The 72,089-nt window shown below is 40.4% G+C and overlaps 1 protein-coding gene across 1 annotated transcript; it reads right to left on the bottom strand.

The window, feature by feature from the left end:
* Window positions 1–32,568: 32,568 nt before the first annotated feature.
* Window positions 32,569–39,885, bottom strand: LOC121997300 (protease Do-like 9). The gene is made up of 9 exons (XM_042551648.1): window positions 39,208–39,885; window positions 37,839–38,038; window positions 37,515–37,695; window positions 36,487–36,678; window positions 35,088–35,320; window positions 34,025–34,126; window positions 33,617–33,667; window positions 33,366–33,470; window positions 32,569–33,146 (listed from the first exon to the last, which is right to left on the bottom strand). The coding sequence occupies exons 1-9, from the start codon at window positions 39,761–39,763 to the stop codon at window positions 33,048–33,050; spliced, it is 1,719 nt and encodes a 572-aa protein (XP_042407582.1). The 5' UTR covers window positions 39,764–39,885; the 3' UTR covers window positions 32,569–33,047.
* Between the last annotated feature and the right edge of the window lie 32,204 nt (window positions 39,886–72,089).

Here is a 72,089-nt window from a genome sequence, read left to right as displayed (position 1 = left end):
AAGGTGTACGTATCCAAACGAACCACTTTCAACGGGGCTCAACTCCCCACTTCTCATAGGCATGACTCCCAGTATAAACTCGATCCGCCCTAAAATCGGTAAGATCTCTAGGGCTCAGCTCCTCACTTCTCAAGGGCATGGCTCCCAACATAAACTTGACTGTCCCTATAGCCAGTCGGACCTCCAAAACTCAACCCCCCACTTCTCATGGGCATGACTACTAACATAAACCCGATCAACATGAGAGCTAATCAGATCTCCAAGGCTTAACTCCCAGTTTTCATGAGTATGACTCCTAGTGTAAAGTTGATCGGCTCTGAAGCTGGTCAGACCTCCAGAGCTCAGCTCCCCACTTCTCATGAACATAACTCCCATCATAAGCCCGATCCACCCCCAGAGCTGGTCGGACCTCTGGGGCTCAACTCTCCACTTTTCATGATCGACCCTAGAGCCAATCGGACCTTCGAGGCTCAGCTCTCCACTTCTCATAGACATGACTCCCAATGTAAACCTGATCAACCCCATATTCGGTCAAGCCTCCAGGGCTCAGCTTCCCACTTCTTATGAGCATGACTCCCAGCGAAAACCCGATCAACCCTAGAGTCGGTCAGACCTCCAGGTCTCAGCTCCTTATTTCTCATGGGCATAACTCTCAACGTAAACCTAACCGGTCCTAGAGTCGGTTAGACCTCTGGAGCTCAACTCCTTACTTCTCATGGGCATGACTTCCAACGTAAACTCGATCGGCCCTAGAGTCATTTGGACTTCCGGGGCTCAACTCCCTACTTCTCATGGACATGACTCCCTACATAAACCTGATCAACCCTAGAGCCGGCCGAACTCCTTCTAGGAACATTATTGTCAGAGAATCTCAACCACCTGACAGAGAATAATGGCTATTCACTAGAGAATATTTCGCTATTATAACATATACACACAATAGAACCTTCCTCTACCTAGGGTAAGGTTGTTGTACGTCCTTCGCTACCCAACATATCCTGATACCAGATATTATCTGACGCCTCATTATTATGGAAGTTATGAGAGGCGGTATAAAAGGAGTACTCTTCGTTGGCCTGATACGCGAATGCACATATACACACATCCACATTTCTGTTCTACTGTTCATCTTCTTCTCCATTTTCACCTGGGCTACAATTCTGACTTGAGTGTCAGAGTGCTTACGCTAGAGACCCCCTCGCTGGTTCTCACTCCAACATTCTTGTTTTCTCTCTTTGTAATGTGTCCAGGTTCACGGTTTCCAACTCCAGGTCCTTCATCTGTCGACATTCCTGCCCTCTTATCGGCCGCTCATCCACTCAGCTTCCAGATGAGATCAAATTTGATGCCATTTATGGGAACACACTCACTTGTTTCAAAACGTAAGGATCGACGTAGCTGGTAAAATTAACATTTCCATGACACCAAAGGAGTACGAGCTTTTTATGAATGTCAAGGTGCAAGCATTGCCCCAAGAACAAGTCGTGGATTCTCACCCGAACCGGGCACCTACAGCCTTGGTAGAGGAGTTTCTTGTGTCAGAGAGAAGATCCAAACAGAAGCAGCAGTTTGAGTTTCCCCGAGCATTTTTTCGAACGCCTAGGGCAAGTTACACTAAGATTGAGCGGTCATAAGCCTCTTCAGCTAAAAATTCATCTCCGAAGGACCCGAGAGGAGCAAAGGCTCTTGCTACTCGAGAATCACCCGAACAACCCAGTGTACCTTTCTCTCAAGAGGTACTAGATGAAAAGCTGCCTAAGTATTTCACTACTAGAAAACTATGCTTTTGAGACAAAAATTTTAAGACAATGATAAAATTTGTCTCAAATACTAAGTAATTAAGATAGTAATAATGGATATCTCAAAATTTTAGATGAAGACATTAACTTTAAGACAGTATTTAAGATTTTATCTTAAATTTGACTAAATAAGACACCTAATAAAGATGAATAAAAAATAATTATATAAGATATTCAAATAAGACGATAAAAAAATATTTGTCTCAAATTATCTTGAATATGTTTCGTCAGAACAGTCATGGTAATCATCACGAACTCTACCGTTTCAATTCCAATATCATTTCATGGAATGGTCGCAGCAATGATAACTATCATTTTGTCATGATATTTTGACTCATATAGACATACTTTTTAAAGGTGTCATGTATTAATTTTATGTTTATAACACATGTCATGAGTATTTTTGGACTTAATTACAAATTATATCATATTTATGATATTTGATACTAATATTTGGATATATTTTTTGTAGACATCAAGGGATCATGGATCCGGATCAGATCAGACCAAATTAATACTTAAATCTAGGTTTGAACGAGAGATCAAACTTTGGACCAATTTGAACCGTTCATGTAAGATCATGAGTGATCTGAGTCATCCGTTAAATATCTGGTCCATCCAAGTGAAGGGAGAGTAGATCTCAACTATTGATCAAGATTTGGAAACTCGGATCAATATATGAACTCATTCCACCATTGGATCAGAGCTGGTCTATTTTTAACCATTGATGAAAATTTGAATCAAGTGGCGGAGATTAAAAATGAGAAGTTACAAGAAAGGAGGGCATTTGTCAAAAAATAGGGATCGCTTATATCTCTGTTTCGCTTGGTCCAGCTTCGGGCTTCTCCCATTTTTCACCGTCCGACGCTCGCTTCTCTTCTCCACCCATCGTTGGTGAAGGTCAAGGGGATTCCCTTCCTCCGGTTAGCTATCGATCTTCCTTCCTCCAGCCATTTTCTTCTCCATCACACCGGCGACATCTTATCCCTTTCTCTGATTGCACACAGATTCTTCTAGATCTGCATCATTTCATCCATCATGGAGGAAAGGGGTTGCCCTTCCTCATAGGTTTATTGTCATCTGTTGGAGCAATCTAGATGCCCTAGATTTTGATATTTGGGCAAAGGTTTAAGTTAGGTTTATTATTGTATTTGATATGCATTGTGAGTGTGCAAGATACAGGTACAACAAGGAAAGTCCAAGTGTGATTTTGGCAAAGGAGGAAAGTCCAAGGATGAGTCTTGCCGGTGTAAGTCCAAGCATGTAGTCTTGCCAACGTAAGTCGAAGTGTGACTTGGCAATGGATGAAGTCCCGAAGGTGAGGAGCCTCTTAGCAAAGGAAGACCCGACAATAAGGACAAGGCCGAAGGAAGCTTCAGAAGGCAAGACGTGAAGGATGGGGAGACATCTGAGAAATGAGAGGTTGATGAAGAAGGCTAGGTCTAGGTTGGTCGGGCGAGGACGAGTGTTGAGTGATTGTACTCAGGGCAAAATCCTATGGTTTTAGGATTTATTGTAGCAGTACTGTAGCGACATTGCAGCAGTATTGTAGCGACATTGCAGCAGTACTATAGTGACACTATAGCTATACTATAGCAGTCAACTAGTCATTGTAGCAGTTGACTGGTACACTGTAGCAGTCGACTGGTAGCCGACCGTTAGGTAACGGTTGACTTTACTTAAAGGACCAGTTGACTGGTGCATACACCAGTCGATTGATAGCGAAAAAATAGCTTAGTTTTTCCTCTCGAGCTCTATTTAATAGAGCTCAGGGTGCTTGGACATGATTGACGAAATAGAAGTGGTTAACCACTATTAGTAGTCTTCCAAAGCCTCCAAGCTCTTCTTGTGATCTAAGAGTGTTTGGACCAAGGTTGTGGTGAGGTGTCTCCACCGAGAAGGAGGTTTGAGCTAGCCGGAGATTTCCGGGGAGTCATCCACCTACGGATTGGGATCGCCCACCTTATGGACAACCGTGGAGTAGGAGCCCTAATCTCCGAACCACGTAAACACCTTGTGTTATGGTTTATTTTTGGTTTATTATCTTTCCTTATTGTTTATAGGGTTTATCTTTCTTCTTGTTAGTTTGTATTTTGTTTTCCCTTGCGTATTAACAAGTGTAGGAAGTGATGATTTGGGTAAGACGCTATTCACCCCCCTCTAGTGGACATCAAGGTCCCAACATCATCTTCATCTTCATCTTCAAACAACAACCGAGCACCTCCACCTCATCTTGTTCACTTCCGATCAGATTTGGACAGCAGGCAACAGATCAACCCCATCTGAACTCCATCCAATGGCAATATTGGGTTTACTCTTTGGTGTTTGGTTTACTTCTTGATGCATTGATTGATTGTATGAATTCTTGATGGTTGCTTGTAATAGAATTGATTCCCATGCTTGACACTTCATGTATTTGGTTTAAATTGTTTGACGCCTAGAAAGTGCTCGATGAATTTCCCCAACCATACTTTTGAGTTGATGTGATCATTTTGTTTACTAGATTGATGAGTTGTTAATTCCTCTTGATGTGTTGATTCATTCTCTTGATGTGATGATTTGCTTGGGTGTTGGTTATGTGTAGTCTCATGATTAGGATTTCATGCATTTGGTTTCGATCAAAAGTTGCTAGTTAGGTGTTCAATTAAATACTCCTTACATGTTTGTTACTTAGTTAATGCAATTCTTAGTGCTAGTTCTCTTACTATGCCATTTTATTATGTGCTTAAGGTTCATAATGCTAGGTGTTAGTTCTCTTACTATGTCATCTTCATATGGAATCTAGTGAATTTAGTAATCAAAAGGTTCTTGACTTTATTTAAATAATTGACTTTTATGATGAATTTTGATAGTTTGGTGATATATACACTATTTCTTATTTAGGTTACAAAAAAACAACTCCAATTAAAAAAGTTTTTTTGATTGGATGGGAATGAATCGAAAAAGGGAAAGAGTTTTTTGTAAAAAAAAAAATAAATCTGAAACTTTGGTCCTTCCCAGAATTCAGATTTCCTTTTGATACATATAAGATTAAACCGTGGATCATCCCAATCAAATTACTTCTTTTCAATAAGAATTTAGATGAAAAAAAAACTATTTCACGTGTACAAGGATTGGATAACTAATAGGTACATTGGTAATTATTTTCATAAGATTTTTTTTGCTTTTATTAATAATTTTGGCGATGTAGTGTACATATTTTTATGTTATAGATAAATCTATTTTATAGGTGCAACAACTTGAAAGGTACAAAGATATTGACAAACACATGAATCATCATTTCTTATTATGTGATGAAGAGGTTTGTTTAACTTGGAGTTGTTTGTGTTGTTTATATACATAGTTGCAAGAAAGAGGATTATGTGTTAGATGATGAGATTTCTTTTAAAAAGTTCTGTTTATTGATTTTTTGAACAATATATATTATAAATCATCTTTACCTCTAATAAGCATTTTTTTTAATATTCAGGATTCTGATGAAGAAGAATAATAGAAATTATCTTCAGATAATGAGGAGTTATTTTTTAGGCTTTCTCTTGTGTAACTTTCATGGGAATAATAGTTTTTCTTTTCAAATTAATGATAGATATGTAGATATTTCTATTATTGGATGAATGTTGACATGAAACATACGTACTGACTTGTAAGTTAAAAAATATTAGAGTTTTATATTATGTATATCACTTTTAATTTATAAAGAGAAAGTTTTTCCTTTTGTTTTGAAATGAAAATTTAAAAAATCTAATCTAGATTAATTTGTATAGTAAATATTCTTTTAAAATTATTAATTTTCGTCTCAAATGGTGCACCTAACAAGTCAAAACATTAGAGACAGTAATTTACTATCTTCACTTCTATTTGAAATGACACATTACTACCTCAATTTAGTATTTCTAATTTTTTCACAGGATGAAACATTACATTTGAGATAAAAAAATAACTGTCTTAAATACTTTTGAGATAATTGAACAATTGTCTCATCACCATCTTAAATAGCATTTGAGATCGTACAACTATCTTAATATTTTTTTTTTGAGATGCTTGTATTGGGGACATTTACATTACTGTCTCATCACTGTCTCAAAAATATTTTGAGACACCAAATTTATAATTTAAGACATATTTTGTTGCATCTCAAAAAGTGTTTTTTTTCTAGTAGTGTTTCCAACCTTTATCAATTAGGGAGTATGGAGGCAACACTGATCCTGAAGATCACCTCCGAAGATTCGAGAATGCCTCTCTACTGCACCAGTATAGCGACACAATAAAATTTTGAGTGTTTTTGACCACTCTCTTAGGCTCGGCACAAAGATGGTTCGACCGACTACTGGTCAGATCTATTACTTGTTTTAAGGAATTCAGACAAGCCTTCATCACCACTTTGCCAGTAGCAAGAGGTATCAAAAGATCAACCTAAGTCTATTCACACTCATGTAAGAGGCCAAGGAATCCGTACAAACATACATCAAGCATTTCAACCAAGTGACACTAGATGTTCTGTTCGCCACTTCAAAAATATTAATAAGTATCTTCTCTCTAGACCTTTTAGAAGGAGAATTCTTCCGAGCCCTCGTCAGACAGCCCGCAAAGGGCTTCGATGACTTACTGGGGAAGACGGTCAAATACATTAATGTAAAGGAAGCCCAAGCTGTCTGGAAGAAGGAGGTGACTGTCCCAGCTCCGACCAACCAAGCCAATCAGAAACCACCACCATCTCCAATATGCCCCATAGATTCTCGATCGAATCCTCCTCTGGTCTGAGAAGCGAGAGTGGTACAACATGTCAAGGTCATTCAAACCTCTTTTAACAAACCCCTCTAGTGGATACCTCGATTTTGCATTTACCATCGATCCAAGACCCACGATACAAGAGACTGTTATTAGTTCGTTCATGAAACACACCAAGCGGTTGAGCTAGGCATGCCATCACCTCAAATCACGTCTCAACTCCTGAAGCAATTAGCTCCTAACCCCAGCAACCAGTCGATCGGCTATTTTAGACTCTCGCCATAGCTGCGAATTATAAGCGTGCATGATCCATGCACATAACAATCATCTGGTCAGCTGTTCCAGACTCTCGCCAAAGCTGTGAGTTATAAGCGTGCATGATCCACGCGCCCAACAACCATTTGGTCAGCTATTCCATACTCTCACTGCAGCTACAAGTTATAAGCGGGCATGACCCACGTGCCCAACAACCATACAGTCGATTATTCTAGACTCTCGCCACAGCTGTGTGTTATAAGTGTGCATGACCCACATGTCCAACGACCATTCGATCGGTTGTTCCAACATTAACTCACTCAGGCATGGCTCCCAACACCAAGTCGCTTCGGCATGGATCCCAACATCAATTTGTTGGATCGAGTCGCACGTGAGAGGGGGGGGGGGTGAATCATATGGTTTTGAAAACTTGTTTCTTTTTGAAATTTAAAAGATAAGCACGTAACAAAAAATTAAGAAGAAAAAGAACACAAGAAAACACGATCGGTTTTACTTGGTTCATAGCCTTTGGAGACTCCTACTCTAAGATCCAAGTCTCGTGGACCTATTGATGGATAATTTACTAAAATACCTCTTTTGGTACCTTCAGAAGAAGAAATCGAGTACAAAGAAAGTTAGAACAAGTGCAACACCCTGCACTTGCTCTTTTACAATAATTAATTACAAAAAAACTTTCGTTACCGACACGTATGAATCGAAGTGAGAGCTCTTGAGTGTCGGTGTTGATGTTCCAACTGCGATCAGAAGTCCTCGGAGCAATAGTCGGGCACAGTACCTTTGCAACAGAGTCATAGCAGACTGCCGGAGCAGTCAGAACCTCAAATAGACACGTAGTAGCTCATATAGTGGTTGTTGAATGGAGCTTGATCGAGACTGCCTTAAATAGGACATGGAAGCCGCCTTCCATAGGTGTTGAAGGTGCCTCCAATGAGAAAAATTTTATTTCGACTTTAATGTGCCTTATCTACATCAAGATCCAAATTTTATCCCTTGGAAGGCGCCTTCAAGCTATTGAAGACGCCTTCCATGAACAGTATGAAGGCGTCTTCCAATGCTTGAAAGCGCCTTCAGGTACTGTTCATCCAAAGACTTTTGCCCTGCAAGTTATGTTAATCCAAAACAAAAACAACTAACTTGTAAAACAAAGTTAGCATAATGAAAATAAGAAGTAGTAATTAGCTCATGTCCTCCTAGGACCAGGAACTAATCAAGGTTTCAGATTAGGGATCCAAAATGGATCTAACTTGAACCGACACCTACTGTCCCTCAATCGGGATGTATCCTCACAAAGTCACTCTCCTCCAATGTCTTACCTTTAATTACTATCTTGTAGTCGGTTGATTAATCTTCTGACCCACCAGATCTTCATGCCAGTTGTCCGATCTGCAGACCCAACTAGACTTCTTCTAGTTGTCCAGTCCCTCGAACCAATCGGACTTTCTACCAGATATCCAATCGGTCGTTGACCTATCTGGTTTTCACACCAGCTATCCGGTCCCGCCACTAAAGGTCAAAACTCCAGAAGCGTACCTATACTCTGAAGGATCCATAGAGAGTTTACAGAAGGAAGAAAGGAAAACAGAATCACAAAAGAAAGGAGAGAATGAGAGACGCCTCTCACTATCAATGAGAAATCCAAGAGAGAAGGCGAAGGGGATTATTTATAGTCAGCAGAGGGGTGCAAGGCACAACACCTCGATATCAGCACCAATCACACGAATCGGATGACATTAGCTAGGGGCAAGGAGGTTGCGTTGGTTATTGGATCGTCATAGAATATTATATAGAAGTTGTCTTGTCTAGAAAGGGTGGATTAAAGGACCACGTGGTGGAAAGAGAATAAAAGTCTTTATGACATCGGGAACAGACGAGGTTATAGTAACCCTTGCCCGAGAAAGCGGGGTGACTCTTAAGTCGCTGTAGCTCACGACCGGACAAGCGGGGTAACTCTGAAGTCACTGTAACTCATGACCGGGCAAGCGAGGTGACTCTGAAATCACTGTAGCTCATGATCGGGTAGGTTGTTGACATTGACACAGGATGACTCACCCGGGAAAATAAAGTGATTAGTGTTCGCAGTAAGGCATGACCAAGGGGAGTGATCCTCCCCTACAATGATACCTACCTAGATAGATGAGCCGACCAGGCATCCACCAAGTGGTCAGGCACTTGGCCTATCACTACTTAGCCGTAAAATTAGAAATGTCCAAGGTTGGTGAGCCCGACGGATATGCAAGGGACACAGTTTGCTAACAGCATGTCCACTCACCCAACATCCACAATAACCACATTTCTAAGGTTCAAGAGAAGATTTAGGACATTACATCACTGATAAACAAAGGAAGATAGTTACAAGACGCTTCGGGCTATTCAAAAATAGGGAAAGCTTCTTCGAGGAGCTCGTTGAGTGGGCGAGTGCGGTCTAAGAAGTCTTCGGGAGGGGCTGATCATAGCAGACCCTTCTCTTGTAGCTGCACCAGAGCCCCTTCACTGCCATAGCAAAGCATCTAGTCGATGAGGCAGCCTACCTTAGCCCCAACATCCTTGGAAGCTAAGAAGGACGTCTTGTGAGCTGCAAGATGAGAGTCCTCCCCCGCCCGGTACTCCTTTAGCTCTTCCTGGACCTTGTTCAGGTTAATTCGTGCCCCGGTTAGCTCCTGTGTGTAGTTGTTTCCTCAGTCTGGGTCACCGAAAGCTCTGCCCGCATAGACTTGATGGTAGTCTGGGCCGCATCTACTTGTTTCTGAAGGACGACTTTCCGATCAACACTGGCAGATAGTTTAGCCGTTTTAGTGGCGAAGTCCATCCGTAGGGAGGCGTGGGCCGCTTGGAGGTCTTGTAGTTGGGAGGATAGGTTGGCAACCTCTGTGTCCTTCGTCTCCAACTCAGCCAGGATTTGGTCGTGCCTCAGGCCCTTGGACTTAAGTTTAGCTGCATTAGTCTTTAAGGCGGCCTCTAGTGACTTTACCTTGTCAGACTCGACACCGAGCAGATCCCGGGCAGTTCGAGTTCGACCCTTCACTATTTGCAAGTGGGACTGTAGTAAAGTCTTCGGGGTTGTCAAATCAAAAATTCGACCCGCTGTCGTAGGAGACCCCAATTTTTGAATATGAGCCCATAAAGACTCTTTTTCTCGACGAAGACTAGCCACAAACTGAGAGATGTTCAACCCCATGACACAGGTCTGTAAAGAGCACAGGATCAGCAACGTTTGAGGATATAGAGAGAGAGAGTAAATAAAACTTACCGATACAATCTGTTGAAAAAATGTGTCGGACAAGTCCAACTGAGGTCATTCCAAAATCTGGTTGGCTGTATTATTCCATGAGTCGGCCAGGGCACCATGTAGCTGCACCTGGCCATAGTTGGGGGAAGTGCTGGAAGAAGGGCAGGGCCCAGCACTTGGAAGGACGGTAGTGAAAAGAGGAAGCAAATACAAACCACCCCTTGGAGCGGTCTTTAGAGCGGGAGGAAGGCGCAGGAGTCGCAGAAGATGGCTGAGCCGAGGACGCTGGAGGTAGAGAAGGCGTGGAAGTCGCGGGTTGGCTCCCCGGTCGGGAGGGTGTCTGTTCTTTAAGCTAAGCGGGGATAGGAGAAAAGGTTGCGACCTTCAAGGAGGCTGGAGTGCTTGGCCAGGAAGGAGTCTTTTCCTGGGTCGACACCCGCAACAGGGGCAACCTCTTAGGGGAAGACTAGATGGAGGGAGTAACACGTTGTCTCTTGCATTGAAGGCACAAGGGGCGCTCAGAGGTTGGAAAAGAGGTCTTCTCACTAGAAGTAGCGATGGCGGGAGGTTCCACCAAAGGGCGAGATTCATCTTCAAGGACCTCATATTCTCCCGTTTGCTAAGAGGAGGCTCCTGCTGAGGTGCTGGCCTGGGGAACCTCCTAGTCGGACATAATCTCTTTTCCACGTTTCTGCAGAATGTCACTGGGCATCGTAGAGGAGTCGTGGGCAAAAGCTCTGAACATGATGATTTCTGCAGGTAAAAGAAGATACCTTAATTAGTGAAGATATGAGGGAGGAGTTGTTTGATCTTACCAAAAGGTGTAGTCAAGGGCGTCCGAATGGGACTTAGCCCGAAGATATATAACACGCTCTCCTATAGTAAGGAAAGGAGTTGGAGCTGCACCCTGTCCAATTTCCAAAAGTAGTAAAGCAATATGGCTTGTGCTGATGATCGCTTAGCTCAGAGGAAAGGGGAAGACCCGAGTGCTACTCTGTGGGCCAAACCACAGGTTCGGGTAGTGTCCATGGGAAAAGGGATGATCATCAGCCCTAGAGATGCGAAGATTGTAGGCTTCAGAAAGCTTTAGACTAGATTACACTGACCTAAGATCACTCCTATCAAAATCAGAGTGAAAGAAGACATACCAGGGGACTAAAGTCTTTCTGACCATAATCAAAAAACGTAGAAGCATGGGAAAAGGGAAATGAACACTTACAAAGGAAATGCACAGAAGCTAAGGGAAGCAAGCAGAGAGAAAGAATGGGGAAGAAGAAGCATTGATGAACAACCGCTCGATGCCTTTAGGGTTTTAACTAAAACCACTAAGGGATATAGGGATGTGAGCCGGATAATCGAAACGACGCTGCGAAGGATAGTCATAGGATCACCAGAAGGGAAGCACTATCGAGTCCCTTGTAGAAAGAGTGCATCAAACGTCATATCAAAGGAAGTTAGTCAGACACGTGTCATCTTCCTATGAAATAACATTTATGATGAAAAAGATAGGAAAATCATGAAGTTGATATGGGGATACTAGCACCATGCCTCGAGGGCCAACAATTTCATGCAATTACCTTGGGAACAGGAGTAGAAAGAGGTGGGAAGCGTTGCTCAAAATTCGATGCCTCGTCCCAGCCTCGGAACCAGAGTAAGATTAATATTTGGCCAAGGGCTAATTACCGAGTAGCAGTCATGACCACAGGTTGCTCCAAAGGCCGCAGAAGAAAAGTCCACGGGCGTGTTTCCTTCGAGCATGCTCTCACGACTAATGACCTCTCAATCAGCGTTATAGACTCTCGCCCCAGGGCAAGTTATAAGAGAGCATGCTCTCGCGACCAACGACCTCTCAATCGGTGCTCCAGACTCTCGCCTCAACGCGAGTTATAAGCGAGCATACTCTCACGACCAACGACCTCTCCGTCGGCGTTCTAGATTCCCGCCCTAGTGCGAGTTATAAGCGAGCATACTCTCGTGACCAATGACCTCTTGGTCGGCATTTCAGACTGTTAGGACCAAAAGTAGCTAGAGGGGGGTGAATAGCTCGTCGCGTTCGCTCGTTGCTCGGCGTTGCTTGTTCCTTCAAAGATGTGCAGCGGAAATACAAAGAAACAATCACACAACGCTAACACGGTTGGTTTACTTGGTATCCACCTCACAAGAGGTGACTAATCCAAGGATCCACACCAACACACACACCCTCCACTAAATAAAACTCTCCTTTATGGTAACTACCAAGGGCGGAGAAGCCCTACAAGACTCAATACAAGAAGAGAGGGAAAGGATACAAGAAATACAAGCTTACAAGCTTACAATGAGTATAAACCCTAACCCTAGCTTCTCTTCTTGGCTTTGATCCGCCTCTTGACTTGGAAAACTTCCAAGATCCTTCAAGAACTGGCGATCTGAGCTTTGTGAGTGCTGTGGAGGAGCTGGCGAGAAATCTGGAGTGAATCGGAGAAGAGATACCGAAGGAAATGAACGCCTGCGGCCTTTATCGACGCTAACGGTCGGATCCCGATCGATTCGAATATTCCCAATCGATCGGGGAGGCTTTGGATCGATCCACTGATCGATCCAGAGCGCCTAGCCGCGTCCCAATCGATCCACTGATCGATTGGAACATCTGGATCGATCCACGGATCGATCCAGAGGCTCTCTGTTCGCTTAGGAGAAGCCTGGATCGATCCACTGATCGATCCAGCTCCTGGATCGATCCACTGATCGATCCAACACTTGGTTTTTGCCCAAAACCAAGTTCCAAGCCTCTCAAACCAACATCCGGTCAACCTTGACCTGTTGGTACATCATGCCTAGCATCTGGTCACTCCTTTGACCTGCTAGGACTTCCCACCAAGTGTCTGGTCAATCCCTTTGACCTATCTGTATTTCCTCGTGCCAAGTATCCAGTCAATCCTTTGACCTACTTGGACTTCCCAACACCAGATGTCCGATCATCCTTGATCCATCTGGATTTTCCCTTGCCTGGCTTCACTCACCAGGACTTTCACCTAGCTTCACTCACTAGGGTTTTCCATCTGCCTAGCTTCACTCACTAGGGCTTTCACCTGGCTTCACTCACCAGGACTTTCACCTAGCTTCACTCACTAGGGTTTTCCTTCTGCCTGGTTTCACTCACCAGGACTTTCACCTAGCTTCACTCACTAGGGTTTTCACCTGGTTTCACTCACCAGGACTTTCACTCTGCCTGGCTTCACTCACTAGGACTTCCCTGTCAAGTATCCAGTCAACCTTGACCTACTTGACTCTTCTTCAATCAATTTCTTATTGTCAAACATCTAAACTCAAACCAAGACTCAGCTTGGTCACCCAGGTCAACCTTGACCTGAGGGATGTTGCACCAACAATCTCCCCCTTTTTGATGTTTGACAATACCACAATAACACTTACAATACCACATGTAAGTTAGGCTAATCATATAGCCTCAATCTTCATGCCACTAGGTAATGAACATATAAATTAAGCTCTTCATTCTCCCCCAACGAGGGCACACTCCCTCTAGGTAATGAAAGCCTAACTTACACCCATTCATAGGTCCTTTCATTCTCCCCCTATTGGCACACATCAACCCATCTTTGGGCACACATCAACCCATGCCCCAATTTTGGGTACACATCAACAAATCCATTTGTTGACGACTCTCCCCCTGAAGAGTTACTCATCATTGTTCACAACATCACTCGTTGTGATCAACACGATAATGAAGGTCCCATACCCTTCATTTATCCTTAACTTTTCCCTCAATGTAGACAAATACCCAACCTTGAGCATTATCTAACCACTTGAGTTCCCACTTGAAATAATGAGGATATCCACTCCCCATTTCAAGTTCAAAAGCTCATACATAAGCATTTTCTTTAAAGAAGGTTAACCACCTTCCAAGGTTCATGAAAAGTAATTTTTCATGTCTTTAAAGAGTCCCTCCCCCTAAAGACATGGTGGTGACTTTTGTCATTGCACCAACAATGACTTGGAATCCCTAAACCTTTAGGAAACCCAAATTTAGAAGTTTTGAGGTTCAAATACTCAAAATTTGAAACAAACCTCAACCTAAACTTCAATGAAGCCTTCCTTAACCAATCCATCCTTGTTTTCACATGAAAACACCCTTTGTATGTATACAAATGTATTTTAGGGGTTTGGAATGGTTACCTAGACTCAAAGAGGTTCAAAGATGCTGAAATCAAGCCTTCCCAGCCAAAATCAGCAACTTGGATCGATTGGAGTTGGGTTCCAATCGATTGAACCTTTCTGAATCGATCCACTGATCGATTCAGACTACCTGGATCGATCGGCTGATCGATCCAGCGAGCTTCTGCTCGCGGGTGACTTGCCTTTTGAATCGATCCATGGATCGATTCAGGCACTCCAATCGATCCATGGATCGATCGGAGCTCTGATAGTTGCTGAAATTCCATTTCAGTCAACTTCAGAAACCCCTAGAAAATTCTACAAAAATCCAAAAATCATGAAATTTCGTGTAGACATTATTTAGGGCATATACTATCAAAGAAAATTAGTTTTCTATGAAAATACATCATATTTTCAAAGATTGACACAAACTTGAAAACTTGCAAAAACTTTAGTGTTTTTCTTCAAGTTTGTGTCTAACTATTCAATGGTGATTACTATCAAAAGATAGCCTTCACCAAGGTTTTCCAACAACATTTTAAAACATTTTCAAAACCAATATCCCATCATGTTCCTTGGGCATAATGCACATGACTTGTACATTAGCTTTCCCAATGATGGGAAAACACATAACTATGTGTTTTGATGAACCTAAAAACTCAAAAGAATGCACTAAATCAACATCTTGAGCTTTGTTCATTATCCTAACATCTCACTTGTATCTATTGTGGACAAAACACATACAAGTCATCTTATAGGTCTTTGTGAGATGTAGATTTTGGTTTTTGCCCTAATCTAGGGATCATGCATATCTATCTAGGCATTTTAGAAATATTAGTCATCCACCTAGGATGTCACTTGTCAATAAGTGTCGTTAAATGTCATTCGTCCTTAATTACAAGGAATTAAACTTAATGCATGATTATGTTATGGCATACATCAAAAGAAAATAATTTTCAAAAGAAAATATCCTATTACTACATGATGTATGAATGTCATGACATGGTATTTTTTTGGATTTTTCATAATAAAACATGAATGCAAAACTAGACATGATGTCATGGCATATGATGGGCAAACAATTATGGCAAGATTTAGCATAAATAAAATATACCTAGATTAACTATCTAAGTATCCTTAAAGTCTTAGCTAAACTTACAACTTAAATCTAGATTGCCCTAAAGTGCTACAAGAGAATGCCAAAGCCTAAATTGGCATTTCTAATTTCCTTGATTTAATGTATGCCAATTGAAAATAAACATGTCCTCAAATGTTGGCATATTCCATTTTTCCTCAAGAGTGATTACATAAATCAAGGCCCGGATTGCCTTAAATTTCCAAGAGAATACCAAAATCCCAACTTGGTATTTCTCAAGGTTTTCCCAATTTGTGCCATTTTAGATTAAAATCAATTCTTCCTCCATTAGGCACATTTTACTCTTTCAAGGAGTAAACAAAGATCCACTTCATTTTCAAAGGTTAACAAAAACCTTGAAAATGCTCCTTGAGTGTCAATTTCCTCAAAGTTGGGTTAACTACCCTTCTAATCGGAGTTGACACTCTCTAACCCATCTATGGGGTAGAGAAGATGCTCCTAGGAACCCAACACCTATTGGTGCTCCTTGGATGCTCTAGGTACTCACTAGAGATAACTTCCCTAGATACCTTCCTAGTGACCTTGTTGGGCTTCTTAGAAGCCTTGGTCACAGTTTCTAGGTCAACTCTAGGGATAACCTCCCTTGTGACCTTGTTTGTGACTTTCTTAGACTTCTTAGAAGTCTTAGTCACATTTATTGCAAAAATACTCTTAGGGATGACTTCCCTAGTATTTTTGGCTTGACCACTAGACCTAGGGTTTGTTCCATAACTATATGGAACTCTATGGTAAGAGGGCATATCCTTCTTAGCCTTTGGTTTGTATCCCAAACCTCTATGGCCATTGAATGGCTTTTGTACCCCTAAACCTAGGTTATGCTCATTTTGCCCTAATAGGATATTTTCCATCCTTTTTAGGGTCTTTTCCATTTTATCAAGTCTTGACCTCAAGACTTGATTTTCTATCACTAAGTCCTTAGTTTTAGATTTTTCATTTGATTCATGAGCATATTTGTTTTTGGGCTTGTATCTAAAATCTTTAGAGTTATTGCCCAAGTGTCTATCTACCTTCCTAACTTTAGGTTGGGTAGTTTTGGCATGTAGGGCCACATGTTTTTCCTTAAAGCCCTCATGCTTTCTATTCTTATGGTAAATTGCATTAAAATGATAAAAGTTAGAACTATCATGCTTTTTACCATAATGTAAAGGAGTAGGCTCAATAAATGTTACCTTCTTCTTTACCTTAGAGACTCCCCCTTGACTAGAGCTTCCTCCATGAGCCTTGACCACCTTCTTCCCCTTAGGGCATTGACTTCGGTAATGCCCCTTTTGATTGCAAGAGAAGCACACGATGTGCTCCTTGCTCTTCTTTGTTCCGGGGATGGTCTCCTTGGGCTTCTCCTTTCCTTTTTGTGCCATTTGGCCCTTTTTCTTGGCCAATTTAGGGCACTTGCTCTTGTAGTGCCCATGTTCCCTACACTCAAAGCATATAATATGATTTTTATTTTTAATTGAAATATTTATACCTTTGCTTGTAGGGGTGGCATCTTTCCCTTTGGATCCGGAGGTAGAAGCTTCCTCTTGATTCGATCTTGATTCTCCTCCATTTGATTTTTCTTGACTCGTGGAGGTAGAAGCTTCTTCAATCTCTTCATCTCTTGACCCGGATGTAGAAGCTTCTCCTTCTTCTTGATCCGGCGTCACCAAGGATTGCTCCCCCTCAATCCTAGAGGTGGAGGCTTCATCATCTTGAATATGAAACAAGGAGTATGCTCCCTCCTTGTTCCCTTCGTTGCATTCCCTTGAGGATGAAGCTTCTTGGATTTCTTCTTCTTCGGAGGTTGAGCATCTCTCAACCTTGGAGTCCTCCTCTTGATCTTGCTCCAAAGAGTCACCCTCTCCGGATTCTTCATGATCTTGTACAGTGGAGGGGATCTCTTCATGAAGCTTGGCCAATTTGCTCCATAGTTCCTTTGCATCTTCAAATTCTCCAATTTTGCAAAGGATGGTGCTTGGCAATAAATTGACCAAAAGCTTGGTCACTTTGTCATTGGCCTCGCACCTTTGGACTTGCTCTTGGCTCCACTTGCTCCTCTTGAGAACTTTGCCCTTTGAGTTTGTTGGAGTCTTGAAGCCTTCCATAAGAGCAAACCATTGTTCTATCTCCATCATAAGAAAATTTTCGATTCTTGATTTCCAAGAATCAAAACTCGTAGATGGAGCCACCCTTGTGTCAAATCCAAGTCCATCTTGGAATTGCATTTTGAAGTTGAGCTTGATAAAATCTTGAACTTGAAGAATTTGCTCCAACTTCTTCACCCCTCTAGCTTTTCTTGTTATGCTTGACCCTTCCGGCGATGATTCCGGTGAAGAGCGGCCTCGCTCTGATACCACTTGTTAGGACCAAAAGTAGCTAGAGGGGGGGGTGAATAGCTCGTCGCGTTCGCTCGTTGCTCGGCGTTGCTTGTTCCTTCAAAGATGTGCAGCGGAAATACAAAGAAACAATCACACAACGCTAACACGGTTGGTTTACTTGGTATCCACCTCACAAGAGGTGACTAATCCAAGGATCCACACCAACACACACACCCTCCACTAAATAAAACTCTCCTTTATGGTAACTACCAAGGGCGGAGAAGCCCTACAAGACTCAATACAAGAAGAGAGGGAAAGGATACAAGAAATACAAGCTTACAAGCTTACAATGAGTATAAACTCTAACCCTAGCTTCTCTTCTTGGCTTTGATCCGCCTCTTGACTTGGAAAACTTCCAAGATCCTTCAAGAACTGGCGATCTGAGCTTTGTGAGTGCTGTGGAGGAGCTGGCGAGAAATCTGGAGTGAATCGGAGAAGAGATGCCGAAGGAAATGAACGCCTGCGGCCTTTATCGACGCCAACGGTCGGATCCCGATCGATTCGAATGTTCCCAATCGATCGGGGAGGCTTTGGATCGATCCACGGATCGATCCAGAGCGCCTCTGTATGGAAAAGCGCCTGGATCGATCCACGGATCGATCCAGCGCTTATCGCGCAAAGCAGCCGCGTCCCAATCGATCCACTGATCGATTGGAACATCTGGATCGATCCACGGATCGATCCAGAGGCTCTCTGTTCGCTTAGGAGAAGCCTGGATCGATCCACTGATCGATCCAGCTCCTGGATCGATCCACTGATCGATCCAACACTTGGTTTTTGCCCAAAACCAAGTTCCAAGCCTCTCAAACCAACATCCGGTCAACCTTGACCTGTTGGTACATCATGCCTAGCATCTGGTCACTCCTTTGACCTGCTAGGACTTCCCACCAAGTGTCTGGTCAATCCCTTTGACCCACTTAGACTTTTCTATTCATGCCAAGTATCTGGTCACTCCTTTGACCTACTTGGACTTCCCAACACCAGATGTCCGATCATCCTTGATCCATCTGGATTTTTCCTTGCCTGGCTTCACTCACCAGGACTTTCACCTAGCTTCACTCACTAGGGTTTTCCATCTGCCTAGCTTCACTCACTAGGTCTTTCACCTGGCTTCACTCACCAGGACTTTCACCTAGCTTCACTCACTAGGGTTTTCCTTCTGCCTGGTTTCACTCACCAGGACTTTCACCTAGCTTCACTCACTAGGGTTTTCACCTGGTTTCACTCACCAGGACTTTCACCTAGCTTCACTCACTAGGGTTTTCACCTGGTTTCACTCACCAGGACTTTCACTCTGCCTGGCTTCACTCACCAGGACTTCCCTGTCAAGTATCCAGTCAACCTTGACCTACTTGACTCTTCTTCAATCAATTTCTTATTGTCAAACATCTAAACTCAAACCAAGACTCAGCTTGGTCACCCAGGTCAACCTTGACCTGAGGGATGTTGCACCAACACAGACTCTCACCCCAGTGCGGGTTATAAGATGCTCTCACGACCAATGACCTCTCGATCGGAGTTTCAGACTCTCGCTCCAACGCAAGTTATAAGCGAGAATGCTCTCGCGACCAACGACCTCTCGGTCAGCATTCCAGACTCTTGCCTTAGTATGAGTTATAAGCAAGCATGCTCTTGTGACCAATGACCTCTTGGTCGGCGTTCCAGACTCTCACCCTAGCGCAACTTATAAGCGAGCATGCTCTCGCGACCAACGACCTCTTGGTCAGCGTTCCAAACTCTCACCTCAGTGCGAGTTATAAGTGAGCATACTCTCGTGACCAACAACCTCTTAGTCGGAGTTCTAGACTTTCGCCCCAGCGTGGATTATAAGCAAGTATGCTCTCACAACCAATGACCTCTCTATCGGTGTTCTAGACTCTCGCCCCAGCGCAAGTTCTAAGCGAGCATACTCTCACGACCAATGACCTCTAGGTCGGCATTCCTAACTCTCACCTCAGTGCGAGTATAAGTGAGCATGCTCTTACAACCAATGATCTCTCGATCGATGTTCCAGACTCTCACCCCAGCCCGAGTTATAAGCAATCATGCTCTCACGACCAACGATCTCTCAGCAGACATTCCAGACTCTTGTCCTAGTGCGAGTTATAAGTGAACATGCTCTCGTGACCAACGACCTCTCGGTCGGTGTTCTATACTCTCGCCCCAGCGAGGGTTATAAGCGAGCATGCTCTCGCAATTAATGACCTCTCAGTAGGCATTCCATACTCTCGTCTCAGTGCGAGCTAAAAGCGAGCATGCTCTCACGACCAACGACCTCTCGGTCGACATTCCAGACTCTCACCTCAGTGTGAGTTATAAGTGAGTATGCTCTTGCGACCAACGACCTCTCAGTTGACATTACAGACTTTCACCTGAGTGTGAGTTATAAGTGAGCATGCTCTCGCAACCAACGATCTCTCGGTTGACATCTCAGACTCTCACCCCAGTACGAGGTATAAGCAAACACGGCTCTCGTGATCACTTATTAATAACATGAGCGTTTGTTTTGCCCTCATCTGTTCAAACATCGCCACCGTCACCCGGCTAATAACAAGACTGGGATAGTGATACAAGTTTCAGTCTTTACAAAGATAACCAGCCACATGCCAGTCCCTTGTATGCAGGTTGAGTCACAAGCATGCTAGGGTCTAATCAGTCAGACTTGAGCCTCCTTCGACTAGACTTAGAGGGGAGGCTTATGATACGGTGCGTAAAGGAGGGGCTCGATAAGGCCGGAAAGTCAAAAGTCAAGAGGATATGTCAGTCAATAGTCAAGAGGATATGACAGTCAACAATTAAGGGAAAATGGGAATTCGTACTGCCTCCCATCACCAGCCGCATAATTTCTAGTCGGTCACAGTCAGGGCAGGCCCCCATATTTGAGACATAAGATGAAGCTTGGACTAGTTCCTGACCTGCCCTCGACTGATCGGATTTCCCTAGCTCGGGCTTTGTAGATGGTCCTGGTACTTTTACTAAGACAACTTTCGACCGGCTCTTCAGTGGTCAAATCATGAAAGATGGGTCTGTTGTCACAGTTTCAGATAAAACCTGGTAGATTTACCACAGTTTATCATCAAAGCTCAGTCCTAGTAGAATATCGAAGGGGTCATCCCGAGTTGGTGGTAGCTGAACCTGGGCGGGACGGAAAGCACTGAGGGACAATAATGTCAGAGAATCGTAACCTCTTATCAGAGAATAACTGCTAGACGCTAGGGAATATTCCAGTGATTTGTCACTCCCTGAGAGTGAAACCTTCCTTCTACCAATAGGAGGTCGTCGTACATCCTCTCTCACCCGACAGGCCCTGACATTCAACATTCTCTGATAACGGTGAGGCTCTAAAGGTATGCAACGTCATATAAAAAGGGAGGCCCTCTTCCTTGGCTAGGTACGCATACATCCACATTCGTCTTCAACAGTTCTTTTTTCTTCCATCGTACACTACTTTTTCAGGGGAAAAGGACCTGACTTGAGAATCGGAGGGCCTGCGCCGAGGACTTTTTCCCTAGTTTCTGATCTCTACCGCTCCATGTGCTTGTCTGAGTGTGTGTAGAGTCTAAGTACCACTAGTTCCCATACTACAGACCTTGGGGTTCCACGTGGGGGTTTGCTTTTTCGACACAGATACACATGGTGCGTCAAAATCACCTCTTCGTCAACACCAACGTCATCTCCGCCGGCCTTCGTCTAACTCAAATTCCGGACAGGATAAAATGTCAAATTAATTTTTGCAACACTAGAGAAATGGGAAAATTTTTGAAAACATAAATGAATAATTTTCCTAGAATTTATAAAAATTTTGAAAAGTTGTTTGATAATAAAAGTCCTAGTCTATCGTACACATTCCTAGTCATCTTTGTAAATTATTGAATTCAGATTGTGATAGTGGTTTGATGAAAATATCAGCCAAATTTAACTTGGACTCAATATAGTTGAGTTCAATGTCTTCTCTGGCGACGTCATCTCTAATAAAGTGATGTTTAATTTTAATATGTTTGGTTCTTTAATGATGTACTGGATTTTTGGTTAAGTTGATTAAATTTTAGTTGATTTAATTATTTGTTGAATTAATATTTAGGTTTAAGTTAATTAAATTAATTAAACTTTAACTTTAGGATTTCATTAAAGTTTTTTTAAAAATTAAAATATTTTTTAAAATAGTTTTAAAATGAATTTTTAAATGATTTTTAAAATAATTTATTTTTAAATAAATTTTAATTTTAATTTTAATTTTGATTTGGTTTTAATTTGAGTTTAGTTTTAATTTAATTTTAGTTTTAAGTTAATTTTTTAATTAGTTTTAGGTTAAGTTTTAAATTTAATTTTTATTTTTAATTGTAATTTAATTTAATTTAATTTAAATTTTTATTTTATTTTATTATTTATTTTATTGTATTTTGATTTATTTTAATTTCATTTATTTAATTTATTTTAATTTTAATTTAATTTAATTTAATTTTAATTTAATTTAGTTTAGTTTAATTTAAATTTAAATTAATTTATTTTAATTTATTTGATTTAATTTTTGATCCTTAGTCATGTCACTTGATCTATGTTTCAATCAGAGTATTCTATAATTTTTTGAGATGAGTTTAGATGGAATTTTTAGGGTTGAATTTAACTTTGTGTTAGATTCAAGCTTAGTTTTAGATTTAACAAATATATATTCTTCGGATAAACTTCTGGGTTATGATGAGTCACGAGGATATCATTAGAGTAACCATGCCTTCGAGGTTTTTGAAATAATCCTATCCACTGAATTTAGTACACAACTTTGGTTTAACTAGTTAGGATTCGTAAAGGATAGCTTCAGTTAGTTCCACTAAGCCAAATGTACCAGGTCGAAGTCATATCTTCCTAGACATGCATAGATAGAGTTTCCCTAACCTATTATCATCCAAAACTTCACCAGTACCATTGATCAAGTTAAACTTTTATCCCTTGTTGACTAATCCTAATTACCCAACCGGGTAAACTATTATTTTGGATATGACAACTAATTTGAGTCTCCCCCTGAATTATTTGGTTAGCTTTAAGTTTTGGGTTTGTGCCGATTACTATTATAATAATAGTAGACTTGGTGGTAATTTGAGTTAGTTTTGTAGTTATTTGATTTAAGTTTATTTGAATTTGCATTGTTTGATTTTATCTTATTTTTTAGTTTGGAATAAAGTTTTGAAGGTTTATTTTGATTTGGTTTTGAATTAATAGGTTTAGTTGGATTTAATTTTAAATAATGAATTTTATTTTTAGGTATATAAAAATGATTGAGTCCTATTTGTAAGGTTAAGCACGCTTTCGGAACCCAAGCTTTAGTTAGTTTCTTATTTTGAGTTATTAGTGATATAAACATTTTGTTAGTCGAGCTAGACTTGTATCTGAGTCCGGATTTATTGTATACATCTCTTTGTGATCCAAGTATCTGTTGGTGCGGGAAGCATCTGACGATCGAACCCAAGTTTTGATAATGGCAAAGGGATTCAAAGTTAAGATTATTTGTTATCTAATGTGCTTGATTGAGCTTGCAGGAAAGTCCTAAGTGTTCTTAGGGAAAAGTCCTAGCTGCGGTTAGGTAAGGTGAAAACCCTAGGGGGTGGTAACCCTAGGTCCTAGGGGGTGGTAACCCTAGGTGGAGGAAAATCCTAGGGGGTGGTAACCCTAGGTCCTAGGGAGTGGTAACCTTAGGTGAAGGAAAATCCTAAGGGACGGTAACCTTAGGTCCTAGGGGGCAGTAACCCTAGGTGGAGGAAAATCCTAAGGGGGGGGGGGGGGGTAACCTTAGGTCCTAGGAGGTGGTAACCCTAGGTGGAGAAAAACCCTACGAGGCAGTAACCCTAGATCCTAGGGGGTGGTAACCCTAAGCACAAAGTTCAGTCGGTCTGGAGGATCGGACTTGCACCAGGGAATCTCTCCTGAGAGGAGTAGGTGAGGGCGCGTTCCCTGTAGAGGGAACAGTAGGCGTCGGGTCGACCTAGGGTTTTCGGTTGGAAATCCGAAGTCAACCCCAGACAGTCCATTGACTGTCGATATTTCATTTAGTATACCTATTCTGTGCTAACTTTGTTTTGCAGGGTATGTGTTTGGGACTAACACATTTTGCAGGAACAAAGAAGCAACTTATACCTCGGATGAACAGTGTCTGAAGCGCCTCCATGGAGCTTAGAGGCGCCTCGGGTGCAAGCCGAAGCCAGCTGTCCAGAGGAGCTGGAGGCGCCTTCGTGGGGAGTGAAGACGCCTTGGACCAGGGATTGGAGGCGCCTTGGATGGCCATGGAGGCGCCTTCAAGCTGATAAGGTGCGACGAGTTCAGCAGTGATCCACGCGGTTGACTCAGAGGCCTAGAGGCGCCTTGGATGGTATTGGAGGTGCCTCCAGCACTGTATAAAAGAGGACTTCGAGCAGCTCCTTGAACAATCAGTAAAAACACGATCTTTCATCAACGTGCTGCTCCAAAATACGCCCAGAAGTGTTGTTGCAAGTCCCCGACGACCTGAAGCTCCGAGATTCCGATTATTGTCGTCTGTATAAAGTTTTATTATTGCACTTATTGTAATACATATTTGTAAACATTTTGCGCGATATAGTTGTTGCCCACAGTAAGCGATCAACGATCGCGGGCCTTGGAGTAGGATTCGCCCTAGGCTCCGAACCAAGTAAATTCTTGGGTCGTTCTGTGTGATTGTTCTTCTGTTGTTTTATTTCCGCTGCTTAAACTCTTGAATGATTTCCTAATACGAAACGAGTGAAAGCCACAAGCGTTATTCACCCCCCCTCTAGCGCTTTCGATCCAACAGTATCATATCGAGGTACTTGGATCTAGTTATGAATTTCTCTAGTAGTTCTTTTAGTTCAGCTATTTTGCCTTTCAATATAGAATTATCCTTTTTAAGTTTTGCAACATGAATTGTGATTTAGAATTATCCTTTTTAAGTTTTGCAACTTGAATTGAGATTTCAGCTTGCCTTGGCTCAGTTGTTGAATCCGAATTTAGTTGATTATTAAGTATTTTATTTTCTTTGATTAGTTCATTTATTTTTTTAGAATTAATTAATTTTTTATTTAAACATGTTATTATTTTAAATAACTTTTTGTTTAAAGTAAATTATACCTCCTCGTAACCTTCATAAACGAGTGTGGACTCGTGGCTCGATTCGAGTTTGGATTCGTCTTCTAGGTCGCTTTTCGATTTTGGTCCGTAAGCCATCATCGCGAGGTAGTTGGTGTGCTTCGATTCATCGCCATCTGGTTCCTCTACGGATGATTCGTCCCAAGTCGCCTTGAGGGCTTTCTTCTTCTTGAGATTTAGTCAGTCGACCTTGTAGTGCCCCTTCTTGTTGCATCCAAAGTATGTGATGTTTGACTTGTTGCTGGGGTTAAAGGTGGAGTTGATCTTCTGCAAGTCCTTTTTGGTGAAATTCTTCTGTCTCTTGGTGAACATCTTCCTTACCAGGTTCACCGGGTATTCTTCATCGTCCGGGTCTTAATCAAACTCAACTTTAGGTTCTGGTTTGGTTCTGGACTTTTCTTTTGATGTTCCTGCAATAAAGGCAACACGTTTATCGGGTTTAGCGTTAGTCTGTTCGTGTAGCTCTAATTTACAAAAAAAGTTCATCTAACTTTAACTTGGATAAGTTCCTCGAAATCTTATAGGCATCCACAATGGATGCCCACAGTGCATTTCGAGGAAATGCATTTAGAGTGTACCTTATAAGATCACGATTTTTCATCTGGTGGTCGATCATGTGAAGTCCGTTAAGGACGTCCTTTATCCTTGCATGTAGCTAATTTACAGTCTCACATTCCTGTATTTTTATATTAAATAATTTATTTAAATAGAGATCTCCTTTAGTTACCTTTGCGTCATTAGTTCCCTTGTGTAGTTCTATGTTTTTGTCCCATAGCTCCTTGGCGTTTTCGTGTGAACCGACGCGGTTCAGCTTCTCCTTTTTTAACCCGCACTAGATTGTGTTAAGGGTCCATTGGAATCCCGACGTTGTCAATTGGCACCTTATACCCTTTGGTGACGTTGAACCATTGGTCGAAGTCAGTTTTTAGGTACACCTCTATCCGCTTCTTCTAGTATAGGAAATCACCCCCATTAAAGAGTGGGGGGCAAATGGTCTTGTACCCTTTGTTTTAAGCCATTTAGAACTGTAGATAGAAAACTGAAGAAAGGTACCAAGACTTGGTCTTGGATTAGCAGAGTTTGAGAAGAAGAATAAAAAACTTCGAGGAACTCGAGTGGTGTTGCACCAACTTCGAGTTAAAAATCGAATGAAAAATCATTATTTGAAAGGGTAAATTCTACCAATTCAAATTGAGTACGAAAAACTAAAATTTGAAGAGAAAATAAAACAATTCCCCTAGCAAGATTGGTGGTTGCACTAATTCAGAGCAGAACCTGCTCTGATACCACTTGTTGGATTGAGTCACACGTGAGAGGGGGGGAGGGTGAATCACATGGTTTTGAAGACTTGTGTCTTTTTGAAATTTAAAAGATAAGCACACAATGAAAAATTAAGAAGAAAAAGAACACAAGAAAACACGGACGATTTTACTTGGTTCGGAGCCTTCGGCGACTCTTACTCCAAGACCCAGGTCCCGTAGACTTATCGACGGGTAATCCACTAAAATGCCTCTTATGGTACCTCCGGAAGAGAGAATTGAGTACAAAGAAAGTTAGAACAAGTGCAACACCCTGCGCTTGTTCTTTTGCAATAATTAATTACAAAAAAACTTTCGTTACTGACACGTATGAATCGAAGTGAGAGTGTTCGAGTATCGATGTCGATGTGACGGACGTGATCAGAAGTCCTCGGAGCAATAGTCAGGCATAACACCTTCGCAGCAGAGTCACAACAGGATGTCGAAGTAGTCGGAACCTCAAATAGACGCATAGTAGCTCATATAGTAGTTGTTGAATGAAGCTTGGTCGAGACTGCCTTAAATAGGGCATGGAAGACACCTTCCATAGGTGTTGAAGGCACCTCCAATGAGAGAAATTTTATCCTGACTTTGTTGTGCCTTATCTGCGTCGAGATCCAAATTTTATCCCTTGGAAGGCACCTTCCATGAACAGTGTGAAGGCGCCTTCGGGTACTGTTCATCGGAAGGCTTTTTGCTCCTTTGGCCCTGTAAGTTGTGTTAGTCCAAAACTAAAACAGCTAACCTGCAAAACAAAGTTAGCACAGTGAACGTAAAAAGTAGTAATTATCTTTTGTCCTCTTAGGACCAGGAACAGAGTCGTACCTACGTTCGACGAGGCCTGAAGCGCATACTAAAAAAATAACTTTTTGCTAAGGTAAATAATAATAAAGTTTAATTTACAAATAATATATATACTAAATATATAAATAAACTAAAAATAAATATATTACATCAATAAAAAGTTAATAAATATTTAAAATAATTATATAAACACTACTCGTCGAACTATTTCTTTCTCAATCGATAACATTGATAACTCATTTAGTGTATTTTGCAACACTGAGACCAATGCGGTGGCCGCAGGCAGTAACAAGGCGACAAGTAGTAACCACCATGAAATTAAGTCATAGTTCTCACAAGCGACTGAGGTAGCGTGCGACAACCCTGTGCTACTCAATTAGGTCACGTGAGCAAAGGCCAACCGCCAGCCTGCGCCGAGTGAGATAGCCACTGCGAGAATCGACGCAATTAGGTCACACAAACGATCCTTGTTGAACGATTATGTTACAATTAGTGTCACGTGTTGCATGACGAAGAAGATGGTCGAAGAAGAAGATTATGATTACCTCTTGTTCCATGGATCCATGCCTTGGTAGAAAGAACGCCGGAGAAGAAATTGCGTGCAAAGAAGAACAACACCGGAGAAGAAATTGTGTGCAAAGAAGAGTCATGCGTTGATGTGTGCCTCGGAGCCATGAGAATAAGTTTAACGGCCATTTAGGGTCCATGTCTCTCATTTTTTTAGTATAATTAAAAAAAAAATGAGCCCTTCATTAGGCTGGGCCCTGAGGCGGTTATCTCTCTGGCCTTATGAAAGTTACGGCTCTTACCAGGAACTAGTCAAGGTCACGTGTTAGGGATCCAAAATAGAACCTGGACCGACCCCTACTGTTCCTAAACCGGGATGCGTCCTCACAAAGTCACTCTCCTCCAATGACTTACCTTTACTTACCATCTTGCAGTCGGTTGACTAGTCTTCTAACCCACCAAGTCTTTATGCTAGTTATCCGATCCGCAGACCCAACTAGACTTCTGCCAGTTTTCCTTTCCCTTAGACTCAACCGGGCTTTTTGCCAAATATCCAGTCAGCCTGTTAACCTATCTGGTCTTCGCACTAGCTATCCAGTCCTGCGGACCTAGATGGATTTCAACCTGGTGTTTGGTCCTTCGGACTTATCAATTTCTACACACTTGGTAAAACAATTAGATCACAAAATACCTAACTTAACTTACTTATCATTAATCAAAACCTGAGTTAGATTGTTAGTGCAAACTGCACCAACACAATTCACTTGGGTATGACTCCTAGCATCAACTCACCGGGGTTCAGCTTCCCACTTCTCGTGGACATGGCTCCCAGCGTAAACTCGATTGGTCCCAGAGCCGGTTGGACCTCCAGGGCTCAACTCCCCACTTCTAATGGGCATAGCTTTCAGCGTAAAACCGATCAGCCCCAGAGCCTGTCGGACCTCCAGGGCTCAACTTCCCACTTCTCATGAGCATGGCTCCCAGCGTAAACTCTATTGACCCTAGAGTCGGTCGGACCTCCGAGATTCAGATCCTAACTTCTCATGGGCATGATTCCCAGCATAACTCGATCGGCCCCAGAACCGGTCAGACTCCCTCTAGGAGACAACATTATCAGAAAATTACAATCATCTGACAGAGAATAATAGCTACTAACCAAAGAATATTTCACTACTCTAACATATATACGTAACAGAACCTTCCTTTGCCTAGGGGAAGGTTGTTGTACGTCCTCCACTACCCGACCTATTCTGACGTCAGACATTCTCTGACGTTAGACATTCTCTAACGTCTCATTATTGTCGAAGTTATGAGAGGAGGTATAGAAAGGGATTCTCTCGGTTGGCCAGGTATACGTACGCGCATGCACACACATCGATACTACTGTTCATCTTCATTTTTCGTTGGGGCTATGATTCTGACTTCAGCATGAGTACCTACGCTAAGGACCCCTCTTTAATTCTCGATCTGACATTCTTGTTTGTTGTTTTTATGGTATGCCCAGGTTCGTGATTTCCAACTCCAGATTCTTTCTCTTTAGATATTTCTATCTTCTTGTGGATCGCTCGAACAGGATGAGAATCTAAGAAAAGTCACGAGCGAAGCTAACTATGAAACTTATTCAGGTAGGAAAGTCACGACGTTCACTTCCTTTTGCTATACCTTTGAGCAAAAATAGAAAGAATTTATTTTTTATCACTCGATTCCATTTGTTATCATCTCAAATGCAAGCAATGAAACTGGCTGAAGGACCAACGGACTTTAATTATTTTTTATTTTATTTATTTATTATTATTATTCTTATTTGCCTTGCAGGTCATAATCGTATTTGGAAGGTAGATTAAATTCTTGAGAGATTGGAGAATAAAATCCCACCCGAGACCGTTCGGTCATTATAAATTACTCCTTTTATCTCGCTGTGCTAGTCAGTTTTCACATAGCTAAGCTATTTTCTAATCCTTTTCTCTCAAAACCAAGCATATTACAGCTTAAAGTCAATTTCATCATATCCATAATAAAAATTCATTTAGATCATGTGCATAATTATTTTAAAATAATGTCCCCTCAGATGTTTGCGGTGGTTAAGACATACAAAGTTATCCTATTAAGTTATGGAATTAAAATTTGACTTATTCGAATATATTTTTTCATATGTCTGGATCACTGTATCAATGATTAATAGACATTCATAATTTACTTTTTTCATATTGACACAGAAATAAATTGACGGAGGTGCTAAGCGAACGAATCACCTTTTACTATATAATTATTTTAAAATAACTCTTATAATCGACACATTTGATACATGCATGAACATTTGATACAATAGAATTTGAAATTAATTTTCAATGAATACAAAAATATCTAGTTAGGTGGCTGATCTCCCTCATACAAAGGAATGTTACACCGGACAAATACTCCTCGTGATTTATCTCCTTCCCCTTCTAGAGTATGTGATGTTAGTGCATGAAACACCAGATGATTGAACCTAAGTTTTGATCATGGTAAAAAATTCAAAATTAAAATTTGTTGTTGTTCTAATAAGTTTGACTAAGTGTGTAGGAAATTCCTAAGTGTGGTAAAAGGTGATTCATTCGCCTCTAGCACCCCCTCCAATCATGCAGGAAAGTCCTAAGTGATCTTAGGCAAGGTGAAAAATCTTAGTTGAGGCTAGGCAAAGAAGCCCTAGTGGACACTAAGCATGTGAAAAGTCCTAGTTGTAACTAAGCAAGGAAATCGAGGTCCGTGGGACTGTGCGAAGTCTTGGTAAATCGAGGACGTCAGACAAAAATCCTAGGATCGAGGATACTAGGTGAAAGTCCGGGGGGGGGGGGGGCCGGGGGGGAGGGGGGTCGCAGACACCTGGCGGAAGACTGGACGAGTCAGGGTTCAGACGTCTAACAGAAAATCCTAAGTCTCATACGTTGAGCAAAAGTCCAAATAGTCTGAAGGATCGGTTTGGCATCAGGTACATTCTCCTGAGAGGAGTAGACGAGGATGTATTTCTCATAGAGAGAACAGTAGGCATCGGTTCGACCTAGAGTTTCTAGGAAATACGAAAGTTAGAATCGGATAGTCTAAGACTATCAACACACTATAATTTTATTGTGCTAACTCTGTTTTGCGGGTTAAATATGTTTCTGCTAGACTAAGGAAGTGTTTGGTTGATGAGTTTGGGAATAAAGGAATGGAATGATAGTAAAAGATAGTGTTTGGATTGTGGGTTTGGAAATAATAATTTGGGAATGATTACTAGATTTATGGGAATCAACCAAACCCATATAACTAGGTGGGTTTCATTTCCATTATCATTCCCATTATACTTTACTATCAAACTCATACCCATAGTCATTCTCATCATTTAACCAAACGCCACCTAACATGTTTTTGCAAGAGCAAAAATAAAGGGAAACTTCATGTGAACAGTGCTCGAGGCGCCTCCTGTGCTACTTGAGACGCCTCAGACACCCTGGTCGAAGACACCACGTGGAAGGGCGTGGAGGTGCTTCCCATACAGCTAGAGGCACCTTGGAGCTGGGTGCGGAGGCGCATCGAAGAGCATAGAAGGTGCCCTCCAGAGGATAAAAATCGTAGATTGCAGTGATTATCGTGACCAAAGCTTAGGGGATAATATTTACTTCTAGAGGCGTCTTAGACAAGGCTGGAGGTGCCTTCTATAGTTTATAAAACTCCTGTTCGAGCAGCTAACGAGACACAACTTCAATTCAAGTTTGCTATGACTTGTTTTTTGCTCGTTGCTTCAAAGACGACTTTACGACACTATAACATGACTCTGACAATCAAAAATCCAGAACTTCTAATCCTTAGTTGTCAGTATAATTTCATTGATAGCACATAAATTATTGTACTTGTACTTATTCAAAACTATTAGTGAATTGTTCAGTAAAAGTGATCGTCGATCGTGAGCCTTAAAATAAGAATTGTCATAAGCTCCGAACTAAGTAAAACCAAAAGTATTAACTTGATTTATATTATTCTCATCTTTATTTCCACTATATTTACTCTGTTAATTTTTAACGAAAAAAATAAAAAAATTACAAACGCTATTCACCCCTCCAGCACTTTGGAACATACATGTTGGGCCTTCCGGGAGAGAACGCTAAGACGACAGCTTCAATTTTGATGTAATAATTATTTTAAAATAATACAATAGACTTATTGTTAATGTATTTCATAAATTAGTTATCAAGAAGTTGTGTATATACATTAATAGATAACTCATCTGATAAATTTTAGTAAAATAAATGTACCCTTATTTAAAAATCTCAACAAAATATATTTGCATTTTAAAAATTTACTACACTTAAAAAAACAGAATCTCGTATGGTTAAAATAATATAGTTGATTATTTAGGTTTAACCATGTACTACATTAATAGAATATAATATAACACCATAATCCTTCAAAATAACAAAACACCCAAAGACTATTGAGAGAGAGAAGATTATTTAATTAATTTTTCTTCAAAACAATTAATTTTTTAAAATTATTTTAAAAAATATTATTTGATTTACCAGAACTCAAGCAAGGATCAGAGATAACAAACAACATATAACAGTCAGGAGGTTTCCCAAAAGTTTTTCCAGAACTATTTATTTGATCAGGATGAAGAACAAAGATATCGATAATACTAACTGACCAAAGAACTCATCCCCACAATTTGTCAGTCTTGAGATTTCTCTTAAACTTTACAACTTCAAAAAACCCACCGGATGGTTTCCACAACGAAGTGTGCAAATGTTAGAAGCAACTAAATGGTAAAATAGCAAAATTTTTGCATTCCAAAGCAGTTTAAAATTCTAAGCAAATGGCTGAAGCAGCAAGATGCGCAGCTGCACTACTGCATATATGTCTCCGAATCAATGCAAAAGACCAAAAGGCAAGATTATGATGCATCTGGACAGCCTCAAGATTGAATCATATTTTTTTGAAACAAAATGACAAAATTATAGAATACAGAGAAAATATTCCGTGGAGCTATTAGTTTGCTCATATGTCAACCAAACGTCTTGCCATTTGTTCTTCCTTTGCTAGACACATTGCAGGATTATCTTGGAATTGGCAAGGTTTTTACATGAATCTATTGGCAAATAGCCGTCAAAAGTATAGTTTTGAGCAATTGGTATAATGCGCCCAGAATGAGCCTCATATTTGATTTAGAGAATCACCAATATACATAGTGGTAGGTTGTTTGCAATTTACATTTAGTTGTCAAGACTCAGACACTCTGAGAATAGCTCGACAATGGTAAAAGATATAAAAACATCAGGATTGAGACTTCCCCAGGCCTAAAATCCTATTTCTTCGAATTGATTATACAAACCAAATAACAAATTTAAGTTCCTCCGTAGCCATCATTAGTGCTGTGGATCTTAACAAATGAGGTGGTTTCTCTCTGCACAAAAGAAGCTAGAACTCCTTGATGAAGGATAAAAATACGATTGGGAAACAAGCTAGATAATGGATTCCTAAGTATAACTATATAGGAGAGGACTGCTGTTCTGCCTCAAGAAATAAGTTGCCTGTTCTTTGGCATCCAACCAATTGACTAGTTAACTTGGACAAAAAAATGCTGGGAAAGGGTTTCTGACACCACATTCATGACTTCAAATCATCAGACATTGCAGAAGATATACAGTGCATTGTAAGGATATCCAGTGTGGCTGCCTTTGCATTACTAGTCTGGAGGACTACAATCTGTCAACATATATAACAGAACTTCTTTAGCTGCTAACATTAACCAATCAAAATTAATTTCAAGGTTTCCAGGGTAGGTTATGAACCACGGAAAAGAAATGTAGGGAATCAAGATTAAGTGAAAGCACACTTAAACTAATATATTAATCCAAGCTGACACCATAGTAGCAATAAGAATTAAGAAGTTTAGAATCCAATTGGTGCTTACGAGTGACATACCTGCTGATATTCCAACTCAAATTTCAAAAACTCCTCATTACAGGTCTCTACCATGTTTGCCAAGCTTTTAAGATTTTTGACAGGTTTACCATTGAAAGCCATTACCTAAAAGACATTGAAAATAGCACAGTGACTATGAAATCAGTCTTATCTTTTAAAAAATGGTAATTTTGTCAAAAGTCCACCATAGACTGCCATCATAGTCAATTAAATGCAATGACAGAATAAAATATACAGGAACTTCATTTCACCTGAGTGTTGGCAATGCCTTCGTAACCAATATTAATATCAGCCACAAGCACCTGAAATAAAAGGCTAATTAATCAGAAGCTTTCTTGTATTGAGTTGTAAAACAAAATTATAGGAATTACGCGCTTCCTATGTAGAGCCAAAAACCAAATATAGTGTATGTGTGTGTGCACATAATAACCTGTAGCTTTGCAAGACTATAGGGTTCATGAACTCTATGGGTATTTTGTTGATATTGAACTACTAGCAGAGTAAAGTGAGTTTAATTTTTTTTTAAAAAAAAAAAACTGAGGTTGTTTTCAGATTATTAAACTCCTGACATTTTGCAAAATAAGTAACATATATAGTGCAAAATAACATTCCCCAAAACCAAAAAGATAATAAAACAATTTCATGGAATAAACAAAAACCTGGGAGATAACCACAAGCTCTTCGTCATGGGATTGTGCCATTGCATGTAAATGTTTCTCCAACAACTTCACTGGTGCATCATACTCGTAGTCCTTCCCATACTGAAGAATAAGAATAAATTTAGAAAACATAGGCAGAGTCAACTATCTTATATGAAACATACCAGCCAACAGACACAAATGAAACTTTTTCCATAGTGGGTGGCATAATCTGTTAGGTCATATCATAGAAAAGTTCAACAATTATTACATCCTGGATGATATATCAACCAAAGCATGATATTTGCTCAGATCATTCTTCTCCCTATGTTTGATACTGAAAAATCTAAAACACTCAAGGGACAGAAGTATAGATTTTCAGGCAAGCATATACCTTTCATTCCCCATATTATTTAATTAATGGTTTACAAAATCCTTCTCTTTTAGTCCAACACTTGCATGTGAACCATGCCTTACTGATGAGTCCATAAACCTATCATGGCCCCCAAAGTGGGAGGTCCTGAGGTGTTTGGTTAAAGAGCATGGACAGATCTTTCAAGCATAGAGAATATTCCATAGTTACCTAATTTTAGTATGAGTATTAAAACGTGACAAGGAATCAGAAGCCAATTAGAAGACAGTTGCTAAGGCACAAAAAGTGAAGTGCAAAATGTAAATGCAATACTAACTTGCAAGTAAATAATACCAGATTCTAACCTACTGATCAAAGAAAATATCAAGACGACAAAAGTTTAGAGATTCCATATCCAAGAAAAAAATCAAGGCTAATTACTTCAGGCTTCAGGAATAGCTGTCATATATGATAACCTACTGTCCACTCAGAACAGTGCAGACAATATAAAAGGAACTGGTAAAGAACTTACTGCTCAGAATAAAAGCAGTCTTGTTGATGCCTAAAATATTTACCGTTACATAATTCTTGTCCATGCAATTTGTAACTATGTGATTGAAGATGACAGGGCTATATAAAAGCAATGAGATGTAAAAATGAACAAATCGTATTTAGTCAAAGAATGCTACATAAAGAAAGTTGTTCGTATATAAGAGTCTATTTTCAGTGCACCTCAGAGCGAAGATATGGAACAGATATGGCTGTAAACACGAAACCAGCAATTATATAATAAGATGGAGGCTTCCCATTGATGTGAGCTGGAACAAGTCTCTTGTGTGCTGCAAGTTTTATGTTGAACTCAAAAACTTTAGATTCTCGTAGAACTTTTATCACAGCATTCTCCCCAGTGAACTTCTGAGAAACCAGATAACTGAATCCAATTCGTTCACCATGCCTAAAAGGAACTACAATCACCGTGAAGACAATAAGTAACCATGCAATATGAATTTAACAGTTTTTTTCCCAAAAAAAGGGGGGAAATTGTTAGCATCCTTGATGTATTTATCATCCAAGCTTCTAACAATCATCAAAATTTCAAAGAATCACATTATGTTCATACAATGCAGTAAGGGTTGTGCAAAGCAAAACCCAAAACCAAGGTACCTTGAAACAAACATGCAACCTCAGAATTTTTGCCTGCTCCACGCAGAGGTTCTTCTTGGTATCATAGAATATGTTTAAACTTCTATTCATTGTCCCTCTAAGAAAAAAATTTAGAAGGATAGTATCTTTCCATGATCACTCAAATATTTCCAGACAGAAAAATAATCAAATCCAGATTTCTGTAGGTCCTTGAAAAAAAGCATAGAACTATGACAAGCTAAGTTCCTTTATCTACCCTACTTCTCTTCATTAACTTTAGAAATAAATTATTTGACAATATAAATTTTCAATAGAGAATAAGCTACAGTTTGCATACTTACTGAAGTGGTAGTCATTGGAATTAAACAGATACTTATAAAGGATGTAAACGATTAACTTGGTTGGTGTGCATTGCAGCAACTTGCACCACATTGATGTCATCCCTGCCAACTAAGTTCAATATTTTTCAGGGTTTGGACGGTGTCAACTACTAAAGACTACTCATTCAGTTTAATGTCTATTTAATTAGAAATATGATCAATAGAAGGAACCTATGATGCTCAACTCCAATCTCACAGTTTTACTATAAATTAACAGCTGACAAAGGAATAGCCAAAGCTTCACCATCAGTTGTTTAACTTTTACTAGTAAAAAAGCAAAGCTTGATAGCCTAGACCCCTCTATAAAATCCCATTAGTGATGCTATGTTAGCTACATGGTACCAAACCATGCAAAGATGTGATAAAACGCTCATGCTTATTCAGATATTTTTCCCTTTAGAAATGTGGATTAAATAAACCAAACTAAAGAGTTAGAATTGATTCTTCAGCCTTAAGCTACACATGATTGGTTCAAACTGAGAATCAACCAAGGATCATCTATATGTATATTGCATAGATTGTTATGTGTAAAATCTTATAAACTGATAATTAACAATTAAAAAAGCAACAAATGCACAAGAAAGTATCATAGCCATCAGTTGTCTTACTAGTTCCATCATTAGCAATGTTGACTCCATCAAAGCTCAAGATAATGTCAGATGACTTCAGGAACTGAACTTCAGGTGCAGTTGGTTCTATTCTTCTAACACGCACACCTTTTTGATCAGAGGTCATTCCCATTGCCTTCCGTAGATCCGGATTTTCCATTTTCTGCCACTCAACCCCAAATATAGGAAATCCTGTAAGAGTGAATTCAAAATAAATAATAAAACAAAAAAGAACATTTATGATGAGATATTCCAAGCAAAAAAAAAACACAAGTAGGTTTTGTTACACTGAAATTTACTATTATAGAGTGATAAATAAACGTATAGAATAAGAAAGATTTAATCCAGTCAGCATTACCGTTCATATCAATTTTGTAGCATCATATGTAACAATATAATAGATGACACTTCAAGGAGGAGCTGAAAGCGAATCATGGTGGATTACAGATATTTTCATGAACAAACGACTAGTGAAGTTAAGAGGTACAAATAGTTGAAATTTGAGCCACAAAAATGTCATGCAGAACCAATTCGACAGGTTGGATCTTGCAATGTCAAAATCCAGAACAGGAAAAAAGATGCAAACCAGAGTTTTGTAGTATGGTTAGATTTTCGAAGAAAGTATCATAAATAAGTAATGTGTCAACTGTCTTCACTTGATTGAAAGATTCCTTTATAAAAATTCCAAATTTCTTTAGAATACCTTGGTTTTTGTGTGAACAAGTCGCAAATTGGGACATAATTGATTCATTAGATTCTACCATTTCAGAAACCTTAAGCAGATAAAGATGACCGGTGACGGTTGGAATTTTGTGGCACATGATTATGGAAATCATCATCAATTATTGGGCAGTGAGATTCTAGAAGAAACTTCTTTACTAAAACGATCTAACTTAATTTTCAATGATAAACTATACATAGACAGCAAAAGGCCTCAGAGTAGGAACAGTGTGCAACTAATTAAGAGGAAAGGCTGATTAAAATCACCAAAAAAGCAAAAGAAATAGTTATGTATATCTCTCAAGTACCTGTATATTCCCCTGACTTCTCAAAATCCTGAATGAAATGCATGATGACAGGAGTTGGAATGACATAGCCAATATTCTCAGCATCTTCATGTTTAAGCGATTGAAATGCGATACCAACACATTTTCCTTCGTCGCTAAAAGCAGGGCCTCCAGAATTGCCTGAGTTTATAGCAGCATCTATCTGGCAATGACAACATGAAGCAATTTAAGTAAAGAAGCACATTTTTATTCCCAATAAATGGGCATGTTTCTGAACTGATATGGCACAACTGGAACTGACTGCACAAATAAAAATCTGCAAGATGGAATATTTTCAATTTAAACCTGTAGGCCCAAGAGTTCTGTGGAGCCATGGACATAGGGAAGTATCTCAATACGAGAGACAACACCACTTGTAACAGAGATTGTATCCCCTCCAATTGGATATCCAACTACAGTTACAGCATCTTGGAGCGCAGGCAATGAACCAAATTCAACAGGAGAAACACCCTCCCAGAACTCATCATTTTCAACCGTTAACATGGCTGCGACCAGAAATTTAAGATTTTTAATGTACTAATTCAAAAAGTCACATGGACTCAATATTAACCATCAATGACATGCACATCCAGTCAATTTGGAAGAAATCACTTAGATGTATAATCAGGTAACAATCAGCAGTTGGGTACATAATAAGAAAAATAAGCATACAAGCAGTTTGGTTATCAAAATGTGTGCCATGTAAGTTGACTATGTTCATTCAAATTCAAAGAGCAACAAAATAAGAATATACTAAAACTAAAGTCCAATTTCTTTCTGTTATTTGAACCAAAGTGTATATATCAACCCACGATTTTTCTATCAAGCCCCAATTAAAACAATTGCATTAATGCCTTAGCTTATAATGGGTCAACCAATTCTTCCAGTCAACTGCATAGATTGTATCTCTCTTCTCATATGGGGGAAAAACACACGACGTATCTCAAGCAGTTTATTATCATTATCCAAATTGATTATCCATTAAAGGGAAATTTGTTAGATCACACACACACACAAACAAACAAACAAACAAACAAAATGAAGAAGGTAAAGAAAAATAAGAATAGAAGTGGACTGTTCTAAGACCGCTCAACTCTTCAACTCACATCGAATATGTTTAAGGTTTCAATGGATATATTTTGTTGGTTCAATACTTTTGATGTTGGATTGAGGAAGGGAACAAACTCATATACTCTCCATTCGGTCCTTATATTTTTATTTATTTATGAAATACTCAATGAATATATCAAAAACAGTTGCTCTGTATGGATGTTAGGATGTACCTGACATGGTTCAAAATCAGCAATCTAAATAGTGGTTCGTGAAGCTAGAACAAAGCACTACATAGACCAAAAAATTCTAACCATTAGTTCTATTCTGCCAATCAAATTTACAGCACTAGCCAGAAAACTAAATATAACATATAAACATCCTGAATATCATCATACTCAAAAGTATAAGATACAAATCTCAACTAATATGAAGAATTGAATATATTTTTCGGTATAGAATGCAAACTTGAAAGTGTTAAACGGAGGAATAGATTTAGTTCAACAACAGTAGCGTCTTAATCCCTAAGCAAGAATAAGAATGATGCCATAAGAACAATCAGACTAATATCCACTGCATCGATAAAAGCAGTTAATGACTAAAGCGACAGAACAGTGGTCCATACCTATATCGCACTCGGTTCCAATGGCTAGGACCGTGGCGACATACTTGGTATCCGAACCACGCTTCTTAAGTTTGACCTGGGTGTAGTGCTCCACCGAGTGGGCGTTAGTAAGCACCCTCCTTCCGGAGATGACAAACCCGCTGCTGCTCGAGCTGTATTGCCGCTTCCGTTGCCAGGGCAACGAAAAGTTGGGCTCCGTGTGCACGCAGAACACCTTGACCACGGCGTCCATGGACGGCACCACGCGCACCACTTGACCCCACCTGGGGGGTGGAATTTGCGGGTCAACCGCCACAACGAGGTCGAGACCGGACTCGCCATCTACCTTGGGAGAAGCACTGGGTGGGGAGGCCTCGGCGCCGGAAGGATCCTGAAGGTGGATGGGGTTCTTCCTGCTGCCTCTGGTGGAAGGAGGCAGCGGCGCTGGAGACGGGGAAGACTCTGAAGGCGATGGCGACGGCGACGGAGACGCGAGGTCCATCGTGCCGGCGGCCGCGGGCTTCAGCATCCGGCCACGCTTACTCTTGAGGCCGCCCTTCCCCTTTGATGGGTCCATGGATCGCGCTAGACGACCAGTGATCAGAACCCTAATCGGAGGGGGAAGATGGATTGGGAAAGGAGGCGAAACAAAAACGCAGGAGGAAGCAACGAAGATGGTGCCAGGAGGGAAACAACGAAGAAGGTAGCTGTACCTTTTCAGTCTTTTTTTTTTTTAATTTTTAATTTTTAATTTTTTTCCCATGTTCTTACTGGACAAGAAATTAGGGAAATAATAAATATAATATTAATATTGACATAAACACTGATTTTATTTTGCTAAATTAAAAAAAAATAATAGAGAAGTTTTCACTTTGCCCCTTTAATTTAGTAACTTACATTTGACAAATTACCTAACGACGTAAAAGTTTAAAATATCTAAATCATGTATTCAAATTTTAAATCATATACTTCATACCCATTTTACCCTTCCTTGTATCAAATCGTTTGTTGCGGTGTAGCAATCAATTCGGGAATATAATAAAATTCCAAATTAATTGTTACACCGTATCAACCAATTTTTTTAAATGATCAATTTATAAAAAATTATTATTTTCAATATACTATAATAAATTTATATTTAACTATATGCATATAATAATCAGAAAAATTAAATAAATACATATAATTTACTTTTACATCATTCTAAATTTTCTAGATTCTAGATTGATAAATTAATTTTAACCAAAAATATCTCAGATTTATTTTAAATGACATGAGCAATCAATGGATCACGAGCCAAGTGTTAATTTAGGACTATATGATGGTTAAAATATCGGATATTATCATATGAAATTTTGAGGTTAAAATTCAATACATCTAAATATGGCTTTTTTTTATATCTTGATCATCTATATTAATTGTTAATAGTTATTCATATTTTAACTCTTTAATGTGATCTAAAGACTTTTTTTATATCTTGATCATCTATATTAATTGTTAATAGTTATTCATATTTTAACTCTTTAATGTGATCTAAAGATGAATTGGTGAGGATATTGGGATGAACTATCATACAGGAGCCACATCTTAAGGGCATTGGATATTTGTATTAATATTTGACCAATACACGAGCAACCCACGTGTGAACCTAATGCTGGTTTAGTTTGTTTTTTAATTGTCAAGGTATGATTATTAATTGATTCTCATTTATGTAGTCTTCATGTTTAGAAAAATAATCTCGGATGATGGTGTCGTAATAGAATATTGAGAATATTGAGATTGACATCCAGATATTTATAATTTAATCCTTAATTATAATATATTTATAATAATTTTTCTTCTAATTAAGTTGCGTAACTAAATGATATTAGATTCTTAGATTGTCTATCATGTATATTTTTTTATTTACTTTTATAATTAGTAAAAAAAAATTATAAGATTGACAATAAAATTAATTAAATTTATCAATTTTTATATTTAAAAGATCGGTCAATTAAGACGGAATAAATTTTCAGCATTTACTCCTCAAAATATTTAAAGTCACTCCGAGGACCACTAAGATGACAGCTATTTTACCATCAATTCTCCAATCCTTAAGTGCATTAAAAGGAGAGTCGACTGTTATGGCAAAAAATACAAATCAACAAAGTTACGTCTGCAAATTACCGAATATCTAAAATATCTAAATCATTATTTAAATTTTAAAATTATTAAATTATATATCTCATATGGATATGTACCTCCTTTTATTATTTTAAATCGATTATAACAGTTTAGCAATTGATTCGGGATATTATTCATTAGGACAGTAAGATCCCAAATCTATGATTACACCTATAGCAATTGATAATATTTTTTTTAATCATTAATTTATGTTTAAAAAATAACTACTCTCAATATAGTGTTAAATTGATATTTGGAAATATAGATATAATTAAGAGAATTATACAAACATATAGTACTTGGTTCTATGTCATTCCATGTTTTCTAGGTTCATCAGTCGATTTTAGTCGAAATCGGCTAATGAACTTAGAGAGCTCGGAACAACATGAAACTAGGTCGTATGTATTCGTTTAGTTATTCTGATTATATTCATTCCCTCAAATATCAATTTGGTACATTATATTGAGAATATTAGTTTTTTTAACATAAATCGATCATTAAAAAAAAAGTTATCGATTACTATAATATAACAATCGATTAAAGTTAGTATTTATAGTCACAAAATTTTACCTAATGGATTGCTATATTATCCCTAGTGTCGCTATCTCCTTCCACCAAAGGCCACAGGAAGAACCCTATGTCCTAGGTCATAAAAAAATAAATAAATTATAATACAAATAATTTATAATATAAGAAATATATAAAATATCAAATTATATACTTACTTGAAATATGAGGTTATTTCAAGATTTTGAGTAAAATATATGTGTGAACTATTTGTCATTCTTGATCTGTTAAGTATTTAAGCGTACATGGTCCACTTGGTCGATTAAATTAATTAAAAATTAAGAATGACATCAAATTGAGATCAACAAAACCCTTATCATTTCTTCTCGGTCTCCACCTTATACATTGAATGTAAGATATAAAATAATATGATGCAAAAGTTGTTACTTCCTTGACAATGTATGCATTAATAATAGAGCCTTCAACTTATGCCTTATTGTTCATTTTTTTCTTCAAATGACAAAGGAATTTAATTGTAATAAAATAAAATGTATTAGAAAATAATCAAATGAGTCATTTTATTTGCGTTAATAACAAAGTATAAAAGATGAAAATTTTACCTTTCAAATGGATACATCCATAAAAAATGTACAAGACCTTCAACGTTGGCCTTATATGCCAAGTGAACTAAAAGATTCCATAGAATCAAAAAATGGTGAAAATATTCATTCTAAATTACACAAAATGATTAGAATATCTCTCTCTAATATCTCTATATGTGAATGTCTCAACATTGTCGAGCAAATATCATGAAGGAAAATGCTTAACTCCGTAAGGACACCCTATACAAAATTTAGTAAGAGTTATTTAAAACAAATAGAAATTATCCTTTCCATGAATATATGACAGTCATGACTTTTCAAGTCAATCAATTTATATTTCTTCGTATTGATACATCTCCCAAGATTAGAAACATAATCATCAAGAAATTTCAATAATTTCAACTATTCACAAACAATCTATCTTTGATCCTCAATGTATAAACTATATTTGACTTTGATCCCCTATTACTTTCATCGATATCAAGAGTGATCGATTATAAAGGAGTTGTATATCTTTTCTCGCATTCAGATTGTCTTTCATTTTTCCAATGATATTCATAACTGTATTTATCAAATTATCAAAAAAATATTCTTCTCAATATGCATTACATCAAGATTATAATGGATCAAATGACTCTTCTAATATGGTAAATTTCAAAATATATTTCGTTTAGTATATTTATGCGTACTTCCATATTTATATATTGTACTATGTGACTCTTCAATAACAGATGGAAAGTTAAGCACTTTACAATCAAAATAACTCAATTTCTTCTTATGTTTCAATCTGATTGACTTTGACCTTTCCTACATATTGGGCATCCTAAGATCTCAACGGTGCTCCATCCCGATAACATGGCATAAGTTGAAAAGTCATTTATGTGGCAATTCGCTCGCCCCCAGCGCCCCCGCCAACCCATCCCTAGGCCAACACGGAGGAGGTAAATCATGGGTTAGTGCAAATGACTAAGACATAGGGGAGGTTATGCTCGGTCACGCCGAGTTTCGACCCCAAGACCTCATGTGGCAACACCCTATGCCTTAACCATTGCACCGCCCCGAGGGGACAGTTGAAAAGTCATTTATGATCTAAAGAAGAGCAGCCTTCATTGTAAACATTTGATTAATATGAACATCATATGTAGGAAAACTTTCATCTCATAGTTGTTTCAGCTCCACAATCAGTGGTAGATGTAAATATCTATTAACTTCTTCAGATTTTATGGGTTAGGAACTACCAATGTTAAAAAATATATATATAAGGTGTTTTCATACACATTGAAATGCCCCTTGACTTCCCTCCCATTCTTAGAACTCATAGCATAAGTTGCAACATTTACCAATCAAATTGTAGACCATCATTCAATCAAATCGGGCATACCTCAAACCATTGCAGTTAAGAAACTATAGTAGAAATCTCACTAGATAAGAACCACCATATTCAACATATACGGAAGCGCCATGACTTAAGGAATTTTAGCTAAAAAAAATAGAAACCCCAACACTTTTTATACATGTCAAAAGTTCATAGAAAATAAGAGCTTTCATCGCACTCCCAGCGCCCCCCGGATAGTGTGTCATGGTACCATCTCGTCTCCTCGTCTACTTCGCGTGCATGCCCTCCATAAAATCATGGGAGGTGTCTCCCTCACCTGCATCATGTATATCATGAGTCTATAGACCCAGCAAGAACATCCCAATATGAAAAGTATGACATCCATAAAGTGTTGGTTGCTACTCGGAAAGCCTAGAGGTTCCACTGTACAAAATTTTGTACAAAAGTCTGAACCTTTTCCTAGCTACCACGTGTTCTTTTAAATTAAATTTTGGATCGCCTGCGGAATTTAACACGTTTGATCCAAAACGTAATCTATTTGTTCTCTTAGGTTTTGACTTGGATCTCCTGCGGAACTTAACACGTTCGACCCAAATCACCTTAAGTTATTAATTCCATTAAATATTAATTTCCATAATCGGTTCCCAGTACTGACGTGGCGAGGCACATGACCTTCTTGGATATGGGAGCAACCACCACCGACTAGACAAAACCTTTTATAGAAATCTAATATTTAATTTCCTAAAATAACTTTAGGTTAACCAAAGAGAACAATCAAATCACAAGGAAAAGAAAAAATAAAAGAACACAACATCGAAAAACATATTCGAAATTCTAGAACGTAAGCCTCTTGTATTTGGTATTATTTCCAAAAATAACTAATATGATGCGGAAAGAAAAATTACTAGTTATACCTTTTAGAAAGACCTCTTGATCTTCTACCTTATTCCTCTTCTAACCTCGGACGTTGTGTGGGCAACGATCTTCCGAGATGAGAAACCACCAACCACCTTCTTCTCCTCCTAGCTAGGTTCGGCCACAAAAGAAAAAGCTTCACCAAGGAAGAAAATCAAAACACTAACCAAACTCCAAGAGATGCTCGCTTCCTCTCCTTCTTCTTCTTCTTCTCCAAGTAGTATCCGGCCACCACAAGAGCTCCAAGGAAAGAGAGGGGTTCGGCCACCACAAGAAGAAGAGAGGGAAAGGATGGCCGGCCACACCAAGGAACAAAAGAGGGAGAGAAAATAATAGAGGTTGTATCTTGTGAAGGTACCCTCACCTCTTCTTTTATATTCCTTGGCCTAGGCAAATTAGGAAATTTAATTACAATAAAATTTCCTTAATTCCCTTGACATGATTTAATTGAGAAAAATAAAATAATATTTCCCCAATTAATCTCTAATGGCCGGCCACATCAAGAGGAAATAAATTAGACAAGTTTTAATCAACAAATTAAAACTTCCTAATTTGTTTCCGGAAATTTTAAAAATAAAATTTCTCTTTAAAAATCTCTTCATGGTTGATAAAAGGAAATTTTTATAATTTTAATTTTATCAACATGTGGATAATTTTAAAGAGAAAATAAAATATCTCACCAATCTACAAATAAGGAAAGAGATTTAATCTCTTTCTTTAATCTTTTGTAGATCTTTTACAAGAGAGATATTTTAATTTTAATTCTCTTTAATAAATTATTTCTTCCACATAATAAAAATTAAAATTAAAATCCCTTTTTAATTTAATTTGGTCGACCCCCACTAGCTTGGGTTCAAGCTAGGGTCGGCCACCCAATTTTATACCTAGGCCGACCCTAGCTTGGTTCCCAAGCTAGCTTGGCCGGCCCCTTATTGGTGGGTATAGAAGGTGGGTATAGGTGGGTATAGAACTCTATAAATAAGAGGCTACGATAGGGACCGAGAGGAGGAATTGGTTTTGGTCTCCCGATAAAATTAAGCATCCCGTGTTCGCCCCGAACACACAACTTAATTTTATCAATAATAATTCATTCCACTAGAGAACTATTATTGAACTACCGCACCAATCCCAAATTACATTTTTGGGCTCCTTCTTATTATGAGTGTGTTAGTCTCCCCGTGTTTAAGATATCGAATGTCCACTAATTAAGTGAGTTACTGACAACTCATTTAATTAATATCTTAGTCCAAGAGTAGTACCACTCAACCTTATCATCATGTCGGACTAAGTCCACCTGCAGGGTTTAACATGACAATCCTTATGAGCTCCTCTTGAGGACATTATCAACCTAGTATCTCTAGGACACAGTTTCCTTCTATAATCAACAACACGCACTATAAGTGATATCATTTCCCAACTTATCGGGTTTATTGATTCATCGAACTAAATCTCATCCATTGATAAATTAAAGAAATAAATATCAAATATATATGTTTGTTATTATATTAGGATTAAGAGCACACACTTCCATAATAACTGAGGTTTTTGTTCCTTTATAAAATCAGTATAAAAGAAACGACCTCAAATGGTCCTACTCAATACACTCTAAGTGTACTAGTGTAATTATACAGTCAAGATAAACTGATACCTAATTACACTACGACCTTCTAATGATTTGTTCATTTCCATTTTGGTCGTGAGCTACTGTTTATAATTTATAAGGTACTGATAACATTATCTTCTGCATGTGACACCACATGCTATGTTATTTACAATATAAATTAATTGAACAACTACAAACAAATGTAGATAATTTGACCAAATGTTATTCTTTATTCAAAACAAATGTTTACAAAAACTTAGGCTTTCAATATACACTCCAACATGAAGAAGAAGGATCAGCTAAAGCATAGAATGCAACTTGAATGCGAAATAGAGGAAAACACATTAAGTAGAAAAATCTACACAACTAGTAAAGACAAATATGTTACACATGTGATAACTATCATTTGAGCTCATTTCCTTTGGTCCATGATCATAACCCTAGAAGTACCTCTTAGGAGAACCTATAATCATATAGCCGAAGCCAACATACTTTACCATATCAGTCATTATCAGTTATGTTTGGAAGGGTCATCCCGGAGCTCATCTCGGGGCACCCATCCCGTACTATCACCACACATGCATTTATCCATCCAAACATCCCCATGCCATAAACATGACCTACACATACCATGCTTTGCAACATACATGACCCATACTTGAACAGGGCCTTTTCTCAAGGAACTTAGCTCTATACATTCCATAATTATGCACATCTTAAGGAAATAAAGGTGGAACAACTACATTAAACATTACCTTATCTAGAAGAAATAATTACACATTGATCCAAATCTGTCCCAAACTTTAAGATCATCTAAATGAACCAATCACCACATCGAAATCCTGTCCCCACCAAAGCAATTCCGTCCAGAATTCAAAAGAATCATGAAGAAGCAAGAACATCCTCGGAATTAAACCAAAACCTACTATGTCTATCCAAAAATCTACAGCAACTGGGAGAAACAAGAACAACATTGAATATAGTCACAACCTACCCATTTATGTCCAGAAATTCATTGTAGCTCTAAGAAGTAAAAACAACATAAAAAAAACCAACACCAAGAGCAAGAACCGTACTGAATTCACATTACAACCTACCAGATTTGTCCACAATTCACAATTAATAAAAAAACAAGAACTCCATGGAATCAACCTCCAAACAACCCCCAAACGTTCCTGGAAATTCAAGAATACCACAGAGAACTACGAAACCACCATGTAATGCATTAAAATCTACCTAATTAGTCTCAGAAATCCACAGCCAAAAGAAGGAGCAAAACACATCGAGATGAATCTGAACCAAAACCATAGCTATTCGGAGAAACAAAACAACCTTATTTTGATTCTACCCCATCCAAATTTTGTCTAACATTTCAGAAGTCATAGGAAGAAGCACAAAGCATTATCAATCAAGGTTTAAACTACCAACAATCTGTCTAAAAGCTTTCGGAAGCACTAGGAAAGCAAAATATCATCAAATCCAACCAAAATGACTAATATTTGGGTCCCGAAACTCAAACTATGAAGAGAAACCGAACAAAGCCTAATTCGATAGCAACCTCCCAAATCCATTGTGGAAATCCAGCAAACCTCACCAAATGAAACAAGAACATCACGAAAAAAATCGAATCATGACTCCTTCAAACAATCAGGCATCACAGACAAGCATTTTAAATCCACCCAGCTACTTATCCCTTACCTCTCAGATCTCATACCAACATATGGGAGTGTACTTGCCTTTCTCTCCCTCATGCCACCATCAAAAGCCCTCGCCCAGTGTTATCGCGCAGACGGTGAGGTAGTCGAAAGTCCCTACGTTCGGTCGCAGCGTCCTCCATGAGATCGTCGGTGTGGGGTGGTGCTTGGCCAGAGCTCAGGGCACGGCAATGAGCTTCATTGCAAATGGCGGAGAGGAGCGTGGGGGAGGTGTCGGCAACTCAGGGAGCAGTGAAAGAATCGGCGGAAACATTCGTATTTTATACCTAGGTTAATTAACTTAACTTAGAGTAATTAGATCAATCAACTCCCAACTTAAGTGGGGTTACCATAGGCTTCCATCAAGTTTAATTGTTTTATCCCCTTAAATATATCATACAAGTTCATTTTAAATCCTAAAAAATTTCTAAAATTCTTAGATAAATTTTATAAGTTAATTCCTTAATTAACGCTTGCAAGACCTTACAATCTCCCCTATAGGAATTTCGTCCTCGAAATTTAACTTATTAAATAATCAGGGGTAATGATTGCGCATATCCAGTTCAGTTCCCTAGACAGCTTCCTCTATCAGCTGACTTCCCCATAAAACCTTCACCATTTTGATCTCCTTATTCCTCAGTCTTTGGACTTAGCGATAAAGAATTTGTTTCGGCACTTCCTCATAGGACAGATCTAGTGTCCATTGTATGGACTCATGACCAATCACATGAAAAGGGTTAGAAATGTACCTCCTAAGCATGGATATATGGAACACATTATGAACTCCTGATAGGTTCGGTGGTAGAGCAACTCGGTATGCTCGAGTTCTAATTCGGTCCAAAATCTCAAACGACTCAACATACCTTGGACTGAGCTTCCCCTTCTTCCTAAACCTCAATACCCTCTTCATCGGTGACACCTTGAGGAAAACATGGCCCCTCACTGCATACTCTAAATCTCTTCGTCGTTGATCGGCATAATTCTTCTAGCGACTTTATGCTGATTGCATCCTGTCTCGAATCTTAGCGACCAGATTCACCGTATGGGTCACAATGTCCAGACCCAAAATTGCTCTCTCTCCTACCTCATCCCAATGCAATGGTATTCTACACTTTCTGCGCTTCATACGGAGTCATACCTATGGTGGCTTGATTTTAGTGTGCATCATTTTGGTCCTTGGGTGAGAATTTTAACCTCATCATCCAACTTATGGGTCAGTCTGAGTTGGGCTTATGAAGTCAATCTATGTCTGATCGAGCCAGGACGTAGGATGTTTTAGCTGGTGTAAAGTCCCATCTTAGAGCATCCGCAATACCTTTAACGTGTGAACACATTAATGTTTATTATTTATTTAATTTTTTTGAAATATGTAGGTATTAACGCGTTCAAATCTTTGAACATGTTAATGTTACAGTACAATAAAAAGGTGTCCACGTTGGTATTAACATTCCAAGTTTAACACGAATGCAGATGCTCTTACTGGTTTAGTACATTGCTTGGCCTACGAGATTGCCCTTCTCAGCTTGGTTTGTATTAAAATGTATGAAGTAGAAACTCCATCTCACTATTTAATAGATCGTTGTTCTTAGATTAGTCATGTTGGACTGGTAAAAATCAACATTGTCTTACCAACCAGGGGCATTGCTCTTCTTAGCTAGTTCACTTTGGGTTATCAAGGGTCTGAACATCTAGCTCAACTAGGGCATTGCTTCTACTTAGTATGATTCAAGGGCATTGTCCTCCTTGGCTTAGCTCATTTTGGGCTCACAAATAATCAGGACTCCACTCCATTGTCTAGGGGCGTTAGTTTTCTCAACTCTATTCACCTATGGAGTTGAAACTTCATCTTAAAAGTCTGTAACATTGTTATCATTAGATTGATTCATGTTAGAGTTGCATAGGCTCAAAACTAAATTTTAATTGCCTATGAATTCCTTTTCTCATTTTGGTTCATATTAGGCCCAATAGAACATTGTCTACAGTCTGGGACATTACTCTTTTCACCTTTGTCTATGTTGGGCTCACGTCAACCTTAGAGCTCTTGTTGCTTCTTTACAGGGCTTGGCCCATGTGAGGGTTGATATCAGGTTTAATTGTGAAAATACTAGTGATTGTTCAAAGAGCTTAGTTTTCAAAGAAAAACTAAAGCACTTAATAATTAGCATCGATCTTTTGACACATAGCAATGTCTTTCATGTGTTTAAGAGAGCTCAACCTAGAGGATAATAAATAAGTCTTCGGAGATGTTCTACACAATTTAGAATACCTAACTTTGACCCTATGCATCTACTAAGATGGGAATTTACTGTTGGAATCTTAACAACTCCACTGAGGATTTTCTCCTACCTTTTCAAAGTGAATACCTTTGATGATATTCCCTCAAAGGAAGAATTTCCTCATCTGAGCCAAAAAGTTAAACCACATTTGCAAACCATCTCCCGATAATGTACTATCAATAGTATTTAAGGAAGCTTGACAAGTATTAAATTTATGATCAAATAGAATTTCACTTTTAACTTATTCAACATAGTAAAAAATTCCATAAGCCTAGGTATGATCAAGGTTATCCTGTAGGACACAACTTTGAAGGTAACACATTTAGCAGTTTTCTATGAAATACTAAAATACTTTGTATTTCAATAGTGATTCAGAGCCAGATACACGAATTGGACAATCTAGTGTGTATATATATAGTTGTTTATTATGGAAAAGACACGACAACATATTATATATTATTCAGTTTGTATGGGTGCATGACTCAAATCTCTCCGACTGGCTATGATAACGAAAAGTCATAATGTTGACCTTATGGAGTGCCAAATTAAGTGTTTAACAAAGCTATAGATGATTTGAAGGCAAAACCTAAATGGTCACACAACTTTAGAGTCAAATATCAACACCATGCTAGGGTGAACGATGCATCAAGACTGAGTATTTATGTTCCAAACCAGTAAGTGTATGGTGGAACAAGAAAGATCAAGCTTAGGCTTCCTGTCCCTAAGCTCTTATCAATTGAGTCCTTATCAAACATGAGCAAAACATATACACCTCCTGGAACATGTGACTAGAACTCACATGCGCATATGATGTTTGAGATCACAAACAACTTTTCAATCCCAAATTTATTTACAAAGCTAAAATAAGAAAGTAATGGAGCGATTCAACATATTCAGAATTATCGAGCCAATCAAAACACCTATTGTAAATCACTTCACTTTTACAAAAGATATATCAAAGAAGGATAAGGAGATCGAGGTGAGATGTCCAATAGGTGTAATAATGGGAAATATTTATATATGATCTACACTAGTCATGATTTAGCATATGGAGTTAGAGTCATGAGTTGGTGTATAACAAATTCAAGTAACACAAGAAAACATTGAAAAAGATATTTAGATACCTACACCCGAGTTTGTACATTTTCTTAGGCATGTTGACAGTGTCAATTTTAGAATGTACAGGATTTGGTTGTGTATCCAAATAGAAGGTTCTCAATGGGTTATATTTTTCTTCTCTTGGAATATTTCTATTAGTTAGAGTTGCTATTCCATATTGTGTTTAGACATATCAGGTGCCATGAAGAAATTCATGTGGTGATCTAGTTAAAGTTTTCTAGTGTTCCTCTCATGTAAGTATGACGTTATGTGGCACCAAAAGTGTAATATCTTAACCAAAGGTCAAATATTTCATAAAGGGACCAAGCACAAATATGCAAGGTATAATTTTGTAAGTAATACAATCTCAAGGGGATATTTTGGTATAGAGTATCAACACGCATGATATCCTAATAGATATGTTGATTAAAGTCTTTGCACTAGATTCTAGTGTTCCATGGAAAAAATGTGATTAAAATATGTTTGATATGTCTATAGTGAGGAGTCAAGGTATCCGACTTATTGGAGGGTTGATTTGAACTGTATATTATCGTCAAAGTGACTCTAAAACAAACTTGTTTGGTTTATATACATGTTATCACCGATTAGGTATGGACAACCAAATCATTACATGTCCTATAATATCCACAACTACACTACCTTGCATATTTACATAATCATAACTAAATTCATGATTATACCTTAGAGAGAGAAATCTTACAAACTTGAAGGCGGTAGTATTCGAGTCCTTGGCAAGATTGCATGCACACACTGTTCTTTGGGAGCGACTGTTTTGATACCAACTAAAACCACCCTTGACTTCCCTCCTATTCTTGGAACTCAAAACATAAGTTGCAACATTTACCAATCAAATTGTAGACCATCATTCAATCAACTCGGGCATACCTCTAAACCATTGCACTTAAGGAACTATAGTAGAAATCTCACTAGATAAGAAACACTATATTCGACATACACGGAAGCGTCATGATTTAAGAGACTTTAGCTAAAAAAATAGAAACACCAACACCCCTTCTTATACATATCAAAAAGTTCACAGAAAATAAGAGCCTTCACCATACTCCCAAAGGTCCCTAGACAGTGTGTCGTGGTACCATCTAGTCTCCTTGTCTACTACGTGTGCATGCCCTCCATAAAATCCTAAGAGGTGTCTCCCTCACCTGCATCATGTATATCATGAGTCTATAGACCTAGCAGGACATCCCAATATGGAAAACATGACATTCATAAAGAAGAAGGATCAGTAGCTAAAGCATAGAATGCAACTTGAATATGAAATAGAGGAAAACACATTAAGTAGAAAAATCTACACAACTAGTAAAGATGAATATGTTACACATGTGGTAACTATCATTTGAGCTCATTTCCTTTGGTCCATGATCATCACCCTGTAGGTTCCTCTTAGGAGAATCTATAATTATATAACCGAAGCTAACATACTTTACCATATCAGTCATTATCAGTCATGTTTGGAAGGGTCCTCCCGGATCTCATCCCGGAGCACCCATCCGGTACTCTCACTGTAGGAAATCGGTGGCCGGCTTGAAGGGGGGTTGGATAGACGACACCCCCAAATACTCGCTTCCTACGTATTTGTTAGCACAGCGGAATACAAACAATACAAATACAAATATGAAAGCTAAAGACTAAGAATGAGAAAGACAAGCAAACCAAGCTAACACGTTGTTTAACGTGGTTCGGAGATTAGGGCTCTTACTCCACGGCTGTCCGTAAGGTGGACGATCCCGATCCTTAGGTGGATTACTCCCCGGAAAACTTCCGGCTAGCTCAAACCTCCTTGTGGGTGGAGAAACCTCACCACAACCCTCACAAGAGCTCCTTTGACGCTAGGGCACAGGTAGACTACTAATAGAAATTAACCACCTCTATTTCGTCAACTCAAACCAAGCTCCCAAGCTTTGGTTTTATAGGCCACGGGTTGGAAAACCCCGCCTACCAGTCGACTGCTAAAACATGCAGTCGACTGCCCTCTGTGGAAATTCGACCGTTACATCCCAACGGCTCGATTCCATACGAACAGAGACATTCACCGATCGGCCGATCGCAATCGCTAAAACATGCGATCGCTACAATCGCTACAAGATGGCGCTACAAGATCGCTACAAGAAACCCTAAAACTAGGATTTTACTCCGAGTACAATCTCGTGCACTCGCACCCTCACCCTTATGACTAACTTGATGCTTCCTTTGCAGCTTTGACCTTTTACCTTCAAGCCTACTTCCTTTGGCTCTCGTCCCTGATGCATTCAAGCCCGTGGCTCGCCCCAATGCCATCCTTCGATGTCGCTTCCCTCGGCCCTTGTCATCGCTGCCTTGTCCATGGTCCCTCAGATGCTCCATCCTTCACCAGACCCGAAGCCATCAACCTGAGTCACATGTGTATCCTGCAAACCTGCACAACTCAAATACACATATCAAATACAAGGGTGAACCTAACTTAAACCCTTTGCCCAAACACCAAAACACATGGTCGCACGGACCATTGAGATTGCTCCAACAATCTCCCCCTTTTTGGTGTTTGGCAATACGTTTAAGTTAGGGAAAACAAATAACAAATAAACATGCTAATACATACAATGGACTTACGATGCCAAGGCTACACACTTGGACTTACTCCGTCGAATGGTCTTACGATGCCAAGGCTACACACTTGGACTTACAACGCCGAATGGACTTACGTTGCCAAGGTTATACACTTGGCAACCGCTGAATGGTCTTACGATGCCAAGGCTACACACTTGGACTTACAACGCCGAATGGACTTACGTTGCCAAGGTTACACACTTGGCAATCGCCGTATCAATGCATCATGCATTTGAACCTATCCCAAGGCTCTCCCTACACCTATGCTCCCCATGAGCTAGGATTTTTACAACGGGCTTTTTAAGAACCTATCCCAAGGCTTCCCCTACGCAAAGGCACTTTCAGGTTTTCCCAACTAAACCATACTTCACCCCCTTTGCCTAACATCCAAAAGGTCCTCCAACAATATCCCAATTGTTGAAAACTTGTCATTCCAATTGACCCTAAACTCGTGTGTTTATCCCCCATGGATTTCATACACTTGTATGAGTTGACTTGGTCAAAATCCAGTGCTGAAAACAATTTCAGACTGGTATCAGTCGACTGCAAGAAGTGCCAGTCGACTGGTCGCTACTGGTTGAGCGAACAGAATGCTTCTGTTTCCAGCCAGTCGACTGCTAGTTTTAGCAGTCGACTGCTAAAACTAGCAGTCGACTGGCACAGTTTTTCAGCCTTTTTCAGCATTTCTGACCCAATTTCAGAAATGCACCAATAATTCCACAGACCTCCAAAAATCCCCAAATTTTGTGGAGAGGTCTGTTTTACCCATGTCTACTTGGGAAAAATACATTCAAAAATGTATCTATCACCAATCCCAAGATTGACACAAAACTCAAAACTAGCTAAAAAGTTCAATTGAACCTTGACCTAAAGTCCTAGTTTTAGCTTCCTCTTGATTATTTGTCCATATTAACCCACAATGCATCCCTAGCATTGGTTTATATGGCATTTATACATCCAAAACCAATTTTCATGCTATATGACCCCGATTGTCATATTTCTTGCATGAAACATAAACTAATTGTGCCAAAACCCTAGGTTTGAGACTCAAGTCCGTCTCCAAACCACTTGGCACATTCCATGGCTTGTCTAGACTCCCAAGTAAAACCCCCTTGAGATCCATTGGCCATGAGTCCCAAATTGACTCTTTGAGCTCCCCCTAGAGCTCTTAACCTTAGTCACCTCCCTAGGTGACTCATCCACAATGTCTAGGCCACATCGGTCCACCCCCGGTGAAACTTGGCCTACAAATCTAACTTTCTTAACCTTGGACACTTTGTCCTTGGTTAATTTCTCCTTACCATTAAATGGTTTTCCCTTGCCATTTATTGGCTTCTCCTTGCTATAGTCATATGCAACCCTAGCATAAGACTTTCCCTTAGCTTTGGAGGACTCTCTCTTGCCATGATCATGTGCCACCCTAGCACATGGTCTCCTTTTGACCTTGGAGGGACTAGATCGATATCCCAAGTCCGATCTATCATTGTTGGGTTTTTGGCTACCCAACACCATACTTAATCCCTTAGATCCAATAGTGAATCTCTTAAGGAATTTCTCTAAACCATCAAGCTTTGCCTTCAAATCTTGATTCTCCCTTTCTAGGTTCCTAACCCTAGAGTCAACATGTCCACCTTGGACATTCTTAGACCTACCCTTTCTAGGCATATGTCTCCCCTTCTTGGGATTAATGCCTTGGGTCTCCTTAGGTCTAACATTTTTAGAGTTATCATGCATAGGTCTCCTAGGGTTATCTCTAGCATTTACCTTATTCCTATCATGATATCTAAATCCAAAATTCTTCATTGCTATATAATGATTATCATTATTTATCCTAGCATGCATGGGAATATAAGAATTTGAATTACGATTCAAGTTAGGGTATACCTCCCTTACCCTTGAAGCTCCCCCTTGACTTGAGCTCTTCTTCTTTTTCTTCTCTTTCTCCCATTTCTTTAATTGTGCAAGCTTCTTGATTTCCCCCTTTTTGGGACATTTGGTGTGGAAGTGACCCTTCATTCCACATGTGAAGCATACAATGTGCATCCTCTTCTTTTGGGTTTCTTCATTCCTACCACCCATGTTAGCATTTAAAATAACTTGATTGGGTTTAGGAATTACCTTCTTCTTACCCATAGGACATCTACTCTTGTAGTGTCCTTTCTTATTGCACCCGAAGCATACAATGTGGTCCTTTAACTTAGCTTCGGTGGAGGTGCTCACTAGGTTGACCTCCAAGACCTCTTCTTCATCCGTCTTGGATTCTTCTTCAACCCTTGAGGATGTAGATGATACCTCATCTTCCTTCTCCTCCTCGGATATTGAGCGTGACTCAACTTCCATTTGCTCCACCTCCTCTTCTTGAGCTACTAGACCCAACTCCTTGGGCTCCACATCCGATTGGTCCTTCTTCTCCTCTTGGACCACTTCATCACTTTCTTCGGATTTTTCTTCTTCTTCTTGTGTAGGCAAAAATTCCTCCCATGAAAATTTCTTCACTTTACTCCACAATTCATGGGCGTTCTCATATTTACCTACACCACTTATCACATTAGGAGGCAATAAATCAATTAAAATTGCTATTACCTTTGAGTTTGCCACCGATCGTGAGGTTTGCTCCTCCGTCCAATGTCGTGTTCGGAGCTTCTTCCCTTTCTTGTCTTTAGGGACTTCAAATGGCTCTTCCACCACTATCATTGTGTCCCAATCCGTCTCGAAGAAGTTCTTCATCTTCACCATCCAAAAGGTGATATCCCATAAGCTTCCTCCTTCGAACTTTGGCGGATCTATCAAGTCGGTCATCTTTGCTTCCTCGGCGGTTAGTCCGACGGAGAGCGGCCTTGCTCTGATACCACTTGTAGGAAATCGGTGGCCGGCTTGAAGGGGGGTTGGATAGACGACACCCCCAAATACTCGCTTCCTACATATTTGTTAGCACAACGGAATACAAACAATACAAATACAAATATGAAAGCTAAAGACTAAGAATGAGAAAGACAAGCAAACCAAGCTAACACGTTGTTTAATGTGGTTCGGAGATTAGGGCTCCTACTCCACGGCTGTCCGTAAGGTGGACGATCCCGATCCTTCGGTGGATTACTCCCCGGAAAACTTCCGGCTAGCTCAAACCTCCTTGTGGGTGGAGAAACCTCACCACAACCCTCACAAGAGCTCCTTTGACGCTAGGGCACAGGTAGACTACTAATAGAGATTAACCACCTCTATTTCGTCAACTCAAACCAAGCTCCCAAGCTTTGGTTTTATAGGCCACGGGTTGGAAAACCCCGCCTACCAGTCGACTGCTAAAACATGCAGTCGACTGCCCTCTGTGGAAATTCGACCGTTACATCCCAACGGCTCGATTCCACACATTCTGTTCGCTGCCAGTCGACTGCCCCAGTCGACTGCACCAGTCGACTGCCCCAGTCGACTGCACCAGTCGACTGCTAAAACATGCAGTCGACTGCTACAGTACTGCTACAGTAGCGCTACAGTACTGCTACAGTAGCGCTACAGTACTGCTACAGTAAAACCCTAAAAACTAGGATTTTACTCCGAGTACAATCTCTCGTGCACTCGTACCCTCACCCTTATGACTCACTTGATGCTTCCTTTGCAGCTTTGACCTTTTACCTTCAAGCCTACTTCCTTTGGCTCTCGTCCCTCGGATGCATTCAAGCCCGCGGCTCGCCCCCAATGCCATCCTTCGCGTATGCCTCGAAGTCGCTTCCCTCGGCCCTTGTCCTCGCTGCCTTGTCCATGGTCCCTCAGATGCTCCATCCTTCACCAGACCCGAAGCCATCAACCTGAGTCACATGTGTATCCTGCAAACCTGCACAACTCAAATACACATATCAAATACAAGGGTGAACCTAACTTAAACCCTTTGCCCAAACACCAAAACACATGGTCGCACGGACCATTGGGATTGCTCCAACACTCACCACACATGCACTTTGTTGGAGTGTATACTGAAAGCCTAAGCTTTTGTAAACATTTGTTTTGAATAAAGAATCACATTTGGTCAAATTATCTACATTTGTTTGTAGTTGTTCAATTAGTTTATATTGAAGATAACATAGCATGTGGTGTCACATGCAGAAGATAATGTTATCAGTACCTTATAAATTATAAACAGTAGCTCACGACCAAAATGGAAAGGAACAAATCATTAGAAGGTCGTAGTGTAATTAGGTATCAGTTTATCTTGACTGTATAATTACACTAGTACACTCAGAGTGTATTGAGTAGGACCATTTGAGGTCATTTCTTTTATACTGACTTTATAAAGAAACAAAGACCTCGGTTATTATGGAAGTGTGTGCTCTTAATCCTAATATAATAACAAGCACATATATTTGATATTTATTTCTTTAATTTATCAATGGGTGAGATTTAGTTCGATGAATCAATAAGCCCGATAAATTGGGAAATGATATCAATTATAGTGTGTGTTGTTGATTATAGAAGGAAACTGTGTCCTAGAGATACTAGGTTGATAATGTCCTCAAGAGGAGCTCATAAGGATTGTCATGTTAAACCCTACAGGTGGACTTAGTCCGACATGACGATAAGGTTGAGTGGTACTACTCTTGGACTAAGATATTAATTAAATGAGTTATCAGTAACTCACTTAATTAGTGGACATTCGATATCTTAAACACAGGGAGACTAACACACTCATAATAAGAAGGAGCCCAAAAATGTAATTTGGGATTGGTGCGGTAGTTCAATGATAGTTCTCTAGTGGAATGAATTATCATTGATAAAAATAAGTTGTGTGTTCGGGGCGAACACGGGATGCTTAATTTTATCGGGAGACCAAAACCAATTCCTCCTCTCGGTCCCTATCATAGCCTCTTATTTATAGAGTTCTATACCCACCTATACCCACCTTCTATACCCACCTAAAGGGGGCCGGCCAAGCTAGCTTGGGAACAAGCTAGGGCCGGCCTAGGTATAAGATTGGGTGGCCGGCCCTAGCTTGAACCCAAGCTAGTAGGGCTGGCCAAAATAAATTAAAAAGAATTTTAATTTTAATTTTTATTATGTGGAAGAAATAATTTATTAAAGAGAATTTAAATTAAATTATCTCTCTTGTAAAATTTACAAAAGATTAAAGAAAGATATTAGATCTCTTTCCTTATTTGTAGATTGGTGAGATATTTTATTTTCTTTTTAAAAATTATTCACATGTTGTAAAATTAAAATTATGGAAATTTCTTTTTATTAACCATGAAGAGATTTTTTGAAGAGAAATTTTATTTTTAAAATTTCCGGAAATAAATAAGGAAAGTTTTAATTGTTGATTGAAACTTGTCCAATTTGCTTCCCATTGATGTGGCCGGCCACTTGATTTTAATTGGGAAAATTTTATTTTATTTTTCTCAATTAAATCATGTCAAGGAAATTGAGGAAATTTTATTGTAATTAAATTTCCTAATTTGCCTAGGCCAAGGAATATAAAAGTAGGGGTGAGGGTGCCTTCATGAGACACAACATCTATTATTTCTCTCCCTCTTTTGTTCCTTGGTGTGGCCGGCCATCCTCTCCCTCTCTTCCTCTTGTGGTGGCCGAACCTCTCTCTCTCCCTTGGAGCTCTTGTGGTGGCCGGATACTACTTGGAGAAGAAGAAGAAGAAGGAGAGAAAGCTAGCATCTCTTGGAGCTTGGTTAGTATTTTGGTTTTTCTCCTTGGTGAAGTTTTCCTTTGTGGCCGAACCTTGATTGGAGGAGAAGAAGGTGGTTGGTGGTTTCTCATCTCGGTAGATCGTTGCCCACACAACGTCCGAGGTTAGAAGAGGAATACGGTAGAAGATCAAGAGATTTTTCTACAAGGTATAACTAGTAATTTTTATTTCCGCATCATGCTAGTTATTTATGGAAATAATACCAAATACAAGAGGCTTACGTTCTAGAATTTCGAATATGTTTTTTCGATGCTGTGTTCTTTTGTTTTTTCTTTTCCTTGTGATTTGATTGTTCTCTTTGGTTAACCTAAAGTTATTTTAGGAAATTAAATATTAGCTTTCTATAAAAGGTTTTGTCTAGTCGGTGGTGGTTGCTCCCATATCCAAGAAGGCCATGTGCCTCGCCACGTCAGTACTGGGAACCAATTATGGAAATTATATTTAATGGAATTAATAACTTAAGGAGACTTGGGTCGAACGTGTAAAGTTCCGCAGGAGATCCAAGTCAAAACCTAAAAGAACAAATAGATTAAGTTTTGGATCAAACGTGTTAAGTTCCGCAGGCGATCCAAAATTTAATTTAAAAGAACACATGGTAGCTAGGAAAAGGTTCAGACCTTTGTACAAAATTTTTGTACAGTGGAACCTATAGGTTTTCCGAGTAGCAACCAACAATTGGTATGTCACGCCCCCAGAAGAGTCCCTGTCCGAGAAAATTTCGGCAGCATCTCCCCTGTACGGCGGACAATCAAAATTTTCTACAAGCACTAAATACTCAGCCACAGACGGCTGGAATAATAACAGTAAATAAAATCAATCACCACGCAGTTAATAAAATAAACAACATAGTAATACTCTGACTCGAAATCAACCCTACTCAACTACACTCGTAAAGCCCAAATCCGATTTTTCTTACCTCTTCTGCCGTCCAGGCAGGCATATAGTAGAGTAAATCCAAATCATACTAAAAGTCCATCCAACGGAAAGATTCCATACAATATCCATATATAAGTCCAAAACAAAACTAAAATAAAGTCTGATAGCGAAAAGCTAAAATGAAACAACTCAAAAACCAGCAGCGGAGTAGCACTACGTGCAGTGGGGACTAGCGACTGGAACTCCCTCCTGACAGCATCAACCTGAAAATAACAACAATGGAGGCGGGGTGAGTCCAACACTCAGTACAGTTGATATGCAAGGTAAAGAAACAACACCTAGCACTAATCATGCGGACTCGATAAGAAAGATAAAATGCATCCGAAATAAACAGGAGAATACTGTACTAACCAGTCCCGAGTATAAGGTCAAACAGTCCGAGGATAAGAAAATCCTGGATGCATGTCAAACATAGGTATCCAAACAATATGCAGATATAAATGCAGCAAACACAAACACAAGCAATAAATGCATCATGCATATGATGCCAATGATGCGTCCTGGTCACCCCTGACGCCAGTCGATCATCTCACAGAATAGTGAGGCCGAGTGGGTAGGGCTGTGACAACCGTGCACTCTGTCGTCACTACTCCTGATGAGTGACCGAGTGGACGGGATGTTGTCGGAGTACACCTATCCTCCTACCCCAAATCATAGATGGGGGAGCGCAATGCTCTCAACTCCCGGTACTCAAAGACGGGGAGGAATCCCTGCCGGATAACACGTTGTGTCACACTACCCATGAGCGGACCAACGGTGCCTAACAGAGTCCCTGCTGCAACACACTCTGCCTGAATCGACCACTAACCCATGAGTGGTGGTGTGTGCAGATCCATGTAATTGGCGATGTGCTCAACAATAATGGAGCGGACTATCGCACAGCATGCAATCATGCAAATGATGCATGGCAATAACCATATAAACATCCTGACCTAATCCATATATATAGAAAAGTGCACCCTAGGTCAACGAATCATATCGAATCAAAGGTACACAGAAGGTATAAAACCTAGGTCCTGAACATGGTCAAGCATGGCATATCACTACCCCTATAAGCATGTATAAACAGGTAAAATATACCCGAGATGCAAAACCAATCAATCAATCAAGCATGTAAGATTTGGGTAGTGATTAACCGAAACAGATAAGAAACACAATTAATGCAACATGTTAATTTAATTACTAAGCATATCAAATGACATAAGTCAAAAGTACCCGCCTCAATAGAAAGGTCCAATCTGGTCCGAGATACTGACGTCGAGATCAATAAATACATTTTTATTTAGCTAAAATTCGAATGAATTGCTAAATAAATCCTTAAAACCATTTAGGGCAAAACCCTAAATAATAATCATCAACTTATCTAAATAAAGTCTAACGATAAATTAGGGTTAGTTACCTAATCCCCAATCCACCATTAGATCAATTCCAAACTACCTAATCCTATCAATCAATCATCAACAACATGATCAAAGTAAAACCCTAAACCTTACCTCAGTTCACAATCCAAATGACTGCAGTGAAAGGTTGCTTGCTGCTGAAAAATCCACCACACTACCAGGATAAAAATAAAATCCACAACAACAATTAAATACCCTATACTATCAATTAGGCAGCACCCATAACTCTGTAAATCTGAGCCTCAAACCAAAAATACCTAATTTCCTTACCTATCTCGTAGCTGTGTTTGTTGATCCACACCAGGTCTGTTGCTGCCAACTTAAATTTATTGCTGCTGGAACTCTAATTGTTGCTATCGGAACACTGCACAGCAGAGCCCTTCCTCACTGTTTCCCCCTGCCTCTCCAATTTCTGGTGACAAGATCAGAAACAAGGAAGAAAATCAGTACCCAAGAAATAAGAAATCACCTCCGCAGATCAAATCCACAACACAGCTTGGTATAGCCCTTACCTTCAAGGTTCGGCTAGGGCAGAGGCGACGGGGTGGAGAAGGCCGGCGGCACTACGGATGGCGACGCCGTCGGGTGGAGAAAACGCGGCTGAGAAGATGACTAAGGCTCAGGGAAGATCGCCGGCAAACGAAGGGGTCGGCTAGGGCAAAGAGCGAAACCGCCGGAGTTCTTGTGGCTGATACTCGGCGTCGGCAGAGGAGAAGATGTAAGAGGAAGGAGATGGCATCGGGCTCGGGGGAAATTTGTACCGGCCGGGGAAGAGGCGGTTAGGGCTCGGGTTCGCGAGGGGAAAGGAGTAAACGACGACACAAAGAAATGAAAAGAGAAAATAAATAAAGAAAAAGGAATTTAGAAATTCAACTTTTCCTCATTTAAATGGGGTAGCCTAAACAGGCTTTTCCGGACCCCGTTTTTTTTTCCCCCGTCAACTCATCCGTACGAGCTCCGAAAAATTCCCGAAAAATTTCCAAAAATTCCGAAAAAATTTCCTAAATCATATTCGCCTATTTCCGGTATTTTACATGGTATCAGAGCTAGGGTTTTGCCTCTGTGTATTTGGTATTAGGTTAATTATGCACATGTCATACATAATTTAGGCAGGTTAATAGTAGGATGTGCTAACTTTGTGGATGCAGGATCCAACTATTATGGCTTTTAGTTATTATGTGTGTGATTGGACCCTTGGACATGTCAAGGGCATTTATATGTGTGTGCATGATTGTATCAAAATACAGCAGGAGCTGTATTTAGTTTTATTAGGATTTTATTTTTGATCTAGATACATGTACTTTCCTTTTATGGAATATAGGATCAAAAATGTAAAATTCTATTTATGTCGCGGATCGAATCTTACAAAGCGTGGAACCTTCTAAGGACCAGAGGCGCAGCGGAACTAGGAGCAAGATGGATGCGACAGCTAGACCCGGTGGCAGTAGCCAAATATGGCAGCAGCTTGGGATGACAACACACGGAGGACAGCTAGAGATAAAAGCCATAATAGTTGAAAATTAGATTTTTTATTTATTGCTTTTATATTGTGCTGTGTGTATGTGTTAGTTTACATGCTTAGTAGGCTAGCATAGTTAAAATTCCACATTTATAAATAACTAAGTGGGAGAGAGATTTTTAAATAAATCCCATGGTCTCCATTACTGGTTTGTAAGTGATGCAAACAAGCTTGCGCGTTGGCTCTGAGTGCCTTCCTCCATAACGGATGAGCTTGTTAGTGGATCACTAGAACAGACTTCCATTTTTGGATGACTACAGGAAGTTAATTAAGAGCGTGTGATCTTCTCCAACGGAAGGGGCATAATCTTATTAATGAACTTAGTGTCAAGTAATGGTATACACTTAGACACATCTAATAGTATCCTCCCCATCGAAGTTGATCCGGATATAGTTGAGTGGCAAAGAGGTAATTGGGAGGAAAAAACAGGGGCACTTAGGGCTTTTTACATGCTAGGGCTTTAAAGGAAGAGGAAGGGGGCTCGTGTAGAAGGAGAGGGGGTCGCCGCCAGGAAGAGAGGGGGGGCTTCTTCTCGCGTGTCTTTCCGGCGCCGGCGCCGACGGACAGCCACTACCCTTCTCCTCTCCACTATCCCTTTCCTCTAGCCTCTTAGAGTCGCCGCCGCCACCATGAGGAGGAAGGGCTTCCTCATGACTGCGTTTTCAGCCACCGGCGAGCAGGAGGACGCTGGTTTACCGGAGTCGAGCCGTCCCCTCCTTCGGTCTCCCGGCGGATAGCGACGGGAAGCACCGCCACCGCTGCCGCTAGCGTGCGCCGCCGCCCCCAGCGGGTACCGCCACCTTCTCCCACGGCCATAGCCGCCGCCGGCAGCCACCCCGTCGCCGACAGCCGCAATAGCCCCCTCACGCGTCTACTGCCGCTGTCTTTAGTGGATATTGTCCCCTTCCAGGTAGCCGCAGTTTGGTATTATATGGGTAATACTGGCCATCGCGCCGAGGTATTTTATTCTTTGCATCGTTATCATCATGGTGGGTTATTGGATTTATCCGGCCTGCGTGCCTTGTTCCGGCTTGCGAGCCGTTGTTGTATTCCGGCCTGCGAGCCGAGGTTGTAGTCGGACAGTGCATCATCATATGGATCTATATCGCGTCCGGCTCCGAGCCACTGGAGCCAGCTACTCACCGAGCGGACATTTATCTATTGTTCAGAGCCGCGACGACTCGATCGGTATCCCGACCCATCCATCCATCCATCCGAGGGCGCCCCCCTGGGCCAGGGTACGTTCTCGTACCTTCTTTGCATTTATTTCAATATTCTATTATTATCCGGATATTTATGCATCTGTGGGATTCGCCTCGAGCACCGAGGTACCAGAGACCGAGGGAACCCGGTCGCTGGATACAGGTATAGTCGACCGGAGGAGGACTTCAGACGACTTGGTCAACGCAGCGGACAGATCATCAACCGGGTCATGGGGATGCGGTCAACCTTCCAGACACGTCACACCGGCAGGTTCGTTTTCTCAGCTTCCAGACAGGATCAAAATGGCGCCGTCTGTGGGAACGCGCCTGATCTGGAACGTGAAGATGAACGACACCGGATAGTTCTGCCATCCTCATGATCACGGTCAGTTTTTCTGTTATTTGTTCTGTCAGTTATATGATCTGTACTAGTCACGAAGGCCCCCGTGCCGATCGGCCGGGAGGTTTATATCCGAGCCACAGGCTCGAAGACGAAGGCCCCCGAGCCGATCGGCCGGGAGGTTTATATCCGAGCCACGGACTCGAAGACGAAGGCCCCCGAGCCGATCGGCCGGGAGGTTTATATCCGAGCCACGGACTCGAAGACGAAGGCCCCCGAGCCGATCGGCCGGGAGGTTTATATCCGAGCCACGGGCTCGAAGACGAAGGCCCCCGAGCCGATCGGCCGGGAGGTTTATATCCGAGCCACGGGCTCGAAGACGAAGGCCCCCGAGCCGATCGGCCGGGAGGTTTATATCCGAGCCACGGGCTCGAAGACGGAGGCCCCCGAGCGGGAGGTTTATATCCGAGCCACGGGCTCGAAGACGGAGGCCCCCGAGCCGATCGCCGAGGTTTATATCCGAGCCACGGACTCGAAGACGAAGGCCCGGCCGGGAGGTTTATATCCGAGCCACGGGCTCGAAGACGAAGGCCCCCGAGCCGATCGGCCGGGAGGTTTATATCCGAGCCACGGGCTCGAAGACGAAGGCCCCCGAGCCAATCGGCCGGGAGGTTTATATCCGAGCCACGGGCTCGAAGACGAAGGCCCCCGAGCCGATCGGCCTGGAGTTTTATATCCGAGCCAGACTCGAAAGCGAAGGCCTGAGCCGCTCGGCCAGGTACATTTTAGCTGAGTACTACCTCAGGGAGCGAAGGCCTGAGCCGTTCGGCCAGGTACATTTTAGCTGAGTACTACCTCAGGGAGCGAAGGCCTGAGCCGTTCGGCCAGGTACATTTTAGCTGAGTACTACCTCAGGGAGCGAAGGCCTGAGCCGTTCGGCCAGGTACATTTTAGCTGAGTACTACCTCAGGGAGCGAAGGCCTGAGCCGTTCGGTCAGGTACATTTTAGCCAAGACTACCTCAGGGAGTGAAGGCCTCGGGGAGGATTATATACGAGCCAAGCGCTCGATGTGAAGGCCCGAGCCGGTCGGCCGGGTATATGGTTTTCCGAGCCAAGCGCTCGACGACGAAGGCCCGAGCCGTTCGGCCGGGAGGACCAGTATACCGGACCAGTATATCACACATCTATCTCCCCCGTTTGGGGTCGAGTAGCCGTCGCGAGCATCTATCTCCCCCGTTCGGGGTTGAGCAGTCCTCGCAGCCCGGCATCTATCTGACCGATCGACGTCACCACGGTCGCACGCGCGGCATCGTCCGCCCGGCATCTATCTGATCGATCGACGTCACCATGGTCGCACGCGTGGCATCGTCCGCCCGGCATCTATCTGACCGATCGACGTCACCACGGTCGCACGCGCGGCATCGTCCGCCCGGCATCTATCTGATCGATCGACGTCACCACGGTCGCACGCGCGGTATCGTCCTTCCGGCAGTTATCTGACCGATCGACATCATTCCGGTCGCACGCGCGATATCGTCCACCCGGCATTTATCCGACCGATCGGCGTCATTTCGATCGCTCGCACGACAGCGTTCGTCTAGCATCTATCCATCCGATCGACTGCACTTCGATCATCCGGTCGGTATCTTCATGGTCGCGTACTATGCATCTCTCGTCCGCTCGGTCTACCTGTGGTCCAGCATGTTGTTCGGTCTGCTATGCTTGCACTCGTCATGCGCTTGTTGGTTTGTCGCTCATTTGATGTTTTGTCGTTCGCTCGGCCTCGGGCCGATTATCGACTTGATCTGCTCGGCTTGATTACTATTTCATTCGACACCACTATTATAGCGACCGCTCGAGCGACATTATATTATTGGTTCAGCAATTTGGCTTTGACATCGAGAGTGATTCAGCTCTTTGGGATTGACTGTCCAGTCAGTCGGACTAACGCCTCCTTCGACTAGACTTGAAGGGGAGGCTTGTGATCCGGATATAGTTGAGTGGCAAAGAGGTAATTGGGAGGAAAAAAACAGGGGCACTTAGGGCTTTTTACATGCTAGGGCTTTAAAGGAAGAGGAAGGGGGCTCGTGTAGAAGGAGAGGGGGTCGCCGCCAGGAAGAGAGGGGGGGCTTCTTCTCGCGTGTCTTTCCGGCGCCGGCGCCGACGGACAGCCACTACCCTTCTCCTCTCCACTATCCCTTTCCTCTAGCCTCTTAGCGTCGCCGCCGCCACCATGAGGAGGAAGGGCTTCCTCATGACTGCGTTTTCAGCCACCGGCGAGCAGGAGGACGCTGGTTTACCGGAGTCGAGCCGTCCCCTCCTTCGGTCTCCCGGCGGACAGCGACGGGAAGCACCGCCACCGCTGCCGCTAGCGTGCGCCGCCGCCCCCAGCGGGTACCGCCACCTTCTCCCGCGGCCATAGCCGTCGCCGACAGCCGCAATAGCCCCCTCACGCGTCTACTGCCGCTGTCTTTAGTGGATATTGTCCCCTTCCAGGTAGCCGCAGTTTGGTATTATATGGGTAATACTGGCCATCGCGCCGAGGTATTTTATTCTTTGCATCGTTATCATCATGGTGGGTTATTGGATTTATCCGGCCTGCGTGCCTTGTTCCGGCTTGCGAGCCGTTGTTGTATTCCGGCCTGCGAGCCGAGGTTGTAGTCGGACAGTGCATCATCATATGGATCTATATCGCGTCCGGCTCCGAGCCACTGGAGCCAGCTACTCACCGAGCGGACATTTATCTATTGTTCAGAGCCGCGACGACTCGATCGGTATCCCGACCCATCCATCCATCCATCCGAGGGCGCCCCCCTGGGCCAGGGTACGTTCTCGTACCTTCTTTGCATTTATTTCAATATTCTATTATTATCCGGATATTTATGCATCTGTGGGATTCGCCTCGAGCACCGAGGTACCAGAGACCGAGGGAACCCGGTCGCTGGATACAGGTATAGTCGACCGGAGGAGGACTTCAGACGACTTGGTCAACGCAGCGGACAGATCATCAACCGGGTCATGGGGATGCGGTCAACCTTCCAGACACGTCACACCGGCAGGTTCGTTTTCTCAGCTTCCAGACAGGATCAGAAGTCACTGCTATTATTTGTATGACCAAAAGACACCAACTATTAATTTTATTTGTCAAAAAGTTAGGTTGACAAGATAATAAAATTAATGGGATAAAACCCTCCTTTTACAAATGTTGAATTTGTATACGTCCACACTAACGTGGCATACAAAATTCACGGTGTTTTGAGGTGTTGGTTAATTTAAAATAGTATTGTTTGAGGAATCAATATTATTCTAAATTTAGAGTTCTGACCAAAAGTTATTTGTGATTCTTAGGATGTCTTTCAACCCACTGTCCATCATACTTCAACAGAATAGACTTACTGGACCAAACTACATAGATTGGAAAACAAACCTGGACATTGTTCTTACTGCTGAAAGCTATAAATATGTACTGACTGAGCAGTGCCCTGATGCACCTACTGGTGAATCTACCCAAGAGGAGATTGAATATCATAGGAAATGGGTAAAAGCAGATGAGATGGCGCGGTGTTACATTTTGGCTTCAATGTCAAATGTATTGCAACATCAGCATCAAGATTTACCAACAGCCTATGATATTATGAACAATCTCAAGGAACTCTTTGGTCATCAGGATAGGGCTTCTAGGCAAGAAGCCATGAGAAAGATAATGACAGCCACCATGCAAGAGGGTACTCCTGTAAGGGATCATTGTTGGTTCCTACTCGGAAAACCTAGAGGTTCCACTGTACAAAAATTTTGTACAAAGGTCTGAACCTTTTCCTAGCTACCATGTGTTCTTTTAAATTAAATTTTGGATCGCCTGCGGAACTTAACACGTTTGATCCAAAACTTAATCTATTTGTTCTTTAAGGTTTAGACTTGGATCTCCTGCGGAACTTAACACGTTTGATCCAAATCACCTAAGTTATTAATTCCATTAAATATTAATTTCCATAATTGGTTCCCAGTACTGACGTGGCGAGGCACATGGCCTTCTTGGATATGGGAACAACCACCACCGACTAGACAAAACCTTTTATGGAAAGCTAATATTTAATTTCCTAAAATAACTTTAGGTCAACCAAAAGGAACAATCAAATCACAAGGAAAAGAAAAATAAAGAACACAACTTCGAAAAACATATTCGAAATACTAGAATCGTAAGCCTCTTGTATTTGGTATTATTTCCATAAATAACTAGTATGATGCGGAAAGAAAAATTACTAGTTATACCTTATAGAAAAACCTCTTGATCTTCTACCGTATTCCTCTTCTAACCTCGGACGTTGTGTGGGCAACGATCTTCCGAGATGAGAAACCACCAAAGCACCTTCTTCTCCTTTCTTCAAGTTTCGGCCAAGCACTATGCTTCCAAGAGATGAAGATCTTTTTCCATCAATCAAGCTCCAAGGGATGTAAGCTTTCTCTCCTTCTTCTCCAAGCTAAAATCCGGCCACCACTTGATCTTCAAGGAGGAAGAGAGGTCCGGCCACAAGATGGAGAGAAGAGAAAGGAAGGAGGCCGGCCACACCAAGGAAGAAAAGAGGGAGAAAATAATCGAGGTTGTTCACCTTGAAGGCTCCTCTACCTCCTCTTTTATAATCCTTGGTCTTGGCAAATAAGGAAATTTTAATAAAACTTCCTTAATTCTTTTGCCATGAAAAGGAAAATTTTATTTTAATTAAAATAATTTTTCTTCTCACTAAAACATGGTCGGCCACTTATTTCCAATCAAGGAGAGTTTTAATTAAACAAGAATTAAAACTTCCTAATTTGTTTCCGGAAATTTATAAAATTTCTCCAATAATTTTATCCCTTCATGATTGGTTTATAAAAGAAAATTTAATAAATTAAAATCTTTCTTTTAAACATGTGGATAAAAATAAAATTAAAATCTCTTTCAATCTACAAATAAGGAAAGATATCAAATCTTTTCTTAATCTTTTGTAGAAACTTATAAAAGAGAATATTTAATTTTTAAACTCTCTTTTAAATCATGAACATGTTTAAAAAGGAAAGTTTTCTTAAAATTTAAAATCCTCCTTTAATCAACAAATAAAGAAAGATATCAAATTTAAAAATCTCTTTAATCATGTAGATGATTTACAAATAAGGAAAGTTTTACAAAAATTAAAACCATCCTTTTAAACTACAAATAAGGAAAGAGATTAATCTCTTCTCTTAATCTTTTGTAGAAAGTTATAAAAGGAAATTTTTAATTTTTTAACTCTCTTTTAAAAACATGATATCCACATAAGAAATAATTTTAATAAAAATCCTTTTTAATATTCTAGTGGCCGGCCACCTAAGCTTGGGACCCAAGCTTTGGCCGGCCACCTTCATGGCTCATCCACTTGGTCTTGGCCGGCCCTAGCTTGGGTTCCAAGCTAGCTTGGCCGGCCCCATTGGATGGGTAAGAAGGTAGGTATGCGGTGGGTATAAATCTCTATATACTAGAGGCTACGATAGGGACCGAGAGGAGGAATTGGTTTTGGTCTCCCGATAAAATTAAGCATCCCGTGTTCGCCCCGAACACACAACTTAATTTTATCAATAATAATTCATTCCACTAGAGAACTATTATTGAACTACCGCACCAATCCCAAATTACATTTTGGGCTCCTTCTTATTATGAGTGTGTTAGTCTCCCTGTGTTTAAGATAACAAATGTCCACTAATTAAGTAAGTTACTGACAACTCACTTAATTAATATCTTAGTCCAAGAGTAGTACCACTCAACCTTATCATCATGTCGGACTAGGTCCACCTGCAGGGTTTAACATGACAATCCTTATGATCTCCTCTTGAGGACATTATCAACCTAGTATCTCTAGGACACAGTTTTCTTCTATAATCAACAACACACACTATAAGTGATACCATTTCCCAACTTATCGGGCTTATTGATTCATCGAACTAAATCTCACCCATTGATAAATTAAAGAAATAAATATCAAATATATGTGCTTGTTATTATATTAGGATTAAGAGCACACACTTCCATAATAACCGAGGTCTTTGTTTCTTTATAAAATCAGTATAAAAGAAACGACCTCAAATGGTCCTACTCAATACACTCTAAGTGTACTAGTGTAATTATACAGTCAAGATAAACGGATACATAATTACACTACGACCTTCTAATGGTTTGTTCCTTTCCATTTCGGTCGTGAGCTATTGTTTATAATTTATAAGGTACTGATAACATGATCCTCTGTGTGTGACACCACACACCATGTTATCTACAATATAAATTAATTGAACAACTACATTTATCACAAATGTAGACATTTGACCAATGTGATTCTTATTTCTAGATAAATATTTATACCAAAAGCTAGGCTTTTAGTATACACTCTAACAATCATATCCTAAAGATGATGGCTTATCTGAACGAGATACAGATCCTTGGAGGAGAAATTGATGGGGAAACCCAGATCGATATGATCCTCCAAACGCTACCTAGAAGTTTTGAGCAGTTTCGCCTGAACTATAATATGAATAAGAGGGTTTATTCATTAGCGGAACTACTGACAGAACTTCAAGAAGCAGAAGGATTATTTCGTCACAATGCTCAAATTCACTATGCTGAAAATGGTTCTACTTCTAAACCGAAAGGAAAGAAGAAGAAGAAACAAGCTGGTTCAGTAAAGAAAGTGAATAAATCTCAGAGTACGGGATTTAAAGCTGGAATGAAAAAGCTGAAGGGTAAGTGCTTCATCTGTAAGCAGGCAGGACATTGGAAGGCGGACTGTCCTCGTAGGAACCAAAACAAAGGTATATCTCATACTCTAGTTGTTGAAACATGTTTAGCGGTGTTATCTACCAGCACCTGGTGTGTAGATACGGGAGCCACTGATCATGTCTGCAATTCCTTGCAAGGGTTCCAGGAAACCCGACGACTATCTGAAGGAGAAATTACCGTCTACATGGGCAATGCTACTAAGGTGGCAGCTGTTGCAGT

The sequence above is a fragment of the Zingiber officinale genome, chromosome 6A, assembly GCF_018446385.1.
Source record: "Zingiber officinale cultivar Zhangliang chromosome 6A, Zo_v1.1, whole genome shotgun sequence".
Lineage (NCBI taxonomy): Eukaryota > Viridiplantae > Streptophyta > Magnoliopsida > Zingiberales > Zingiberaceae > Zingiber > Zingiber officinale.
The sequence above is the reverse complement of the archived record's forward strand: the minus strand, read 5'-3'. Positions and strand labels throughout refer to the sequence as shown.

Coding starts and splice junctions, on each gene's coding strand:
- LOC121997300 (XM_042551648.1), bottom strand. CDS start 39,763: ATGGACCCATCAAAGGGGAAGGGCGGCCTCAAGAGTAAGCGTGGCCGG. Junction 37,696..37,838: donor CAGAACTCTTGGGCCTACAG/GTTTAAATTGAA, acceptor TGTCATTGCCAG/ATAGATGCTGCTATAAACTC. Junction 34,127..35,087: donor TTCCATATCTTCGCTCTGAG/GTGCACTGAAAA, acceptor CTTATTCTTCAG/TATGGGAAGGACTACGAGTA.